The sequence below is a fragment of the Gopherus evgoodei genome, chromosome 22 (assembly GCF_007399415.2).
Source record: "Gopherus evgoodei ecotype Sinaloan lineage chromosome 22, rGopEvg1_v1.p, whole genome shotgun sequence".
In the NCBI taxonomy this organism is placed as follows: domain Eukaryota; kingdom Metazoa; phylum Chordata; order Testudines; family Testudinidae; genus Gopherus; species Gopherus evgoodei.
The window spans coordinates 1529147-1590094 of NC_044343.1; the positions used below are offsets into that span (position 1 = coordinate 1529147).

At 56.6% G+C, this 60948-nt stretch overlaps 2 protein-coding genes across 3 annotated transcripts; one reads left to right on the top strand and one right to left on the bottom strand.

Moving 5' to 3' along the window:
- Positions 1-18825: 18825 nt before the first annotated feature.
- Positions 18826-24314, top strand: GDF15 (growth differentiation factor 15). The gene is made up of 2 exons (XM_030540781.1): positions 18826-19132; positions 23536-24314. Exons 1-2 carry the CDS (start codon positions 18826-18828, stop codon positions 24312-24314), a joined length of 1086 nt encoding a protein of 361 aa, XP_030396641.1.
- Positions 24315-34641: 10327 nt separating this feature from the next.
- Positions 34642-50825, bottom strand: LOC115638740. Of its 2 annotated transcripts, none has more exons than XM_030540691.1 (3): positions 50714-50825; positions 48706-49497; positions 34642-35334 (listed from the first exon to the last, which is right to left on the bottom strand). In XM_030540691.1, exons 2-3 carry the CDS (start codon positions 49491-49493, stop codon positions 35184-35186), a joined length of 939 nt encoding a protein of 312 aa, XP_030396551.1. In that variant the 5' UTR covers positions 49494-49497; positions 50714-50825; the 3' UTR covers positions 34642-35183. The 2 variants fall into 2 exon arrangements, with proteins under 2 accessions (XP_030396551.1, XP_030396550.1); XM_030540690.1 differs by having other exon boundaries at positions 48706-49501.
- Between the last annotated feature and the right edge of the window lie 10123 nt (positions 50826-60948).

Sequence of the window (60948 nt, forward strand, 5' to 3'; positions counted from 1 at the left end):
TTGCCTCGTCTTTCTTTCTTTTGCAAGTTCTATGAAAAAGTGACACGTCGGCCTCTGGGCTGGTATGCGCTTCTTTTCTAAAGACAGTGGAAGTGCACAGATATCTCCACACCTGGTTGGTGTCAAGTCAGGGCTCTATTCTGCGATTTATTTGCTGCATGACTCTGGACAAGTCCCTTCCCCTGCCTGTGCCTCACTTTTCCCATATGTGCAATGGAGTAATGATGCTCACCTTCCTTTGTAAAGCAGTTTGAGATCAACAGCTAAAAATTACAGTGTTTGTGGGGCTGGGAAAATGGCACATAAACATATCCATCTTTTGAAGTTCCCTTTTAGAGTCTTCCCAAATGACTTGCACCAGGTCACTTTGTTTTAATTCTATCTACATCTCTTTCTGAGATGTGTCTTGAGGTTACCCATTTGCCTATATTACTTCTGCTAGTGACATACCTTTTTAGGTGCGTCCAGACTGGTCTCTTCTTGTGGGTTGTTGATGAGAAACCGCCTTTAATGAGTTCATCATATACTGTCCAAGTGACTTCCCCTTGCAAGTGAAAGAGTAGGTAATGGAGAATGTCAGCAGTTTCCTCAAAATACTTGGGGTTACTGAAAGTGCCCTGGAGAGGAGAGCACTAGTTTGCAACTACTTCTTCTAGCTTTAGTCCTGTCTGTATGGGTCAAGTCTTCTCTATTCCGCTCTGTCTCGAAGCAGTGCCTCAGCAACTCCACAGCTAATCACAGACGTTGATATGCCGTCCGTCAGTCCAGCCAGCCAGCCATCTCGTTTTGGGTCTTCCAACCCTTCTTTACCCTTCCACTTCTAAGTATAGCACCCTGTTTTCTATATGCTTTTCTGATCTTCCTTTCACACATCCAAACCATCTAACCCTGGATTCCCTCAGCTTTTTCACAGCTGGTCCCACTTCACGATTCGTTCATTCTGAGCATGGTCCATCCTTGTAACTCTAAGCATCCATCTTAACACTTTTTTTAAATTTCCGCTGTATTCAAGATCTGCTCCTGTCTCTCAGTGCCCAGCATTTGGAGCCATACAAAAGTGAAGGCCTAATTACTGTCTTGTAGATCTTGTTCATTTGATAGGCATTCTCCTTCTCTCCATTTTTAGTCCATGCCTTTCTGGTTCTGCTTATAAGTTTGTGAGCTGAGTTCTCCATTATCCTGTACTATCAAACACAGGTACTGGAATTTCTCTACCTTTGAAGTGGCTGGCCCCAAAAATTTAGTCTAGTCTTTCTGCAAGGTATCCTCAAATCTACAGAACGTATAAGAATTTAGTTCTGCTGATTGTCATGCCCATTTCTTTCAAGGGTACACCTCCATCTCAAAATCATCTTCCACTTCCTCCTTGCTTCCCCCATGAACACATCTGCAAAAAACCTGCGGCCATGGTGCAACTCTCTCTGGATGTTTTCTATAAGTGCATTGAGCATCAACATGTGCCAAGCCTTGATGTATACTGGCTTGTACTAAAAACTGTTCAGTTTCTCCACATGGCCTTCTACCTGTGGGAATATACCACCCTTGAATATGTCCTGGATGAGTCTGAGATGCTCTTCAGAAATCTTTCATTCTCATGCACCACCAGATTTATTTTGGAATGTGGTCATAAGTCTTGTCACAGTCGATGAATACCACGTGCAGGGTTTTCTTCTTTTGTCTCTTTTCCCACAAGCCATCTTAATGCGAAGATAGTGGCTGTTTTTTGCCTTGTGTGGCACAAATCCAAACTGATTGTCACTGACCTTTTATTTCTCTTTGTAGTCTCATCAATAACTTTTTCTCCCAGATCTTTGTGTGGTGTATGAGTTTAATGCTGCGGTAGTTACCACAACCTTGTACATCTCCTTTTCTCTTCTTAGATATTGGTATTAATGTGTTCTTCCTGTAGGCATCAGGCATCTTCTCATGCCTCATGAAGCAACCAGGCAGTTGTCTCAATATCTTCACACCTATTTGCTCCATTGGGGCTGAGAGCTTTCTTACTTCTCATTGTTTAATGCCTCCCTGCTGCTTCCTGGACTGGTATCATCAGACCCTTGTGTGGTTTTCTCCTACGGTGTGGTTCTCTTGGATTCTCCTCATTCAGAAACCTTTCAGAGTAACTTCTCCACTGGTTCCTATTGGGAATGTATTTCTACTTTGATCTTACCAATGTCTTTGGTTTTCATCATAGGTCTTTGCCAGTCTATATTTTCCTCACCCTCCTTCATTTCAAGATGGGATATAAGCCTTCCATGGCGTTAGCCTTAGCAGATGCCACCTTTTTCTTGGCTACCTTTTTGACTTTTGAATACGCCTGAAAATCCTTCTGTTGGCATGTTGCTTGCCAAAGTTTAAAACACTTTTTCTTGTCCTTCTTGCAATGATCCTTCAACCATCTTGCAAATCTAGTCTGTAAATTTATTAACTTGTGCATGCGCAGAGATCAGTCTAATTAAATTGCTTGATAAAGTGATAAGCCATTCCCGCTACGTGTTGCTTCTGGAATGATGTCCCAGGGCTCGATCTGAGAAGGTCAAATTGCAGTCGAACACTTCTTTGAGGAAAGAGTGACCCAAGAGCAAGCCACTAAAGATGGCCACCTAGCTGGGAAACTACTTGGTTTTCTGGAGTGCATCCTGAGTAGCTTTCTAGATAGCAGGTGAGAGGAGCTAGTGGAAGAACTCCTTGTGCAGTGGTTCCTGCTGGATTTTATTCTGTTAGCTGAGGGTTTTTATCAAGGAGGCTTTTAAACTCCACTGGCTTTAGACAAGGTGGGAGAACCAACCCTCTTTGCATTGTAAGAGAAGAGCTCCCCAGACTTCAATAAGGCCAGTGCAGCTATAAGATCTGGGGTTGGGAATGACTGGAATTTCCTGCCTCCTGGAATCCCCAGCTTCTGCTAAACCCTTTCCTGGAGGTATGCGCACGCATGTGCCTCAGGGAACAGAGTTTAGCCTGCAAGTGCTTGAAGGGCTGTTCAGTCCTAGCACGCGGGTCCTGTTTCATAGGTCACTGGCTTTGGACCCACCCTTTGCTCAGCCAGATGACGGACAGATTTTGAAGCACTGGAAAGGAATTCCTGGTATTTGCTTCCTGTTCCAGTGGGCTGAGTGTTCCTGAGCTCATCCTTAGACAGGTTTTGACTGTACATTTCCCACTTCTGCCTCTTCCTTGGCTCCATGCAGTGACATTTCAAGAGCCTGTTCATTACTTTACTGACGCCACTGAGGTGCCTTCATTGTCTGGCTCCTGTCCTCTCTGAAATATAAGTACCTCACCTCTCTGCGGGCATGTATCTCTGTCTCCGCCCTAGTACCTAATGGTATGGTGCAGAACTCTCTTGATTTCCGGGCACCGGCCTTCCTAGGGCCCCGATAAGGGCTCCTGGTGTGGTTTGTGTTTTCCGAAGTGCTCGGTGATGGTCCCTTAGGAGGGCGGCTCTTGCTACCTGTCGGCCCAATCAGTGTTCTGGGTTGGGCACCGCTCTCCAGATGCAGGCTGGAGGAAGTATTTCCACCTCCTGCGTCAATCCAGCTGAAACTAAAAGCGGAGTCCGTGCTTCAGCAAGAAGCTGATGCCCTGAAAGTGCTTATGCAGTCCATGGGCTAGAACAGAGGCCTTCCTGTGTGTGACTTGCATAAGGGGTTCTGTAGAATTCCCCCTAGCAGCCATGTGCCTCGCATTGCTTAACAACTCTGGCCTCAGTTTGTTCATCTGCGAGAAAGGTAGGAATTGCCTCTCTAGGAGCGAAGCAAATAGAGCCCAGTAAGGACAGTAGAGGACTGGGCATCAGGAAACCTAATCCAACCCCTGGGAGCCTGGGTTTCCCCCATCTCTTAAATGGGAAAGATATTGGGGTGGCTGAGAAGTGGAGCATGCCGGAGAGGGGCGGAGCATGGGAACGAGTGTCCCTGTGTGTGATGCATGCGCAATGGGACAGCCTGTTGTTCAGCTGGACCCCAAATGCTGGCGCACATGCACTTGGTACCATCCTTCCTCTCCACCAAGGAGTCTCCTCTTCTCAGGCCTGTGCCTGGAGGCCTCCCCTGACCCCAGAGCGAGGGTGATTGCGGTTCAGTTACTCAGGCACTTGCTCTAGGCCAGCACTGTCGCTCTGCCCACCTTAGGATGAACAGGGCAGTAAATGGAGCACAGGCCCCAGCAGGCCAGAGACTCCCCCTGCACTGGTCTCTCACCTGCATGCCTGCTTTGCTTCTGGAGCAGCAGCGGGGAACTGGAACAGCAGGGCCTGCTCTTCGGTGCTGGAGCCCGTGGATGTGGTTTTGTTCCTGGCCGGGGGAGCAGTGAAGAAAGAGCTGTGTGCATGTTACTTAAGGAAAAGCAGCAGGCACTTCTCTGTAGGCTAAGGCCAGAGACTGAGGCTGTGACTACACTTGAGCAGTGGCTCTCAACCTTTCCAGACTCCTGGCCCCCTTTCAAGAGTCTCATTTGTCTTGTGTACCCCCAAGTTACCTCACTTAGCAGTGACTTGCTTCCATCACACCCAGACCTATACCAGTGTCACAGCTATGCTGTGACTGACAAATGGCTGACTTCCCCCGTTTACCCTATAATTATAAAATAGATCGAGACTCACATTTCATCGTGTGGTCTAGAGCAGACATGGCCAGCCCGTGGCTCTGGAGCCCCATGCAGCTCCTCGGAGGTCAATATGACACTTACCTAGGCACTGATTCCAGGGCTGGAGCTACAGATGCTAACTTCCAATGTGCTGGGGGGTGCTCGCTGCTCAACCCCTTGCTTTGCCCCAAGCCCTGCCCCTAAACCTATTTCCCCTAAGGCCCCTTCCCCTGAGCGTCTCCTGCACGTGTGAAACAGCTGATTGCGGGGGGGAAGGGGGGAGTAGGCACTGATTGGTGGGGGCTGGGGAGCGGGTGGGGGCTGCTGATGTGTTACTGCGGCTCTTTGGCAATGCACATTGGTAGATTTTGGCTCCTGCTCAGGCTTGGGTTGGCCACCCCTGGTCTATAGAACAGTATAAACTGGTCATTGTGTGAAATTTTAGTTTGTACAGACTCCGCTAATGCTCTTGCTGTTGCCTGTTGTAAAACTAGGCAAATCTCGAGACGAGCTGGTGTCCCCCCTGGAAGAGCTCTGGGTGCCCCCTGCTTGAGAACCCCTGCAACAGAGAGTTTCCAGCTGCAGACATTCGAAGCCCATGGGAGAGAGCTCTCCCGTTGATTTAATGAATCCACTCCTAACGAGCAGCAGCAACTCTCTGACGACTTGGCGCTTCCACACCGGCCTTTACATCACTCAGGGGTGTGGCTTATTCACACCCCCATGCAACATAAGTGATACCGAAGTAAGATCAGTGTAGACATGACCCTGAGCCTATGGCCAAAGGTGACCTCTCTGGCCGACCATCTTAACCCCCAAGCAAGCGTCTGTGTCTGTCACTGTGCTGCACTTCCTCTGCTCGCACCTCGTCCACGCCCAGCGTGCTGTCCCTGAAGGGCAGTCCCGGCTGCAGTGCAGTGTGGCTCTGTGGAGGACACACAACTAGAAGGAAGAGGGAAGCCAGCTTGCCCTGGTGCTGAGGTGAGGGTGGAGTTGTTGCAGGTTCATGGTGTTGAAAACGAACTGGGAATGTCTGGGTTTCAGGTGGGAAGCTGGAGGGAAAGCCGCAGGCCCCGCTTCAGGCATTGCAACAACCGTAATGGATGCTGGCAGCTGACTCTGCACCTGCAGCCCCATAAGGAGCTGGCGCCAGGTCACTGGGCTCCCCAGGAAGAGCCCCCGATGAACGGGAGTGGAAACGGCTTAGTGCAGAAAGAGGCAGGGCTGGGGGTGGCAGCTGATTTCCAGCCTGTCTGCTCATACTCTTGACGCTCTTTATCAGCTCCCACTTCTGAATGGAGTTTGATTCTGCCCAGTGACTCTCATGCTGGTGGAAGGGCACCAGCCTGCCGTCGCTGGGGACAGGGGCGCTCTTGTTACATCTAGAACAGAGACCGCACGCCCCCTGGCAGTGCCAGCTAAGTCCCTCTGTATAGCTGCAAGGACTGCTGTGGGTGATGGGTTATACTGTTCCCTGGCAGTTGGCTTGGATCCCCCAGTCTTACTTGAGGTAGCCCTGAACGCTGCTGTGTTAATCAGCTAGACTGGATTTAGAATGAGCCGATTATCTGTGTTTCCAGGAGTCAATATTCAAACATCCCGGCTTGTCCTGTGGGCGTCAGGTGGGGATGGAGAGGGTATGCCAGACCATGGGGCCCGGCTGGGATTTCATTGGAGCCCAAGGGAGTTGTGCATTGAGTTCCTACTGAATTCTGTGGGGTTTAGGTGCCTCCCTTTGAAAATCCCAGTCCCTGCATCGAAATGAGCCAGGCAATGCTGCATCCTGCTTGCATGGTTAATGAGGTGGGGAGGCACTGACTCAGTAGCAGAGCATGCCCTGGAAATGGGTCAGCCGTATGCGTGTGGGTACGTACTGCAGAATAGACCGGCAGCATGTCAGCTGCTGGAAATGCAGAGACTCCGCTCCTGGCTCCATCCTCGGCTCATCCCAAGGAACCCTGTTATTGCACGTGGGGCCACGGTTGGTGATCTCAGCACCTGAGATGCTGGGTTACCTACCCAATGCAAATATCCTACAGGACTGCTCCGAAGTACCACAGCTCTCCCTAGCATCGCCTGCGGTGGATGAGGCCATTGCTGGGTTTTCAAATGGCAGCAAAACCACAGTGGCCAAGTGCTTGTGGGTAAATAGATCCTCGTGGCCAGGAGCCTGGCTGACTTCGAGTCTTCTGCTCTCATCCCTTCCCAGGCAAAGCAGGCGGCACTTTGTGACGTGCTGGTTTTCTTGTGTCCTTCCTCCCGTTTCCCATTGCTCTGGCGCCAGTGAGAAAGCTCCTTAGGAGGGGTCTGCAGCATGGCCAGTCAGTGATCGGTCTCTGGGTCGTGCTGACCTCCCCTGGGAACTGGTTCTGCAGTGAAGCTGCCGTGACTGAGAGCAGTTTCTCTGGCTTTCTCGCGCTTACTCCTGGGCATTGTGCTCTGCATCATTCCAAAGGAGCACGGCTGCCTTGGGAGGTCCTGGCTGCTGACGTGGCTGGGTGCTGGCCTGCTGATGGCTTTGGGAGATCTGGCCCAGGCCCTCGAAGCAGCAGGTGGAAGCAGACTGGTGCCCAGGCTGTGTGCTCATGGGAGCATCTCTCATCGAGGAGCTGGGCTGGCTGCACGACCCGGGCCCTGCCCAGTTTCCACCTTCGGCCCCAGCCAGTGCTGCAGTGACCTGGAAGTGATGGATTTCTGGGAGGAAGGGGCAGCATTTCCTAGCGGGTCAGAGCTCACTGTCCACCTCTTTCTCCACAGATGTGGTCCGGTTGTCTAGGCCAGTGTGTCTCACCCTTTTTGGTACCAGGGACCAGCTCGCTGCGTTCCCAAACTGTGTCTGAGAGGTCCCGGGGACCAGTGCCAGTCCACGGACCGGTCGTTGAGAATCACTGATCTAGGCCATGTGCCAGGTCAGGCAGAGTCCTGAGACTGCCTACCAGTTTGACCAACGGGCGAGGGCTGGGATGTGCAGAAGTGCTTCCCTCTCCCGATCAGCCAGGTCTTGCCTGGCTGCATTTGTCAGCTGCTCTCCAGCCAGGTGGACTCTCATTGCAAGATCCTTAGGAAGGTAGTGAGAGAGAGAGAGAGAGAGACGGCTCGTTATGCTGAGCAGCGCCGGAGGCTGCATGGGCTGATGAGTCTACTAAGCACCAGCAGTTCCAGCTAATGGATTAACTATCCCTTTGTTTCCTGATGGAAAGCCCCGTGCAGGGCCATGATGTTGGATAACAACTAAGGGGAAGATCGGGGTGGCTGTGCATCTATGAAAGGGGCAAGCTAAAGAGACAGCTGGGGAGACGGTGAGAGACCTTTTGGGTAAAGGGCTGGCTGGAAAGGGGCTTGAACCTGGAACTTGCTACCAATTTCCCTGAACACAGCAGGAATCAGACCTTTGTGTGCATTCTTTGGAAGTAAATCAGATTGCATCCAATGAACACCTGACTCCAGCATCCACGTCTAGCCTGCAAAACCCCCCAGTGCCAGCTGACTGCTCAGGTCCAAAAGGGGTGACACCTGGGGACGGAGAGTGAAGGTCTCATGTAACAGCTTATCCTAAGGAAGGGCTGTCACAGCCCAGCACCCCTTTTTGTGTAGTCCTGTCTTAAGTCAGAGCCCAGGAAGGATGTTCATTGCTGACTGTGGCTGCACAAGACTTCCTGTGTGAAGGAGTTAATATCAGAAAGGTGTTTCAGGAGCAGCTGAGGGACACATTAAACGAGATTTCTATTTTTGGTGGTTGGAAGCTTGAGCATGTTTCTCTGCATTGCATGGGCCGGGAACGCTGGGCATTACTGTGACGGTGAGTGTGGTTAAGTGAGAAATGTTCCACTGGGGAAAAATGTAAGCTTTGTCTTGGACAAATGCTGTCAACCTGCTGGAAAGGAAAAGAAAGCAGACAGATTCCTGCTGCCGTGAGATAAAAACTATTCAGCACCCACTTTGATTCATCTTGTGTTTTGGTTGCTTTACAACTACCTAAAGGTCAGCGAGGATTCCATTGTGGAGATTCATCATGACTGAGTCAATGCTAGAAAAACCTCAAACGTAACTGTCTCCCAAGCTGGCAAAGGAGGAAGAATGTTCTGTTTCTGAAACCTTCATTCTTCACGGACAGTTCTGGAGAGAAGGTGAAAACACCTCCTCCTTTCTCCTCGGCTTTATGCAGGATGGCAGAGGGCAGGGCCTTTGCTACCCTTCACTATTCTGTTCACAAGCAGTGAAAGATCAACCAGTTGCAGACTCAGATGTTCTTTAATTTGTGGGGGTTTTAAAGAAGAATTATAGTTAGGGAATCTGCTAAAGCCGCCTGCAGTAAATTAATCCACAGGACAATAAAAGACCAAAAAAACTGCTAAGTTGCGTCTAGTCCATGAGGCTTATCTGGGGTCTTGTTAGGCAATGTGGCAGTGTGGACTTTCTTGTATGCTACTTGCCTCACTACTTTTGGCTTCAAGCATTACATGAAAACGGCTTTATTCCTCGACAAACATCCTGCCTCAGGGGAAGGTAGGGGGGTGCCCCAGGAACCCATGAGTCTGGGGTTTAGAATATTCATTAGGGCATCAAGTTGAGTATGCGCTAGTGTGTATCCGTGCCGCTATAGGGGGGAGGGGACGTCCATCTGAATTCCGTCCATCAGGCGCGGCTCTCGCTGAGGAAGGAGTGCAGACTGCATCTGCCTGGAAGCGATCAATAGAGTACGTCTGCCTTCAGTGCCCAGTCCTGGGGGTCTTGCAGGAAAAATGCCCATTGATGTGACCCTAAGTTCTCTACCTGGTCAACACAAACATGCAGCATATTTCTGAAAGCGCGAAAGGAAAGAAAATAGAAAATGAAGAGACTGAGTCCAAAGAGGCCTTGGAAGACCTAAATCACAGACATCCGAGCTGCAAAAGGTCTCGTACGTGGTCTGGTTCCTCTGCAAGTCAATGGGCAACTGTTATTGCAGCACACTCCCTTGGCTTCGCCCAGCCTGTGTTTAAACATCCCTTGAGAGACCAGGCCACAGCCTAATATTTCTTGGTGTTAGGAAGACTTTCTTTATGCTCCTCATAAATCCCACTGCCAGAGATGCATCTTTCCCGGAAGGCCTGAGGCACTCAGATGCAGGCTTTGAATAAATGCTCTGAGGCCAGTGGTGCAGAATCCCCCAAGAGTCAAATAAAATAACATTCCTCTCACTGAAACTACAGCAAATCCGTGGGCTGAAGCAAACATTTCTACTGAATACATGCACCTTCCAATTGGTGCAGGTCAGTGCAGGCCACGACCCTTTGCTTCACAGACACTACAACCCACCCCACCTCTCTTGCCCCCGCGTCCTCCCCGGAGATTTGTCACTGGTGTGTCACAGTGCAAGCAGAAGAGGTTGGAGACAGGTGAGAATAGGACTAGACAGTCTCTTACAAGACCTTTTCCAGCAGAAAGAAACCAAATGGATGTCGAAGTTTAGAAGGAGCTGTGGGAAGCCTAGCTGGTGTCTATGGGTTGCCTTGGGGCCGGCTCCTGATCTTCCAAATCCTTTTAACTGCCCACAATGCACGAACCAGCTGCAAGTCCCCAGCACATTAACACTCGGACTTTTCCTAACTTGTGCTGCTGACAACTCGGGGTCCCCGTTGAGCCTGTGGCAGTTGAGGGCCCTGTACTTTGCATTGACGTAAATGGCTGTTCATTGCACGGATACGCAGCTCTTCCTGATGTCTAATGATGAGCCTGGGGGGGTTCAGACGATTTGCATAGACACGCCTACTCTGCCTAGGTGTGCAGCAGATACAGCCCGAAGGATCAGCGTTAGCCTCGTACTCGAATGCAGGGTAACAAAATGTTGTTCTCCTGATTGTACGAGCAAAGGGCAGGAGACTGTGCTCAGCCTGTCTGCCTGCAGGATTCCCCCTGAGCTGAACTCACAGGCTGAGCAGGGCATAGGGCTGCCAAACGCCAGTGGATGGAGCCAGGTGTTTCTGCCTGGTGGGGCTCTGCCACAGGAGTCCTAGACACCCGTGACCCTCCCAGTTTGTGGCTGTTGGCTCTTGGAGCTGCCATCGCTGCTGAGAAGGTCTGGGGGCTCCGCCCTGGCCCTTCTGTGGGGACAGCATTATAGCAAATGACCACCCAGGAGCTGCTCTGGCAGCAAGGTTCCCTTCTCCCTGAGGGATGGGTTCAGCGGCAGCTGTGAGCCAGGTGCAGAGGGCCAGCGGCAGAGGTGTGGGAAGTGTGAACGCACCTGTGAACTCTGGGTCTGCACTAAACGGGGGGGAAGGAGAGTGGTGTGTTGAGGGACATTCATTTGTTGTACTGTCTCTGCCCTGCACACTGTGGGGTGGATGTTTGGTTGTGGGCATGCACGGATCACTGCTTGGGCCTCTTTTCCCTTTGAAAAAAGCCTTTTTGTGTTGTACCTGACCTCAGTGCTTGTACGAGGGGTAGTGTCGTCTCTGCGAGGGGCTGTGGGAGGAGCTCATTTCCCCAATCACTGGCTGGGGTTCCAGCTGGTTGTGCTGGGTATTACGAGGAACCCCTAGGTATTGACCCAGCCCTTGCTCCCCCACTGAAGCCCAGCAGAAGTTACCCATAAAATCAAGGGAGTCCAGGCTCCCACTGTTCTGGGGAGTCTATTTGCTAGAACATCTCCGTCTTGCAGGGCTTCCTGACTGCTGTGTTGGGGGCTGTGGGAATGCAGCGGTGGCCAGACCATCCGGGCCCAGTGATCCTCTCCGGCCAGCACCCTTTGTGCCATCGTGCTGTGTCATGCAGCTGCAATGAGGGAGGTTCCCGGCTTTGGGGATGACCAGGTTTCTCTGCTTTTTCCTTCTTCCAAGCGGCTCGCTGAGTCCAGACCACCTGTGGCATGGCTTTGGTGGGGGCTGCCTGACATTGCTGTTCCTGTCGCTTCCTGCCAACTGTCACAGCCATTGTTCCAGGGCTGAGCACTTCTGCGCTGCCTCAGGCTCTCAGGGACTTTCGGAAGCAGGCCAGGCAGGTCTCTTCTGCATGGAGGTTCCAGGAACAAGCTCCTTGTCCAGTCGTGGAGCTGGTACCGAAAGTTGGCAGGTGTGTGTCTCCTAGAAGCACTCAAGGAGGAAAGGTGCCCTGTGCATGTGACGGGCGTGAAGGCCAGAAGAATGAAGCCCTGCTCTTCTGGGCCTGCCCACGGCGCTGGTACCGCTGGCCAAGGGCATGAACTACTTTACGTACCAATGTTGAGCTCTGGTCTGGTTTGATTAGTGACGCGGAAGTAGTTAAGTGTTTATGTTCCTATTGCTCTCTGTGTGGTATCAGGATGCATTCTGTTTAGCACGGCCCCGCTCAGCACGGATTCGTCGTCCCAGCAGGCGGGGGTTGGCCCTGAGCAATGTGTTTAGACACCCCAGGTGGGAGCAGTGAAAGTTTCAGAGAGAGGAAGGTCTTTGTGGTGGTTCACGCAGTCGTCAGTTTGCACAACTGGCACGGTCCCTTGCAGAATGTTCTTGTCCAATCAGAACACAGGCCCGACCAGCTCCTTGCACTGTCTGAATGAGGCAGGCCCCTGCTCTGCGAGCTGCTGGCACCTCTTGGGTCTGTTGACCCAGTTAAGACCTGGCCTGTTTCCCTGACAGTAAATAGGGTTTGGTAACGGGTCAGCAGCCACCCTCTCCTGCATCTCATACCGCATCGCTCTGTCCTAGCAACCCAGTTCCGTGTAGCTCTGGGCTCTAGCGCACATGCCAGGGGAACACTTGGCTGGAGAGGGGCGGGATAAATGTATCTTGGGGGGAGGCACTCAGCTCAGCTGGTGCTTGAAGCCCTGCGTGCGATGATGGTGCTTGAAGCCCTGCGTGCGATGATGTATTTCTGAGCGCACCCTCTGCACTCCCCTCTCATTGCCTGCTAGGCTGTTCACCTGGGTGTGCCGGACACTCCACGAGGCTGTTCAATCAGAACAAACCCTGAGCCGTCTCCTTACTTCCACTCCCAGCTCCCCCCAAAGAAGGCAGAGCTTCAGCCGGTCCTGCCTGCAACACGTGCAAGTGGAGCACATGCACTGGCTGCAGAGCTGCTTTCTTCCAGCCCTTTCCCCATCACACTCTGAAGATCAGGATCAAAGGAGAGGGGTTTCTTGCTTCCTTGTGGGCAATGGTGCTGGGTAAATCTCTGACTCCTGGGTACAAACATCGGATACTGCTGGGCCCCGGAACGGAAGGAAATCCAGGACACCAGATTAGTTACGAATCACAGAAGAGGATAACTCAGCTCCCAGGCTGGTCAGGACAGACACGGAAATTTCTTCACTGGTCTCTGAGCAACTGCTAATGCTGCTATTAAAACACAAGAAGTTTTATTGCTGTTGCTGGATTGTAAATCAGCTTCAGCGGCTGGAGCTTTTTGATGGAAAACAGCTGGCTTGATGTAAACTTTGAAGTGCCCCAGGCTTTAGTCACCAGGCATCAGTCATGGGACAGGAAGCACTAGGACCAATGGGCAGAGCTCAGGAGCCAGAAAACTGTTTGCAAAACAGAGCTAAAATGTTTAGAGCGTGTCCCCTCCAATGGATGAGAACTTCCCAGTTGCACATAAACTGCTCGTGACCCAGGGCCTGTTTGTACCCTGGGGAGCTGGGTTGGTAACCCAAATTCTTGACCTCACGCAACAAAGGGCTTGAACTTGGTGTCTGGTGGAGATCCCCTTTCCAGCTTCCCTTTGACTCACAGAGGGATTTGGGGAAGCCGTCCTGACTACATGCTGGCAAACTTCACAGCACTGTCCTATGCAGTGCTGCATACCAAGCTGTGTTAATGCTACAGCCAGCAAAACTCAGGTTGGTTTTGCTGCTGGGGTTTCATGCAGAGATTCCCTCAGGTTTGCTCCATGGGTGGCTCCTGGCCCCCTTTCCTTTGTGCTGAGATTGGGGGTTTGAAGGAGCAAAACCCTTCTAAATGGAAGCGGGTGAAGGTCACCAAGCAACCCACAGAAACTCAAAGCTTGGCAAAGGTCTCCAGGCCAAGGCATGAACTGCCCAAGCTTATGCCAAACCGGGGCCCGGTTTGCCTGGAAACTGCAGGCTCCTCTGTGAGAGCCAACTGCCAGAAAACATGGGGAGCTTTGGGGCTCCACTGTCACCGTGCTACGGGGCTTGAGCGGGAAGGGTGGCTTTCCCTCATCTCACCCTTTGCTTGCATTTATGGCAAGGCACTGGGATTCCCCAAGAGGCTGGATGCAATGGAGCTGCCAGTGCAAGGGGCAGAGGAGGAAGGGAAAGTTGCTTGTTCTTTACAGATTGAAATAGAGAGACAGGGTGGGGCAAAGACCCAAGGTGCTGCCTCTTCTATTTGGGGGCCCCCTAAGCAGCCAGGGCTCTGGGTGCTCCCTGTGCTACAGATTCTGCCATTTGTTTCCTTCAGTGATCAAGGGCAATGAACCCTCAACTGTCCAGTGTCTCCTGAACAAAAGTACTTGAGGGAGCCCCTGTCCTTCCTTGTACCAGTTCTCCATCCCTCTCTGTCAGCAGCTCCTTGGCCAGCACTGTCAGAGACTTCCTCCCGGTACCTGCCCTTTGCCTTCTGAGTGTGAAGCCTGGGATGGGTTCGGTCATAGAGACCCCCCTTGGGACTGTCACCTGATGTGCTGAGACTACCTCTGAGCCTGTTTTCTCTGCCAGTTTGGGCCTCCAGAACCCTGCCTTGTTGAGCCAGACACGCTAGCCTGCTGCAGCACAGACCCAGGGTCTGACCTACACCCTCAAAGCTTTAGACTTAACTGAAAATGGCTTAACAAGTGCTGCTGTCTCTAGCTCCCAGACACTCAGTTCCTACTGGGATCCAAACCCCAAATAAATCCGTTTTACTCTGTATAAAGCTTATACCGGATAAACTCATCAATTGTCTGCCCTCTATAACACCCATAAAGAGAGAGACCTGGGGGAGCAAACAGCTGTGCATAAATCACTTACTCTGGGTTCATTAATAAGCAAAAGTGATTTTATTAAATATAAAAAGTCAGATTTAAGTGGTTCCAAGTAATAACAGACAGAACAAAGTAAGTTACCAAGCAAAATAAAACAAAACTTGCAAGTCTAAGCCTGATACAGTATGAAACTGAATACAGGTAAATCTCACCCTCAGAAATGTTCCAATAAGCTTCTTTCACAGACTGGACTCCTTCCTAGTCTGGGCCCAAGCGTTTTCAGACCAACGTTGTAGTTTATGGTCTGGGCACAGCAATTGCTCTCACCCCAGTAGTTACTGTCCTTTGTCCCAGTTTCTTTCAGGCATCTCTTTGGGGTGGAGATGCCATCTCTTGAGCCAGCTGAAGACAAAATGGAGAGACTTCGGGGGCCTTTTATATTCTCTCTCTCGCGGGTGGAAACTCCTTTGTTCTTCTGTGCAAAGTCACAGCAACAAGATGGAGTTTGTAGCCAGCAGAGCAAGTCACATGTCTATGAATGACTCGGCTTTTTGCAGGCCGACACCATTGTTTCCATGTTAGTTTGAATGTTCCCAGGAAAGCTCAGATGTGGATTGGCGTCTCCCAACGTCCAGTGTCAGCTAAGTGTTTCTTGACTGGGCACTTACTGAGAATTGTCCTTTCTCAAGAAGCTGCCCAAAGGCTTCACTGAGGCTATTTACAATCAAACACATTGAGATACAAGTATGTAGCCAATATTTATAACTTCAAATTCAAAAATGAGACACCCAACAGCATCGTCATAACCAGCAAATTACAACTTTTCTATAGACACCTTACTTGACCTCCTTTGCACAAGATTTGGTGCAACTGTAGGACCTTATTTGCATCAACGATCTATACGGTCGCAGTTCATGTCAATAACGTCACAACCTCCCTCGTCCCTAAGGGACGTACCTGGTGCTAAGCATGGCCCCCCCCTACAAGCACCATCACTTAAATCTCCAGCCAAATAACACTCCTCAAGGGGCTGGGAGCCCAGCCGGCGCCGCTGCTGGTGCCAATGGCCATGGAGCAGAGCAGCGTGTGGCTGGGAGCTCAGGTTCCTCTCACTTTAACTCACCAGAGTGCAGAGAGGTTGTGGCAGGGGCGAAGCAGGCTCTGTGGCTTTACCAGCAACCACAAATGTAGCTCTGCCCAGAGGAACTAGAACTGAAGCAGCTGGATGTTCAAAGCAGGGGGAGAAGTCCACAGCCTGGGCTGAGGGAAGCCCCTGACAGTGTATTTCCTAGCAATGTCTGGTACCAACCTGTCAAGATTTCTGCTCAGATCAGTGTCTGTCTTTTAGGGTGGTTCTGTCCCATGTGTGAGCTGAGCTGAACTGAGAGATTCCCCCTGTTCACTGACCTCTCCTGCTGCTTGCAAGCGCCCAGGCTGGGCCCCTGGTTGATGCAGGTACGCTGTGCACTGCCAGAGGGAGCAGACCCTCCGAGTCCCATCCCAGCCGTCTGCACTGGCTCCATCTCGGTGCATGGCTGCTGGTGTGAGCCATGGCTTCAGTCACAATCCTTTGCCTTTCAGCAGAGTCGATGGATTGAATTGCTGCAGATTCCCCTCGTCCCCTGAGAACAGGCAAGTATCTTCCCCCTGCACCTTCCTGGCATGCCACAATTATTCAGTGAGGCGGCAGGGCCAGGATAGAAGCTAGGAGGCACCAGAGATCATCAGGCTTCTCCTACAGTGTCAGAGGCGAGGTCCTGTCCTGAATATGCTCCAGCCAGGAAGCAGCTCAGAACAGCAGAATCCGTCCCACAGCAGATGTTAAATGTGATGCTCTGAGCACCTTGTCCTCTGGCTGCTACAATGGTCCCTTCTGGTCGTAACCCCCCAGATCTGTGCCTCCCTCCAGCTGAAATGGGGCTGAGGGGGGAGATTGTGGCCTGGGGAGGCTGCCACCTGTGAGATGTCCCTCCACTGAAGAGAACCTTGCGTCGTGCATGCTTGAGGGGCGAGGAGCCACATCACCTCCTCCTTCCTCTGCCAGCCCAGCTGTGAAACTAGGTAACGGAGCAAGACTCTGGCCAGGCACCAGCTCCCTTGGCTCCAGCTGCCGAAGCAAAGGGAGGGGTGTCATTGTCCGTCATCTCTTTAGCTTTAATTCCTGCAAGGCTGGAGCCCTCAAAGTGGAAGCTAGAAGTGTCCTTCATGGGCACTAGTGGGCGCCCTTCCTCTGAACGCTGTGCCGGTGAAGCCAGATTTCTGGCCCTTGGTCCTGTCCCTGCCGGGTGCATGGGCTGGCGCTCAGGCCCTGAGGAGAGGGAGAGCAGCTCACAGACCCATCAGGACAATTCTTCTTTCTTCGGGTTCAAATGCAGCCCTGCGCCCTGGCTCACTGCAACGCGTGCACCCGGAGCCCACGTAGACTCCCACGCTGCCCCCAGGCCAGCTTCACTTCTCGTGTGGTGCTCACCAGGGGCTGCAGGTGGCTTTAGGAAATGGCCCCAAATTCAAGTATTTGACAGGAGGCCTCTTGCATCTTTGCTAGCTGAGGTCAGGCCCAGGTGTGAGCGGCTGGAAAGGGAGGCGGGACGAGCATTGGAGGGGAGGCTCACCGCAAAGAACCAGCTTCAGCCCTGGCGTTAGCTCCCAGGGGCTGGTAGCCACATGCCCAAGGATGGAGTCTGCCCCAAGTTCAGCCAAACCACTCAGGCTGTAGGCCAGGGTCGGAGCATGGCAGGCATAGCTGTCCTGGGGCAGGTCTGGCTTACAGCGAAACCAGGAATTCATTGGCCAAGGTTTTCAAGAGTGACTGGTGCCGTTGGGCATCTTGATTTCCGGCAGTCCAGCCTGAAACTCCCCAGAGGGTCTAATTTCCAGAGCGCGCTGAGCCACCCGCCCTTGCACCTCTTTAAAGCAGCTCAGTTTGGGCACCGAGTGTCCGGTGTGGGTCTGTGTCCTGCTGTCCTAGCATCAGGGAGCTGCAGCCGAATTTCCCCTCCCGACTCGTGTCTCTCCCTCACGCTTACGCTGTGACATCCCAGCCAGCCAGGCTGTGCTTTGCCTCCTCGCCGTGGGCTCCCTCCAGCCTAGCACTCCAGGCACACGACTCTGAGCAGGAGAGTGTTACAGAGAGAACCTCCAGGAGCCGGCACAAGGGCAGACTCGCTAAAAGGCTTCCCAGCGCCAGCCTCGCGCCTGGGCAGGCATCCCTTCTGAAAGCCATACCAGGGGCTTCCTGTAGCTCCAAGTTCATAGCTCTCAGCTTAGACCCAGACCCTGGGCTGGGCAGCTCAGCCCCTGTTTATAGAGCCGGAGCCTTTGATCTCCGGGAACAGGTAATCAGCAGCCAATCACCCGCCTCAGGGTGATGTTTCAAAGCCTGGGGTTTTACACAGCGGGAGGTGGGGAATTTGTGATAACCTCTGCTGGTTATCAGTTCTTGTCTCAAACCTCCCTTCTTCCCTGTGCACTGGCAGAGGAGCTCTTTGAGCTCGCCAGCCCCCCATGGCGGTTGTCCCTAGAGGGGTTACCCACAGCCCCAGTCCACAAGGAGACACACCCGCTGCATCTTGCACAATGGACCTCAAGGGAACAAATAAACTTCAGTCAATAAGGTCTCATGAGGCCATTGCAGGAAATTGCCACATCTGCTTCCAGCCTTCGAGGCAGCACTGCAGTTACAGCACTGTAGGGTCAGAAATGCACACATTGGCAGCAACGTTAACAGGATGGCTCCAGCCTTGGGAAGGTGCTGCCTTGCTGAGACTCCCCGGCAGGATCCGGGTGGGTTATTTTCTCCAAACTGCTCTGCCCGGCTGCCTGCTGCCTCCCCTGCCTCAAACCTCTCTGTACCAGATGGTCCCCGCGAGGACTCCCTGGGCCCCTTGCTAACACACCAAGGGGACATGGAAGGCAAATGCTTAGTTCCAAGAGCCGGCCATGGAGAAGCTTCTCTTGGTTGTTAATCATTCCTGCCGTCTCCATAGCTGCAAAACACACCACAAATCACCAGGCCTCAGCGCTGTCCAAGCTCGCCCATAAAATTTCAGCCAATTGCCCTTGGCTGGGAGGGCGGATCTTCCACCAGGGCTGATCTTCCCCAGGCCAGGGGACAGGAGAGATTCCTGCTGTATCTGTGTTTACTGCTTCACACAGTGACGTAAGGCAGCAAGTGAGTGAGGGGGGAGTGGAGAGATGTGGAGGGCGGGCAAGGTTCAGCTCAGTATAAAGCCAGGTCTGGTCCATTTCATTCATTTCCCTCACAGACGTTGATGAGAGCCGCATGTCCAGCGTGTGCTATAAATATAGACAGAAATTGCACAACCTCGGTGCCGCTTCCACTGGCTGGCCTATTGCACAATGCAGAGCTCAGGGCAGGACTTCAGGTACGCTGCCACCTGCCTGCTGCTACTCCTCTCCAGCGTGGAACTGCGGCCACACGCATGGGCCAGGAACAGGCGTCAGCTTGAAACAATCCAAAGGGGCATCCTAGACCGGCTGGGGCTGCAGGAGCCCCCCGTGCTCCGGCAAAGGCTGGACCAGGACGGGGTGAGGAGAGCACGCCAGCTCTACAGGGAGAAACTCAGCCAGCTGAGGGGGAACTGGAGCAGGGCAGAAAGTCAGGTGTCAGCCCCGGCCAGGACGCTTCACCTCCTGACTCCAAAGCGTAAGTGAAACCAACCGAGAGGGAAAATGTCCTGGCTGTCAGAGCAGTGGGACAACGGCACAGACCTGGGGAGGTTGGGGAAGCTCCTTTGCTGGAGCAGCCTGGAGGAGTGCAACCCAACAACTCCTGTATCTTGGCAGGGGGTTGGCCTGACTGACCCTGGCAGTCACTGCTAACCTCTGGCTCTCTGAGAGCCGAGCGCATCCGCGGGTGTCTGGCCTGTGCCTCCGGTTTCACTCCCTCTCTGAGCAGCTGAGGAGAAGCTTTCAGAGGTGCTGCCTGTGATGGAGTAGGGGCTGTCTGCATGGGGGATGGGAGAGCCAGGGATGTCTTTAGGTGAGGGACAGGATCTAAGCCTGTAACCTGAGCCAGGTAGGGGGGAAGGGGTTAGCGCCTTGGCCTGGGAAGCTGGACAAAGGAATCGGCCGGCTGGAGGAGGGGCAGTTCAGTTTCAGTTTTGGGCTGGGTGAGGGGAATTCAGGGGATCCTATGCTGGACCCAAGCACCCTGAAACTCCAGAAGGACTCGATTGAGGGGTCCTGATTGTGCCTGCAAGCTCTGCTGTAACCTGCATTCCTGTTGTCCAATAAACCTTCTGTTTTACTGGCTGGCTGAGAGTCACTGTGGGTCCCAGGAAGAGGGGTGCAGGGCCGGACTCCCCACACACACTCCGTGACACTGCCCTCACCTAGAAGCCCATGACCCCCTGACTCCAATCCTGAGGCACTCTTGAAACTGCTGCCCCGGCCCTGGGAATGCAGAGAAACCTGCCTGTGGGGCCCCGGGAGCTAGGGAGAGGGCTGCGTTGTTCTCAGCTGGCCAGTCGGGGGTCTAGCAAAGCTGGGCAGTGGGTGCTTGGTGTTGGACTGGCCCAGTGCAGAGCCAAGGAGGGTTGAGACCCCCTTGCTCAGCCGGGCCCCTTAGAGCTCCTGAATCTGACTCACTGCGTGTGGCTCAGTGCCAGTGACCCGCACGTGGGAGACAGAAGCTGAGAGTGCTGTGCCGGATGTCACGGAGTCCCCGGGCGATGCTCTGGAACTGCTCCCCACAAAGCCAGGCAGGACTTTGGGGAGCCTCCTCTCCCTTGGAGCAGACTTGTTCAGGGCAAGAAGCTCACACATCTTCACCTCCTGGTTCTCTCCTTGGAGCATTCAGCATCCTCTGCCCCTCCGTGCGCTTCCCACAGTGACTTCACCCCAGCGGGGTCCTGGGGAAGCCACAGGGTCCTGCACCCCCACTTTGCAGTCAGACGTGACTCTCAGCCAGCCAGTAAAACAGAGGTTTATTCGATGACAGGAACAGGGTCTAAAACAGAGCTTGTAGGTACAGAGAGCGGGACGCCTCAGCCGGGTCCATTCTGGGGGGTAGTGAGCCAGACCCCCAGGTCTGCACTTCACTCCTCGTCCCCACCAGCTCCAGACTGACAACCCCCTCCAGCCCCTCCTCTCTGCTCAGCCCCTTTCCCGGGCCAGGAGGTTACCTGATCTCTCTGTCTCCAACACCTTCAGCTGGCACCTTTGCAGAGGAGGGGCCCAGGCCATCAGTCGCTAGGAGAGAGAGTGTCAGGCATTTAGGTGCACTGGCCCTTTGCTCTGCCAGATACTTAAGAACTGCCATGGGGACACTGAGGCACCAACACAGTATTCAGAGAAAACATTAAGAACATTGCCAGTTCGTCACACCAGGCACACACCAGCTGCAGCAACTGGCCAATTCATGCTGCAGGGGCAGGCGGGGGCCAGGACAGCGATCTTTATTTATTTATTTATTTATTTATTTATTAGCTTAAGGAAAACATTGTAGGAACGTGGAGCCATCGATTTGTGCTTGTCACTGACCCGTGCAATCGTGGCAGCGGATTCCTCCTGATCAGGCTGCTCTCTGTGGAGCAGGGATTGTCTTCTGTTGTGTGTTCGTGCAGCACCCTGGGTGGGGCTGGGGGGTCTGCCCAAGGAGAAGGCTGGTGAGCGCCTTCCCCAGGGGGAGTGCTTTGCTCCTGCGCAGGCAGTAGTGGCCAGTGCGTGGTGGGCCTAGGGCCTGGGAGCCGGGAGCTGTGGGGCCCTCGGCCCCTGCTGACCTTCAGAAAGGAACAAATGGGACTTTGCCCAATCCTTGTTTTCCCTTGTGCTGGAGGGAGCGCACAGGAGTCATGGGGGTCCCTCTTCCTCGCAGGGCTCCAGGTGATCAGGCAGCCCTGGAACCCAGCTGCCAGAGCGAGTCCCCTTCCCTTAGCCTGACCTCCTGGCTGGGGAGAGGGTCTCTGCCCTCTGCCGGTTTTTCTTGGCAAAGTGCTCCCAGGCCTGAGCCGTGGTAGAATGGCTGGGGCAGATTCACATGGAAGCAGCCGCTTCGAAGCCTCTTCAGAATCAGGTCTTCCTTCAGCTCTGCATGCTCCATGCTGACACCAGCCGGCTCCTGCAGAGTGAGGTCCGGCCAGCAGCTCTGGCACGGGGGCTTTGCAGCCCCTTGCTTTGCTAATTCAAACTAGCCAAATGTGGCTGGGGCCTGGCTCTCCAGTGGCCCATTAGTCCGGGCTGAAGCTGGATGTTTGGGTCCCAAAAGCATCTGCAAGTTCAGCTGTTTCCCCAAAGATTGTCAGGACCTCTGGCCTAGAAGCAGCAAGTCTCCTGCCCTGGGCTCTGCCTGGTCTCTGGGCCCTTCCCACGGCCCTGGGAACAGACAGATGCCAGGATGGAGTCACTTCCTAGACTGCTTCGGGTTCCACTTCTGCCCCTGGCTTTGCTCTTGTGATATTTGGTTTATTTACAGCCCCAGCTCCTGGAGGCAAGTGGCTTTGTGAAAATCTCGGCTGTCGTGTATCAGCCAAAAGGGAGCTGGTGTCTAGCAGCGCAGTGGGCCCGGGACCCGAGCATGGCTGACTGCGCTGATAGAAGGAAACTGGGACCAGAGAGCAGCCCAGGGACCTGCAGCAGGAAGGCGACTGAAAAGCCTCCAGCTGCCATTATTAACCCCCTGATTTGGGCTCCAATGCCTGGGTTTTGTCTGGCCAAGGCTGACGATGCTCCCAGGCCAGGAAACGTGAGGTGGGGCAGGGGAAAGTGAAGGGACCAGGGTTTGCAAACCTCTCCCAGTGCTGGGTCAGGTCATGTGCTCCCCTCTTGCCCACACCCCCATCGCAGGATTAGAGGCACCCTGGGAGGAGGGGCTGAAAGGCCTATTCCCATGCTCTGCGTGGGATGGTCCTACAGTTACTGCACAGGGCAGGGGCAGGGCTCCTGCGGTGTGTTCCTGGGTCTGCCCCAGAGGTGCTGCAAACTGGCTCTGGTCCCTTGGCCTGATCCCAGACGTGCTGAGCACCTCTGACTCCCATGCACCAGGCCAGGGACATTGCTGGAGGACTCCTCCCCGCACGGCAGCTGGCAAATACCCCGTTCCTCCCGTGGCTTCTGGGCTCTCAGTGGTGTGCAGGCCTCGTGTTGAGCTCTCTGGCGCACGCAAGCGTCGCCCCGCACTGCCCTGGCTCTAGGATGCAGAGGCCACTGACAACACCCAGCAAGGGCTAACGCGCGTCCCCCGAGTGATGGTCCAGCTGTTAGAGCAGAGCCCGGGGAGCTGGGCGTGTTCGGCTGGGGGCAGCTGCAGTCCGTTGGGTGTCGCTGCAGCTCTGTTTGGCTGAGGCTGAGTTGGGGGCATGGTCAGACGGGTCCTAGCTGGCCGAGCTGAGCTGGCTGCGTGTTCAGAGGACACAGGCCAGTTAATGGGAGGGGGGCAAGGGGAGTGATGCAGAGCTGAGGTTTGCCTAGGACCTGGGAGGAGTTATAACACTTGGGCAGAGCCATTGCTGCGGGGAGGCTTCTGTCTCTTCCTTACCTGGCATGGATGTTTTTTTGGGTGGGGGCGGGGGGATTTCTAACCATGTTTGCTTCATGGAGGGTGAGGCCATAACTTTTACCTGGGGCTTGTGATAACACAGGGCTAACGCACTGGACTGGCATTTGGGAGACCCAGCCCAGCTCTACCACAGACTGCCTGTGTGCCTTGGGGCAAGTCCTTGACTTTCTGCCTCAGTTTCCCCAGCTATAAAATGGGGATCACCTGGGAGTGCTGTGAGGACCCAGCTGGGCACCTGCCAGCCTGGGCACATGGGAGCCCCGGGTGGCCTAGGGAAGGTCTGTGTGTGCACAGATGGGACCTGTAGAGAAGGGCTTCCCTACAGCAAGGCCCCTGGCAGTCCTCACTCTGAACAGTGCACGGCCACGGAAGGGCTGGTACATACACGTGTACATGTGCAGCGCATGAGGATAACACACGTCACATTGCACAATGCCAGGGGGAATCTGAGATCCTGGCTTGTGCCAGGGTGGGCAGTTCATAGCAGGACCAGAAAGAGGCGATGTGGAAAAGCCGCCCCATTAACCCTTCGCTGCCTCCTCTCTCTGCAGTGGAGCACCAGACGGAAGCCTCTGCTGGCAGCTCCTGCTACAATCTCGTGCTGTCCCGGACCAAGGCCTTCCACCAGGAGCTCAGCGTGGTGAGGGCTGAGCTGAGACTCTTCGAGAAATCTCTCAGCACTCAGGATGTATCCAGACTCAATGTCTCCTGGCCGTCTCAAGTAGAAATCTACCAGCTGCCGGAGCCTGGGCAGCACAACAGGCACCCCAAACTCCTGCATTCCTACATCCTCGATGCCACGACCCTGAGCCTCGACTTGGGGGCCGCTGTCCGGCATTGGGCAGCGAGCACGAAGCAAAGACTCCATCTGCAACTGGTATTCGCTGCAGACGTTTCTGCCTTTCTTGCCACCAACCGCACCAGCCAGGGGGCTGAGATGCTGAACCTAGAGGTGGAAACCCAGGAGCACTTGGGCTCCAGGCTGAGGAAAGCCAGGGCGCTAGAGGAGGAATGCAGAAAGAGTGATGGAAAATGTTGCCTTAAGTCCCTCAAAGTGTCTTTTCAAGACATCGGCTGGTCCGACTGGGTGATTGCCCCAAACAGCTACTACATGAAGTTCTGTGAAGGATCTTGCCCTCACAACTACAAGCCAGCCAGCATGCATGCCCAGATCAAAGCCCGAATGCACACCCTGTCCAAAGAGACGCCCGCCCCTTGCTGCGTGCCCGCGGGCTATGACCCCATGGTGCTCATGCACTATAACGGTGATGGGAGACTCGTCTCCACGCTCTTTGAGGACATGATCGTCACCACGTGTCACTGTGCCTGAGGGCGCACACGAGCCCCATTACCAAATGCCTCTGGCCCAGCTAGTCTCATGGCAGGGCCGAGAGAGGCAGCCACTGACTGTGCTTCTTAAAGACCTGCTGTCTATGCAAACTTTCCCTGGGTGCAATGGCATGGGCATGTTTACAGTCATACCCCTGGCAGCCAAGGCCCACTGCATTGACCCAGGCACCTCCATGCCCCTTCTGCCAGTGGCTAGTTCAGACATAAGAAAATAGGTCTGTTCGCGCCTCATCTCCCCTGCATCCTGCTCAGCTTGGAACTGGCTGGATGTGGCTCAGGGGACACCAATGTGGCCAGAGTGCCTGCAGCCTTGCTGGGGGCAGTGCAGTCACCAAGGGCAGGACCGGTCAGTCCCAGCAGGGTCCTGTTCTGGCCGTGCCATGGTCACTTAGCCACCTCCGCCCTATGTGCCTGAGGCTATGGGTTCTTCCCCCCCATAGACAGATAAACCCCGGAGGCAGGTTTCCGCAGGGCTGCTCCCTGGGGGCTCGTGCCACCTAACACTCTGAGCAAAATGTGCACTTTAGTAGGGATTTATTTATACACTCCCCTTATTTATTGTTAACTTATTGGGGTTAGTGCTCCAGAAGGATCCTGGGTTTGTATATTTATCAGACATCTCTGTGATGATGGAACCAAATAAACTTCTCAGTGAAAAGGACAGGCCTTGGTGCGCTCCTCTGTCCATTAGCGGCCCGGGTCCCTTCCAGTTCTGTCACTGCCAAACAGAGCAGAACCCTGGCTGCGCAGAGTGCCTGGGGCAGGTCCCAGCTCCCAGTGGACCTGCTGTCTTGGCCCCGGGCGCAATTCCCATGCCTCCAGCTACCGCACCTCCTCAGCAGCTGTCAGCTCTAGAAGTCGTGTTTGCTCATGATGAAACCGCTGCCCATGGGCAGCATTGTTCTGCCACGAGTAACTGCCCAGGTTCTCGAACTAACCAGCAGTTCCCCCGGGGAGCCGTTAGCTCCTCACTGACTGCTGAGAACTTTCCTTGCGCCCGCGGCTGGACCACGCCAACCCTGCAGCTGGGCAGGCCTTGCCAAGGGCAGGCTCCTGCTGGCAGGGACAGCAGTGAAAGGAGGCTGGTGGCAGAATGGTTGTTGCGCCCTTCTCCCAGCAGAGGTGGGAGCTGCCCCACACACGTGGCCCCAGCACTACCTGGGCAGGCTCCCAGGCAGCGAGGAGGCAGGTTCATTCAGCCCTGGTCTCTCTGCCAAGGGGCTGAGCCAGAGACATGTGCAAACAGTATCCCTGCCTGCTGGCTTCGGCCCTGGAGCCCGGCACTGCTGTAACCCCTGGGGTTCAGCCCTTCAGGTTACTCCCACATCCCCCTTCACCTGTCGGTGGGTCACTTTCTGCTTCCCCAGTGTCACCTGCTGCCTGGCGACACCCCGTCACTTTCGCTGCTGGCTCCCCAGCGCCTTCAGGCTCAGCTGCCCCAGATTCCATGGGGCAGGCTCAAGCCTTACATGGAGAACTGGCTGTAAGGCCCCCCGGCTCTGCTGTGGCCTCGCCCAGCTCTGGTGCGGGAAGTGGTAGTGGCTTCCATGGCAGGTGAGTAATCGCTGCATGTGTTGTCCTGGGAAACCTTAGATTTGTTTGTGTCCTTGAAATTGTGATGCTGCATTGCATTCGGCCTTGAGCTCAAGATCCAAGGCTGAGGAACTTTCTTCACCCTGCTTTCCAGATAGTGTCACAACCCAGGCCAGGGCCAGGGAACACACCAGCCAGCCAGCCAGCTTCCCCCGGGCTGGCTGGATCCCAAGCTGGCTGGCGAAGCACTGCCGCAGGTGAGGTGGGAAGCCTGTGGGCCAGGGCTGCCCAGAGGATTCAGGGGGCCTGGGCCAAAGCAATTTCAGGGGCCCCTTCCATAAAAGAAATAAGTCGCAATTCTATAGAGTACTATATTCTTGTGGGGACCCCTGCGTAGTCCAGGGCAAATTGCCCCACCTGCCCCCACCCCCCCCAGGCGGCCCTGCTGTGGGCTGGCCCTGCACATATATGGAGAGCTGCAGAGCACAGATGCAGCGAGTGCAGACTGGGGCCCAAAGAGATGCTGGGCCTGTGCTCTGATCAACTGCCCCCATCTGTGTCCCTTCCCAGCATGACCCTCGTGACTTCTCTCCCCAGCAGGCCTGACCCCTCCTGGTCCTCCAGGGCCCACGGGGACTGCGGGGGAGGATAGTAAATGCCCCAAAGGCCTCTGCATCTCTGCTCCCCCAGAGTCAACTGTCTCCTTCCCGTTAAGGGTGTGTTAACAGTCCCTTGCATGAGGGGACAGGCACCCAGACACAGCCCCTCCCGCTCCTAGGTACTGCATGGGGCGAGGTGCCCAGGGCTGGTGTCCCAGGAACCAGTCTCTGCTTGTGCCCTGCTGCCATGCAAGCTGCACATGGGGGTGCCAGGCAGAGCTCTGGGGGGGGGTAATTCCAGCGCTCTCTGCGGTGTGTCAGCATTGGGCTGATCCCCGGGGGCTCAGCACGCAGCAATGCACGCGGCACACTGTCCACTAATCTATTTCTCACCCAAGGGTCAGCCCAGAACCGCGGGTCTGATTCAGAAAGTTGGGAACCAGGAGCCCCCTTTCATGGGACACCCCCTCCTGCCAGCAGGGTCTGTGTTGGTAACAATTTGTGCTGTTTCTTCTGCTCTTTGACAGTCACAGACTCGTGTTTCTTAGGCCTGGTCTACACCAGGAATTTACTGGGGTAACACTTCATCTCTTGAGGTATGAAAAATCCACCTGCCTGAGAGACGCCCCCAGCCCAACCTCACCCCCGTGCAGCCCAGCGCTCGGTCCCTGGCAGAATTCTCCCAGCGAGCTAGCCCCCGCCTCTCGGCAGGCGGGTCACCTGCGTGCTGGGAGAGCCCCTGGCAGGGGCAGGGTCTGTGCAGAAGTGCTGCCGTTTGCCCCGGTGCTCCCTACACACTGGCTCTGTGACTGCAGCAGCACCGAGGGCTTGGCTGAGTCTGGAATGTTCCCAGCACTGGGTCCCGTCCCTGCTCCGTTGGGTGCTGGTGGGAGCTGTCAGCCCTGTGCTCCTCACCCCTTTTGCTATGGCAGCTGCTTTGCACTGCCCTTCTGGCCAGGCCAGGGTTTGTTGTGCTCCCATTAATGGCTGGTGTGCAAACATGCGGCACAAAGTCCCAGCAGCTCAAAGGGCCAGCACTGCCGGTAAGGTCTGCCCCGGACTGGTGCACCCAGCCCAGCACGTCGCCCCTCTGCTCGGCAGCCGCCCTCCTCAACAGTCACTAGGCATCTCTCTAACGGAGCTGCGGGAGCTCTGCCTGAAGGATGGAGCCTCACCTGCAGCCCCACAGCACTGACTCCATAGCTGCTGGGGGGCAGAGCGGGCGGGGGGGCTGTCAGAGCAGCAGTTGGAACCCTGAGCCCCCTGGAAATCAGTAGGGAAGGGGTGGGGGGCACAGGCTGGTGTGGCTTCCCAGAGCCAGTGCCTGGCTCACTGGCGGGCAAAGGCTGCAGTTCAGTTTGGGCTCCGGCTGCGTGGGGCTGACAAATGGGGGGTTGATGCTGGATAGTCTAGTGCCCTGGCACCGGGCAGGGGAGGGGGGCAGCCTACGGGTTTGCTGCTCCCTGGGAATCCCCAAGCCCGGGAATCCAGGTCTGCCATGGGGCCAGCCCCAGGGGCCTGCAGGGCAGGTTCACCTGCTCCCACACTGGGCAGCCCCGGAGGCGGCAGGCCAGCTTTGGGCTGTCGGCTAGTCCTGCACGGGGTCAGTGTGGAGCCCCCCATGGGGGGCTGTTCCCTGCCCCCCAGCATGGCTGGGCCTGGCTCCGAGCCGGACTTGGCCGGGTTAATGTTTATTGCTCCCTTCATGCCAGTAGCACCCCTTCTCGGAGTGATTATTGGGTAATTTATTAGATAAGGCACCTCTGCCCCGGGCATGTGCCACCAGCCAACGGCGGAGAGGGGGGTGAGGGCTGGCACTTGGGATGGCAGAGAATCTGCCTCAGGCTGCATGGGAACAGCGCCCCCACCTCCCTACTCCATTCTCTCTGCTGTGGGGTTGGGGCAGGCCTACCCCCCCAGCCCCCTCCATACTGGGTCACCAGCGGGGGCTGTTGGCACCATTTGCTGTCTGGTGCGAGCCCCAGGATTGGCCCCCCAAGGCACCGGGGCCAGTCAGAGCGCGGTTCCCATGGGGTGTGCTCGTCCCGCTCATGCAGCTGAGCTCCTGCCCGCTCTGTACAAACCGAGCTGGGCCAGGGAACTCAAGCACTGCGGGCAGGCGGGCAGGCGCGCGAGTCCCAGATGGAGGGGCAGCTCCGCTTGTAGCCCCCGGCCCACCCCTGCGCTGACACTGGCTCTGTCCCACATGAGGCCGCTGGCAATACAGGCTCCACCAGTCCCTCTCCCAGCAGCATGAGGGGCAGGGCCCCATGGCGTCAGCCTGCACTCTCCCATGCAGGGGCGGTTTGCTCCCCCCTGCCACAGGCCACACACTGATCTCAGTTGGGGAGGGGGTGCTCGCTCTCCGCCCCCTCCCCACCCCCGGCCTAGAGCCTCTCAGGGAAGATCCAGGCTTCGTTCACTAGCATCAGGCAGGGAGCAGGGACCCGGGAGCCTCCGAACCGCAGGCTCCACCCCAGGACCCCCAGCTCAGCCGGTCCTGCGCCCAGGGCCCAGGCTGCCCTAGCTTCTGCTGGGAGGCCCAGGCTGGCTGCCATGGACACAGCATCATCCCCAGGGGATTGTTCTCGAGGGCTGCGGGGTCGGGGTCCCCCCACATCTCTGCTCAGGCGAGGCCCAGCACCGGTGGTGGCAGGCTGGGTGGAGGTGCGTTGGCTGAGGGCGACGGGGAGAGCAGAGGGCTGCTGATGGAGGCTAAGGGGCTGCGGTCCAGCTGGGAGAGAAGGTGGCACTCTGCCTGGCTGGGCCGTCCCTGCTATTGGTCTCACGGTGTATTTGCGGGCAGCCCAGGGCACGCCTGACGCTGCTCTGAGCGGGATGCACCACGCCGCGGCCGGGAGCCCCTCACAGCCAGCCTCTGGCCTGTGGGAATCAGGCAGGCTTGTGCCTGGGAGTTCAAAGTCCACAGAGAGCTCACGCCAGCATCTTCCCCTCCCTCCCCTGCAGCTGCTGCTTGCGGGTTGCCCCTTTGCAAGGCTGAGCAATCACCTGCCGAGGCGGGCGGCCCCTCCCAGGTGCCAAGGTGCTGGAGATGTCAGCGGTTCTGCCCAGGAAGGCGTGAGCAGTGCTCCCTCCACACGGCTCCTTGGAGTCCGGCCCTCTCCCCCGTGCGGCGCGGCTGAGGCTCCACAGGATGTGTTTCCAAGGCCAAGTGACGAGTGCAGAGTCAGGTCGCCCCAGGGATGCTGCCCAGCCCATCATTCGTAGCACGCTGGTCTGCCTCTGTGTGGCACCCTGCCCTGGCTGGTCTGGCCTGAAGGACAGCCCTGGCGCACCCTGCGCCCCGCGTGGTGCTTTGGCAAAGGGAAAGTGCAGTTTGAGGAGGTGCGTTCCCCAGACTTCTTCGCTGGGCTTTGTCCTAAAATGCTGGGTACTCTTGAGCAGCTGCCCCCTTCTACGCCAGAGACGATTGCACTTCAGTGGAGGGTAAAAGCTGCCTTGTGTCGCGTGCCCACAGCCCCCAGTGCAGTCAAAGCAGCCGGTGCATGGGGAAGGCTGCTGCGTGGGCGAACCGGGACCCAGCTGGCTGTTGGGTGTAAAGGCAGGGCCCTGCCCCACCCTGGGTTGTGACTGGAGCTGTGCAGAGCGCGGAGGAGCCTGCCCCCTGTTTGCCCCTTATTGGCCCCGGAGTTTCCTGGGCCCCGGCAGCTAGCCCCAAATACAACAGAAAGCAGGTCAAGCCCAGGGGCACCTGGCCTTCCTGTGGCAGCGCTCAGCATGGCAGCGTTAGTGCAACCAGCAAGGGGTGCTCCCAGCCCATGGTGACAGGTGACAGCTCGACACTCTGCTGGGGGTGATCATGGACCCAGCCGGCTAACACAGGCTGTGCCAGGCTCGCCCCAACCTGCTGGGCTGCGTTGTGCAGCCAGCCTCCTGAGTGGACAGACAACTCTGCCTGCCTCGCGCTCCCTTCCCCCATTCCTTCTCCTTCCCCTCGCTGTGCCCCCGGGACTAGGAGACCTGGTGCCAGGGCTAAGTTTCTGCACTTGCACCCCTGCCCTTGCAGCCCAAGGAGGAACTGCTGCCCCTGCCCCTGGGCACCATTGTTCCTGGCTGTGCGGAGTAGAATGCCACCCCAGGGGGCATGGAGCTGTGCCGTGTGCCCCCATTCTGCCCGGGGGGGGCATGGAGCAGGACCATGTGCCCCCATTCTGCCCAGGGGGGGCATGGAGCAGGGCCATGTGCCCCCATTCTGCCTGGGGGGGGCGTGGAGCAGGGCCGTGTGCCCCCATTCTGCCTGGGGTAAAGGGGACTCAGGCTCCCAGCCCTGCTCTGTCAGTATTTGTGTAACCCCCCGACACCTCCTGGGTGTGGTTCTGGCCCATCTAGTGGCACCGAGGCCACTTAGAGAGAGAAAATGAGGCTGTTCTCCTGCCTTAGCTAACAGCCAGTTGGCTTTTAGCCCATGCTGGAGAGGCTCCTGCGCTAAGCTCCAGATCCCGCCCGCTGACGATTTGCACGACCCTGCTGGGTCACAAGATGCCTCACCTGGGGACAGTTCCCCTTTGAGCCCCAGCTAAGATGCATCATTGTGTTCTCAGCCCCAGTTCTGTGACTCGCTGGCCCAGGGCCAGGTGGGAGCACCAGAGTTCACCGTCACTTCTGTGCCAAGACCAGTGGCAGCGAGTCGGTGACACCCGCTCTGGGCCAAGGCTCCAGGTACGTCCCTAGCACCCCTCGCCGCAGACTCTGAGTGCGGAAGGCTCAGCCCCACCGCATGCCCCAGAGTGACTAGGCAGCTTAGCCAAGGCCACCCGTGGGCTCATGGCAGGAATCGAGCTGGCCGGCCCCCAGCGCTCTCTCCATTAGACCATCCTGCTCCCAGACCCGATGCCTGAACTTGCTCCTGGCCACAGGCAGCGTCAGAGCTCTGCCATGGTAACAAGTGTGATGTCACACACAGGCCTGTGCCCTCATGGCGCGATGACATCATATGAAGGGAGCTGGGGGCAGAAACTTTGTGCCAAACGCTGGACTTCTGCAGCGAGTCGCCCTGCCCCACCCCAGCGTGAAAGGCCTTCCTGGGTCGGGCCCGTTCCCTGGCAGCTGCCAGCAGCTCGCCCCCCTGGGAGCCGAACAAGCCCTCGCCCCGCTGCACACTGGGCACAAATCCCCTGCGGTGGGCTCAGGGAGGGCCCCGTGCTGCCCCCCACTCTGCTCTGGGGCCGGCAGAGCCCTTGAGCACCTGTCATTTGTCCTCCTGCATGCCCTGGATTCTCTGCTCCGAGGTGCGGCAGGGCTGCCTCCTAAGCATCCTGGGACGCAGGGACCCAGAGAGGTGGCACACGGCCTGACAGCCCTGCCCCCTCCCTGCAGGCTCCATGGTGACTCCTGGTGTGATGCTGCCCAAGGGCAGAGAGCGAGCACCACCCACCTACCCACCCGCAGCCTGGGCATTTCCAGCCATTGCCTGGGCAGGGCAGACCCCGGGGTGGCACTAGCAGTGCATTGCATGGGGAAGTTAGCCCAGCACTAGTAGCTCGTCCTCCAACAACCGCCCCTGCCCACCTCCCGAGCAGTCACTGAGCTGGTCCCAGGATTGCAAGGGTTAGATCCAGCTAGTTAGTCACCAGGGCCCCGGGCTGCCTCCGCTGTGGGGAGCATGTCTGGGGCTGCTCAGCCTGGCCATGGGGCAATGCCAAGGGCAGGCTGCAAGGGGCGCAAGGCCCAGGCCTCATAAAGATATGGGGGCTCTGCGGGGCTCAGCCCACTCAGGGGATCCCCCCCCCAGCTTCCTGCTTTGCCCACCATGCCTGACACAGCCGGAGCCCCTCACTTGCCCAGCCTCACTGCAGGAGTGTCGCGGGCACACAGGCGAGTGGAGAATCAAGCCTGGTGCCTGGAAGGCCATTGGCAGGGCTCAGGCGTTAGCCCACCAACCCTCAGGGGCTGGCGAGGTGAATTGGAGGGCTCTGTCTGGGAGTAGTCTGTGGCCAGGCTCTGCGTGCCGGGAGCCCCTGCAGGTCCCTGGGGCTGGCTGGAGCTGGGCGAGACCTGTGGCCCCGAGCAGGGATGGGGGATGCTCTGCACTGCCCTCCCATCCCAGCAGGCTCTTTCTCCTGCCATCCCATCCATGCGCCAGGGCTGGGGCGTCACCCTCCACAGTGCGCCGGGCACGGCTGTCAGCGGCCGACTCTGCTCCGTGGAGCTGTGCACCTCTGGCAATGGGAAGTGTGTCCCTCACCCCCCACACACGTCCTACAGGGTCTCGTCCCCCGCCCCCAGCTTGGCCAGGCGTGCTGCAGCTCTAACACGTGACATGTGGCTTGCAGCTTCTCTCAGGTCCAGGAAGCGTCTGACCTCAGCCCCTCACAGAGGAGACCTGCGAAGGGATAGGAGAAGCTCAGGCGTGTGGGACGGGGGATGGGGGGGAGCGGAAAGAGGCTTTGCCTTTAAAAATAACCCTGGTGTAAACCCCATAATAGCTGCTCAGAGCGAGGTGTGGTAGAGCCCATGGGGGCAGGGCGGGGCCCTCGGCTGCACCAGCGTGTGATGTGCTCAGCTCGCCGGACCCTGCAGCTGGGTCACTCTGCACCCAAACAATCGGCAGCTGCAGAGGCAGGGGCTTCTGGGCAAGCTCAGGAGTGCTGAGCCCCCCCCCCCGCCCCTCACTGGCCCCTATGACCAGCAGCCTCCACCCCCAGACCCCACTGTGGTGCAGATGGTCTCTGGCGCCCTCCGGTGGCTGTGTGTGGAAGTGCGGGGCCACAGGTAACATCCGCGTCTCCCAGGCATGTGGGGCAAAGGGCTGCTAGGGCCTGTCAGAGCCGGGCTGGAGGGGACAGAAGAGGCCCAGGAACAGCATAGTGCAGCCAGGCAGGAGCAGGGGTGCGGGGGTGTCCCTGGCTCCCACTGGACATGTCCCCCTCCCTGGCACCGGGGATCTGCCCCCTTGCACTGAGCAAATCTCTCCACCTGCCCTAAGTTCAACACTTTTTCACAGGGCCAAGGACCCTGCATGGAGCCAGGCGCTGTGGCGGAGCCAATCTGAGTCCGCACCCCGCTCGTCCTCGCTAGGTGCGCCAGAGGGGGGCTGCCCCCCTTGCTGACCATAGGAATGGGGCAGGGCACTGATCCAGGCACCTGGGGGGGTGCTGGGCCCTAAGGTGAACGAATGGGGTCCCCCTGCCCAGCACAGAGCTTTGCCCTGTCAGGGCAGCACGGTGCAGGACCTGCCCCGGGGGCACGAGGAGTGGAGGCCCCCTGTGCTCAGCTGGAGGGCAGCGTGGCTACTGACCCTGCGAGTTTGAGCAGGGGGCGTGTGGGCGCTGTGGCATGCTGGCTCGTGGCTACAATCTCTTTATTGAGCTTGGCGCATACAGCAAAGGCACATGGAGCAGGTGGGTCCCCCGCCCCAGGAATCCCCATGACACACCATGGCCTGGCTGCCTTGAGCCCTGCTCGGGAGCATCTCCCTCGATTCCTGGAGCCCCAGCACTCCGGGTCCCTCCTTTCAGTGAGGCCCCACTTCCTCTGGGAATCAGCTGTGTCCTGCCCGTGCCTGTCCTATGTCCCTCGAGGGGTCCACTGGGCTGCTCCGTGGGGTGCCCGTGTGCCATCTGCCCTCCATAAGTGTATCCCCCTGTGAGGAAGTGGGGCTGTTCTTAATGTTTCCTCTGAATACTGTGTGGGTGCCTCAGTTTCTGGCCAACACTCTGTCTCCTGGCAACTAATGGCTCTTGCACTTCCTCCCTGCAAGGGCATGGCTAAAGGTGGGGGAGAACAAAGAGATCAGGTGACCTCCTGGCCCGGAAAAGAGACAAAGGCCAGAAAGGAGGGGCTGGAGGGAGGTTCAGTTTGGAGCTGGCTGGGGACAGGAAGTGAGGGCAGACGGGGTTGTCTGGCTCACTGCCCCCCAGAATGGACCCGGCCGAGGGGTCCGGCTCTCTGTACCTACAAGCTCTGTTTTAGACCCTGTTCCTGTCAACAAATAAACCTCTGAGTTACTGGCTGGCTGAGAGTCACGTCTGACTGCAAAGTGGGGGTGCAGGACCCTGTGGCTTCCCCAGGGCCCCGCTGGGGCAGGCTCGCTGGGGGAAGCGCACGGAGGGACAGAGGATGCTGAATGCTCCAAGGAGAGACCCAGGAGGTGAAGCCGTATGAGCTTCTTGCCCTGGAGACAGTCTGCTCCGAGGGAGAGGAGGCTCCCCAAAGTCCTACCTGGCTTTGTGAGGAGCAGTTCCAGAGCATCGCCCAGGGACTCTGTGACACCCCCCCCCCGCCCCCACAATTCCCAGGTGCAGAGGAAACCGCATGGAGGCCAAATTGCTGGTGTTTGGGTCCCAGCAGCGGCTCAGCCAGCCTGGCGCAGAACCAGGCACTTTGGCAGGAGAAGCGGGAGCTATTTCTGGAGGAATTTGCAGACTGATGCAGGGTAGGATCCCCTCCCCGGCCCTGTGGGGAGCTCTCCCTCTGTATGGGGGAGGGGAAATTCCAGCCCCCCCGGGGAAACCTGAGCTGTCTGCATTCCAGCGGGGCTCGACTGGGTCATGGCTGCAGGGTAATACCCGGGGTTGGGGGGGGGAAGCAATTGCCAGGTGATTTTGCTTTAATTGGGATCCCCAGCAGTCCCCTCCCCTGGGCGTGACACATGGTCATAGCTGCTGAACGGGACTGTGGCACCCACGCTCCCCCGCTGCCCAAGCCCGCTCCCCAGAGACAGGCAGGGCTGGGGTGCCTCCGGGCGGGCAGAGGGCTCATTTGTCCGGGACGATGTACACCTCCTCGCTGTCACTGGGCACAGGGAAGCTGCTGCTGTACAGCTGCTGGGTGTTGGCGTAAATGGGCTGGTCTCCGTGGCAGGTGTCGCTCTCCATGTAACACTCCTCGTCCACCAGCTGCTGGACTCTGCGACAGACGGTGGAGAGGGCCCTGGTTACACTTCTGGAGTGGGCTAGGGCCTCTGCCACCCACTCCTGTGCTTAGCGCCTGGGGACAGACAGGGTCAGCCCCAGAGGCTCTGCCCCCAGGGTGTGAATCCCCTCTGGACTGGCATCGGCTGGCTGGTCAGCCTGGGGTGGCTCCATTGACGGGGGTTAAGTGGAGAGAACGGCCGAGATGTATTTACACTGCAGTGTGTGAGTGGCGCGCAGTCTGCCAATGACCCGGCGAGGGGGAGCTGAGGCCCAAGGGGAGCTGGGGTGACCTGTCCTAGAGCCTGTGGGGGGCTGTGGCAGAGCCCAGGTCTCCTGGCTAGCACCCGACCGGCCTTCTGCTCCATGTCAATGCTGCCCCAGGGTGCATGGGAGGGAAGGGATTGGGCCCCAGCTCCTGGAGACGTGGCAGGCCCAGGGCCACAGCTCCTAGCACAGGGGAATGTCACCCCCACGGCTGGAGTCTGGTCACGAGCTTCTGGTCCTTTTAGCCAGGAAACTGACTTTGTCGCAAGAATTTCTCTGTGGCAAATTCAGACACCAGCTGCGGGAGGTAGGTTTGTGGGATGTGGAGTGACATGTGACTGACTGGGGAGACAGAGTGCTGTGGCAGGGCCTGGGGAGGGAGGGGGGTGGAGCACCATGGCAGAGCCTGGGGAGGGAGGGGGACAGAGTGCCGTGGCAGGGCCTGGGTTGGCGGGGGGGATGGAGTGTTGTGGCAGGGCCTGGAGGCCGATGAGACGGAGAGCCATGGCAGGGCTGGGGGTGTGGGACACAGTGCCGTGGCAGGGCCTGGGGGGGGGCGAGGAGGACGGAGCGCTGTGGCAGGGCCTGGGGGGGAGGGGGATGGAGCACCATGGCAGGGCCTGGGGGGGAGGAGGGGAGAGTGCCGTGGCAGGGACTAGGGGGCAGGGACTGACTCACCCATCATGCCCCGAGGGTGATGAGTGAGATGCTTTTCTCAAACTACCTCCCCAAACTTCTCATATTTGTTAATTTCATCGGAGGCTGTTTCACCATCCCTGGTTTCAGGAAAGCCTCAGGGTTAACCCCTCCCCTGCCAGTTAGGCCGAATCCTCTGGCTCTGCAGATTTGCCAAGGCAAGGTTGCCCCATGGGTGGGGGGAAGGGAGGGAATTAGGCAGGACGTTGCTTAAAACCCTCCTCTGCTCTGATGAAACATCTTGGGTGAGGCCAGAACCCAGCCTCAGCCTGCTGCAGCCGCAGGTGCATCCGAACAGCTCATCCGGCCCTCAACATCTGGCATGTTTCACCCAGACACTGGGTGATAGCTCCTTGGGTTCCCAGAGTGTTTAAAGGGTTAAGAGCCTCCCAGTGGAGGCTCTGTTTCTAAGGTGCTCGGCCTGAGCCCACGAGCCCAACCAGCCAGACATGGCTCTTATCATAAATAACCCAAACTGACTGATGACCCCTCGGAGAGGAGGGTGGGTGGCTAACCCCCTCAATCTATCTATCTATCTATCTATCCATACATACACACTCACCTAGCTATCGATCTATCATCACAGGGTCAGGCCAGATGGCTACAAGAGAGTGGTGGAAGGTAGATACATTAGCTCCAGGTTAAGCAGGTCCCTTTTCCCTGGGTAAGATAACAGGGACTATTCCAGAACACTCAGGAACTTTCTAGAACTAATTAAGGCAGGCAGGTGTGACGAAGGGGGCATGTTCTGGCTGTGTTCTGTGAATGCTGAGTGGGGAGTATTGACCTGGGAAGGTTGCAGGGGAGTTGTGCTGGGACTGCCTGCCTTGGGGAAGGGAGGATACCTGAGCATGTAACCTGAGACCCCAGGAGGGGGGTTGAAGGCCAGGTGACACCTCTGCCCAGGACACTGGAAAAAGGCTGGGGGAGGAGCTGGGGGGAGGCTGAGTGAAAGGCTGGAGGGAGTTTCAGTTTGGAGCTGACTGGGAAATAGAGAGGGGTGCCCCGATGGGGCTTGGGCTTCCAACAGGGCTGTGGCCTCCCTGGGGCCCCAGATGGACCTAACTAAAGGGGGTCTTGTTGTCTGTACCGATAAGACCTGTTTTGGACTGTGTTCCTGTTATCTAAATAAACCTCTGTGTTACTGGCTGGCTAACAGTCACGTCTGATTGCGAAGTGGGGGTGCGGGACCCTGTGGCTTCCCCAGGACCCTGCCTGGGCGGGCTCACTGTGGGAAGCGCACGGAGGGGCAGAGGATGCTGAATGCTCCAAGGAGAGACCCAGGAGGTGAAGCCGTATGAGCTTCTTGCCCTGGAGACAGTCTGCTCCAAGGGAGAAGAGGCTCCCCAAAGTCCTGCCTGGCTTTGTGGGGAGCAGTTCCAGAGCATCGCCCGAGGACTCCGTGACAGCAGGCTAATTAGGACACCTGTAGCCAATTGGGAAGTTAGTAGAAGTAATTAAGGCTAATCAGGACACATGGTGTAAAAAGGCTCTCACTCCAATTAGTGGTGTGTGTGTGTAAGTGTGACGAACTGGGAATGTTCTTAAAGTTTGCTCTGAATACTGTGTTGGTGCCTCAGTGTCCCCTGTGCAGTTCTTAAGTATCTAGGTGGTGGAATAAGGGTGTGATTGCTGCAGAGCAAAGGGCCAGTGCACCTAAATGCCTGGCACTCTGTCTCCTAGCAACTGATGGCCTGGGCCCCTCCTCTGCAAAGGTGCCAGCTGAAGGTGTTGGAGACAAAGGGATCAGGTGACCTCCTGGCCCGGGAAAGGAACGGAGCAGAGGAGGAGGGGCTGGAGGGGGTTGTTAGTCTGGAGCTGGTGGGGACGAGGAGTGAAGTGCAGCCGTGGGGGGTCTGGCTCACTGCCCCCCAGAATGGACCCGGCCGAGGGGTCCGGCTCTCTGTACCTACAAGCTCTGTTTTAGACCCTGTTCCTGTCATCGAATAAACCTCTGTTTTACTGGCTGGCTGAGAGTCACGTCTGACTGTGAAGTGGGGGTGCAGGACCCTGTGGCTTCCCCAGGACCCCGCCGGGGCGGACTCCCTGTGGGAAGCGCACGGAGGGACAGCGGATGCTGAATGCTCCAAGGAGAGACCCAGGAGGTGAAGCCGTGGGAGCTTCTTGCCCTGGAGACAGTCTGCTCCGAGGGAGAGGAGGCTCCCCAAAGTCCTGCCTGGCTTTGTGGGGAGCAGTTCCAGAGCATCGCCCAGTGACTCTGTGACAACTGGTGGCAGAGATGGGATGTATTGCACCCCGTGAATGGTGCTGCTTGCAGTAAGTGACTGGGGAACAGTAAAACGAAGGGGGGATAATGAGGACCAGGCGTGCTGAAGGCTCAGAGTGGGACGGTTTCAGGGGGTGGTTAACCTCTGGGAGTGTGTGACCAGCGAGAAGGACTGTTGGAGTAACCGGGTCCCCCTGAGGATGGCAGCGAGCAGTCTCAGGGGCGGAGGAGCTTGCCGCTTGACCCTGGGAGAGAGAAGGATTTTGCAGTAGCAGGGTTCCCCTGGGAATTGCAGGAGCGGTCCCAGGGGCGGAGGAGTCTGCAGCTCGACCCTGGCAAAGAGGTGGTGATCACGAGAACGGCTGGCACACCAGGGGTTCTTCCTGGAAACCATGGGGGAGCCAAGAGCACACAAGCCTGTGAGTCCAGAGCCACTTGGGAATGGTGAAGTGATGGCCTGTCACCATCTCCTTGAGAAGGACATTGTGATCCTGTGCACAAAGAGAGGGTTACGCATGGGGAAATTCACCAAGGCACAGTTAATCGCAGTTAGAGGAGGAGGACCGCTCTGAGGAGGACCGCTCTGAGGAGCAGATTCCTGACCCAGATGGGGCTACAAGAGGATCTGGGAGCAGCTGGAGCATCAGACAGGCATCCCTGGGAGTCTGGTCCCCAATCAGAGGAGGGTCTTCACGATCTGGTTCCCCATCAGGGGATCGGAGACGGATGGGATGGGAGCAAGAGCCCAAGGAAAAACTGCAAGAGAAGCAGCAGCAGCATGGACTGGCAATGGCGGAGCGGAGAGACATGGGGGCTGCCCAGAGGTCAGTGGGGAAACACGCCTGCGGGGGCGAGACCCTGGGACAGAGAGAACTGTGGTGGTGCAGATGCTGAGGGGCTGTGAGACCTGGGTGAAGGTCCCCGGGTTGAAGCCTCTCGCTCTGCCTATGGCCTTGTCATAAACAGATAGCTAAGGGTTAATGTCTCTTTCACCTGAAACACCTGACCAGAGAACCAATCAGGAAACCGGATTTTTTCAACCTTGGGTGGAGGGAAGTGTGTCTCTGAGTCTTTTGTCTGTCTGCCTGTTTCCTCTGAGCTTTGGAGAAGTAGTTCTATTTTCTAGTCTTCTGTTTCTAAGTGTAAGGACAAAGAGATCAGATAGTAAGTTCTATGGTTTCTTTTCTTTGGTATTTGCATGAATATAAGTGCTGGAAATGCTTTGATTTGTATTCTTTTTGAATAAGGCTGTTTATTCAATATTCTTTTAAGCAATTGACCCTGTGTTGTATCATCTTAATACAGAGAGAACATTTGTATTTTTTCTTTCTTTTTTATATAAAGCTTTCTTTTAAGACCTGTTGGAGTTTTTCTTTACTTCAGGGAAATTAAGTCTGTACTCACCAGGGAATTGGTGGGAGGAAGAAATCAAGGGGAGAGCTGTGTGTTGGATTGCTAGCCTGATTTTGCATTTCCTCTGGGTGAAGAGGAAAGTGCTTTTGTTCCAGGATTGGGAACGGAGAGGGGGACTCACTCTGCGTAGTTTCACAGAGCTTGTGTCTGTGTATCTCTCCAGGAGCACCTGGAGGGGGGAAGGGAATCAGGATTATTTCCCTTTGTTGTGAGACTCAAGTGATTTGGGTCTTGTGGTTCCCCAGGGAAGGTTTTTCAGGGGGACCAGAGTGCCCCAAAACACTCTAATTTTTTGGGTGGTGGCAGCAGGTACCAGGTCCAAGCTGGTAACTAAGCTTGGAGGTTTTCATGCTAACCCCCAAATTTTGGACGCTAAGGTCCAGAATCTGGGAATAAGGTTATGTCATGGTGGCAGTGGCGGGAGATAGACAGAATCCAGAAGCCAGTAGGAATATTATATTTTTCTTTTCTCTGCTAAGGGTTTTTTAGCAGAGAGAAACAGTTTGGTTTTAAAAGGGAACCAGAGAGAATTTTTTTTTTCTGCTCTCTCTAGCAGTTTGTGGTTTGCATGTTAAGCGAGAAGCCATTAGCAGACTATTGACAGGTCTATTGTCAGCAATAGCACTCCCATTGAGAGTGCAGTACCAGCACTCTATATGCATGCAAATAAAGTGGTTTTTCTGGTTTCCCTTCATTGAACATTAGCTAGAGAGAAAAGGAAAAAAGCACTGTTGCTAGGCAGACTTCAGGAGGCAACAGAGAGCCTGCAGTTCAGAAGATAAACATCGGAGGGCACTCCAACACAAGAAAACAGGAACCATGACTTCTAAGGCAAGGATTGACGCCGAAGAACAAATCAAAGACGCTGAACACAGGCGACAGATGGAGATGAAAGAAAAGGAAGAAAGCCTCAAACTGGCAGCCTTCCAAAGAGAACAGGCAGCCCAAGAGGCAGCACACAAAAGAAAACTAGAAGAAGAAGAGGTGGCCTACCGAAGGAAACAAGCAGAAGATGAGGCAGCCCACCGCCGAGAAATGGAAAAGCACCAAAAAGAAATGGAAAAGCACCAAAAAGAAATGGAAAAGCACCAAAAAGAAATGGAAAAACAACAAAAGAAATGGAAAAAACAACAAAAAGAGAATGAAGAGAAGGAAAAACAGAGAAAACATGAACTGGAGATGGCAAAAGCTGGGCTGCATGTGCCAGCCAACCCTAACAACCCGGCGCCAATTATTGCTCCCCAGCACAGGAAATTTCCCACCTACAAGGCAGGTGATGACACCGAGGCCTTCTTGGAAAATTTTGAAAGAGCCTGTCTTGGGTACAGCATCCCCGAAGACCAGTACATGGTAGAATTAAGGCCATACCTCAGTGGACCTTTAGCAGAGGTGGCAGCTGAAATGCCCAAGCCGCAAATGAATGACTATAAACTTTTTCAAACCAAGGCCAGATACAGGATGGGGATAACCCCAGATCATGCCCGTCGGCGCTTCAGAACCCAAAAATGGAAACCAGAGGTGTCATTTCCCAAACACGCCTACTACATTGCAAAAAACTATGAGGCCTGGTTAACAGGAAACAACATTCAAACCTTGGAAGAAGTGAACCTCCTCATACAAATGGAGCAGTTCTTGGATGGTGTTCCTGAAGACATCACACGGTACATACAAGATAGAAATCCCAAAACTATCGCTGAGGCAGGGGAGATTGGAGCCAAATGGATGGAACTGGCAGAAAGCAAAAAAGCTACTGTCAAGGGGAACGATTACCCCAGGGGGCACACAGACCATAAACCCTACAACCGAGGACAGCCAAAGACCCTCCATACCACCCAAGTAAAGCCACAGATACCCTACTCTTCAACCTCACCAGTCTCCAGTAACTCACCTCGGCCCAGTGAACCATCAGATGGAAGATGCTTTAAGTGTAATGAACCGGGACATATCAAGGCCAACTGTCCCAAGAACACCATGCGAGTGCAATTCATTACACCACCATCACACCAAAGATCCCCAGGCCCGGATGCCTCTCAAATACCCTTGGAGCGAAGGGAAAATTTGAGAGTGGGCGGAAAGAAGGTTACTGCGTGGAGAGACACGGGGGCACAAGTGTCAGCTATCCACCAATCCTTCGTTGACCCCAAATTCATCAACCCAAAGGCCAAAGTTACAATTTACCCCTTCATGTCACAAGCTGTAGACTTGCCTACAGCTCAACTGCCTGTCCAGTACAAAGGCTGGTCAGGAATGTGGACTTTTGCAGTCTATGACAATTATCCTATCCCCATGCTACTGGGGGAAGACTTGGCCAACCAGGTGAGGCGGGCCAAGAGAGTGGGAATGGTTACCCGTAGCCAAACCAGGCAAGCTTCCAGACCCATTCCTGTTCCTGAGCCGTCCACAGAAGCCCCGTCTGTGTTACCAGAGACCCAGACAGAGGCAGTGGACCCGGATTCCATGCCTACCACTGAAACAGCCACAGCATCTCCAGTCCCAGGCCCGGAACTGGAACAGCAACCAGCACCAGCAAGTGCAACCACATCTTCAAACTCAACGCCAGAGGGCGCCAGCGAGCCAGAACTGGCAGAAGCAAAAACAGCCATACCCAAAAGGCTCAGCCAGAGCCTGAAATACCCTCAGGTGCACCAGCGGAGAGCGGTTCACCAGCAACGGAAACAACCCCATCACCTACATCGCTTCCAGAGGGACCAAGCCCAAGTCCACAGTCTGAGGAAGAACTGGTGACCCCAGCCTCAAGGGAACAGTTCCAGGCTGAGCAGGAAGCAGATGACAGCCTTCAGAAAGCGTGGGCGGCGGCACGGAGCACCCCACCGCCTCTCAGCTCTTCTAATCGATCCCGGTTTGTTATAGACCAAGGACTTTTATACAAGGAAATTCTTTCTGGTGGACACCGGGAAGAATGGCAGCCGCAAAAACAGTTGGTGGTTCCAACTAAGTACCGGGGGAAGCTCTTAAGCTTAGCCCATGATCATCCCAGTGGCCATGCTGGGGTGAACCGAACCAAGGACCGGTTGGGGAAGTCCTTCCACTGGGAGGGGATGGGCAAGGACGTTGCCAAGTATGTCCGGTCTTGTGAGGTATGCCAAAGAGTGGGAAAGCCTCAAGACCAGGTCAAGGCCCCTCTCCAGCCACTCCCCATAATTGAGGTCCCATTTCAGCGAGTAGCTGTGGATATTCTGGGCCCTTTCCCAAAAAAGACGCCCAGAGGAAAGCAGTACGTACTGACTTTAGTGGACTTTGCTACCCGATGGCCAGAAGCAGTAGCTCTAGGCAACACCAGGGCTAACACTGTGTGCCTGGCCCTAACAGACATCTTTGCCAGGGTAGGTTGGCCCTCTGACATCCTTACAGATTCAGGGTCTAATTTCCTGGCAGGGACCATGGAAAAACTGTGGGAAACTCATGGGGTGAATCACTTGGTTGCCACCCCGTACCACCATCAAACCAATGGCCTGGTGGAAAGGTTCAATGGAACTTTGGGGGCCATGATACGAAAATTCATCAACGAATTCTCCAATAATTGGGACCTAGTGTTGCAGCAGTTGCTGTTTGCCTACAGGGCTGTACCACATCCCAGTTTAGGGTTTTCACCATTTGAACTTGTGTATGGTCACGAGGTTAAGGGGCCATTACAGTTGGTGAAGCAGCAATGGGAGGGGTTTACGCCTTCTCCAGGAACTAACATTCTGGACTTTGTAAGCAACCTACAAAGCACCCTCCGACACTCTTTAGCCCTTGCTAGAGAGAACCTAAAGGATGCTCAAGAAGAGCAAAAGGCCTGGTATGACAGACATGCCAGAGAACGTTCCTTCAAGGTAGGAGACCAGGTTATGGTCTTGAAGGCGCAACAGGCCCATAAGATGGAAGCATCATGGGAAGGGCCATTCACGGTCCAAGAGCGCCTGGGAGCTGTAAACTACCTCATAGCATTTCCCAATTCCTCACTAAAGCCTAAAGTGTACCATGTTAATTCTCTCAAGCCTTTCTATTCCAGAGACTTACAGGTTTGTCAGTTTACAGTCCAGGGAGATGATGCTGAGTGGCCTGACGGTGTCTACTACGACGGGAAAAAAGACGGTGGCGTGGAAGAGGTGAACCTCTCAACCACCCTGGAACGTCTGCAGCGGCAACAAATCAAGGAGCTGTGCACTAGCTTCGCCCCATTGTTCTCAGCCACCCCAGGACGGACTGAACGGGCATACCACTCCATTGATACAGGTAATGCTCACCCAATCAGAACCCCACCCTACCGGGTGTCTCCTCATGCCCAAGCTGCTATAGAACGGGAGATCCAGAACATGCTACAGATGGGTATAATCCGCTCATCTACCAGTGCATGGGCATCTCCAGTGGTTCTGGTACCCAAACCAGATGGGGAAATACGCTTTTGCGTGGACTACCGTAAGCTAAATGCTGTAACTCGTCCGGACAACTATCCGATGCCACGTACTGATGAGCTATTGGAAAAGTTGGGACGTGCCCAGTTCATCTCTACAATAGACTTAACCAAGGGGTACTGGCAAGTACCGCTAGATGAACCTGCCAAGGAGAGGTCAGCATTCGTCACCCATGCGGGGGTGTATGAATTCAATGTCCTTCCTTTCGGCCTTCGAAATGCACCCGCCACCTTCCAGAGGCTGGTAGATGGTCTACTAGCTGGACTGGGAGAATTTGCAGTTGCCTACCTCGATGATGTGGCCATTTTTTCAGACTCCTGGCCCGAACACCTACTCCACCTGGAAAAGGTCTTTGAGCGCATCAGGCAGGCAGGACTAACTGTTAAGGCCAAAAAGTGTCAAATAGGCCAAAACAGAGTAACTTACCTGGGGCACCAGGTGGGTCGAGGAACCATAAACCCCCTACAGGCCAAGGTGGATGCTATCCAAAAGTGGCCTGTCCCAAGGTCAAGAAACAGGTCCAATCCTTCTTAGGCTTGGCCGGATACTACAGGCGATTTGTACCACACTACAGCCAAATCGCTGCCCCATTGACCGACCTGACCAAAAAGACCCAGCCAAATGCCGTTAAGTGGACTGATGAGTGTCAAAAGCCTTTACCCAGCTTAAGGCAACGCTCATGTCGGACCCTGTGCTCAGGGCCCCGGACTTTAACAAGCCATTCCTAGTAACCACAGATGCATCTGAGCGTGGTATAGGAGCAGTGCTCATGCAGGAAGCAACCGATCACAACTTCCATCCTGTCGTGTTTCTCAGCAAGAAACTGTCTGAGAGGGAAAGTCACTGGTCAGTCAGTGAAAAGGAATGCTATGCCATTGTGTACGCCCTGGAAAAGCTACGCCCATATGTTTGGGGACGGCGGTTCCAACTACAAACTGACCATGCTGCACTAAAGTGGCTTCATACTGCCAAGGGGAACAACAAGAAACTTCTTCGTTGGAGTTTAGCTCTCCAAGATTTTGATTTTGAAATTCAACACATCACAGGAGCTTCTAACAAAGTTGCTGATGCACTCTCCCGTGAGAGTTTCCCAGAATCCAGTAGTTAAAAAGTGTTCTTAAAATGTAAAAGTCTGTTAGTTATATACTTAGTAGTATATGTAAAGGTGCATGTGTTGTATTAATCTGTTTATTTTCAAGTTCTAGAAGGAAATTGCCGCCAGTGAGCTTCCCCACTGTCTGCAATTTGGGGGGCGTGTCATAAACAGATAGCTAAGGGTTAATGTCTCTTTCACCTGAAACACCTGACCAGAGAACCAATCAGGAAACCGGATTTTTTCAACCTTGGGTGGAGGGAAGTGTGTCTCTGAGTCTTTTGTCTGTCTGCCTGTTTCCTCTGAGCTTTGGAGAAGTAGTTCTATTTTCTAGTCTTCTGTTTCTAAGTGTAAGGACAAAGAGATCAGATAGTAAGTTCTATGGTTTCTTTTCTTTGGTATTTGCATGAATATAAGTGCTGGAAATGCTTTGATTTGTATTCTTTTTGAATAAGGCTGTTTATTCAATATTCTTTTAAGCAATTGACCCTGTGTTGTATCATCTTAATACAGAGAGAACATTTGTATTTTTTCTTTCTTTTTTATATAAAGTTTTCTTTTAAGACCTGTTGGAGTTTTTCTTTACTTCAGGGAAATTAAGTCTGTACTCACCAGGGAATTGGTGGGAGGAAGAAATCAAGGGGAGAGCTGTGTGTTGGATTGCTAGCCTGATTTTGCATTTCCTCTGGGTGAAGAGGAAAGTGCTTTTGTTCCAGGATTGGGAACGGAGAGGGGGACTCACTCTGCGTAGTTTCACAGAGCTTGTGTCTGTGTATCTCTCCAGGAGCACCTGGAGGGGGGAAGGGAATCAGGATTATTTCCCTTTGTTGTGAGACTCAAGGGATTTGGGTCTTGTGGTCCCCAGGGAAGGTTTTTCAGGGGGACCAGAGTGCCCCAAAACACTCTAATTTTTTGGGTGGTGGCAGCAGTACCAGGTCCAAGCTGGTAACTAAGCTTGGAGGTTTTCATGCTAACCCCCAAATTTTGGACGCTAAGGTCCAGAATCTGGCGAGACCCTGGGACAGAGAGAACTGTGGTGGTGCAGATGCTGAGGGGCTGTGAGACCTGGGTGAAGGTCCCCGGGTTGAAGCCTCTCGCTCTGCCTATGGCCTGGATCCCTGTGCAGACCCAGGAGGCGTCGGGCTGGCTGGTGGTTGGGGTTCTCCAGGATATCGGCTGGGAGGCCCTGTTGGGGGGTGACTGTCTCCCCATGGGACAGGATCCAGGCCCCGCTCCTGTAATGGCCAAGGGTTTGAATTCAAATCCAGGGAACCAACTGGCTAGGATGGAAATGGTCAGTGAAAATGCAAATGACCTGGCTGGCAGCGGGGAGGGGCTGCTGGGCTCAGGATACCTGCCTATCTGTAACCAGCCCCTTGGGGCTGAGGGGGAGGGAGAGATGCTCCCTGCCCCCTGCACACCAGAGAGGGGGCTCACGCTGGCTCTGATGCTGTGACCAGAGCAGAGAGCTCGCTGCCTGCCCCACTGGGACAGCAAGGGCAGCGCTGAGCATGGGGGGAGCTGAGACCCCAGCTGAGTGAGGGGACACCCATGCAGGGCAGGTCGGCTGCCAAACAGGTTTGCCTGGTCCAGACGTGCTGCTGGGAAGTGATTACACAGCAGGGAGGGAGCCACCAGGGACAGGGCTCAGGGGGGCTGTGACCCCAGGCCCAGCCAGCGAGAGGGAGAAGGTCCCACTCCCTGCCCCAGCAGCTGAATCCCGGATTGAGCTGCAGAGGGATCCCTCCTTGGAGAAGCTGAGGGAACTTGCTGGCCACAGCGCCACAAACCCCCTTGGGGAAGGCTGCAGGGACAGAGTCCTGCAGGAGGAGGGATTCCTGTACCAGGAATGGGCTCCCCAAGGGGAAGTAGAACTGGGGGAAATCGGGAGGCAGCTGGTGGTGCCCCAGGAATCCACAGGATGGGAGGAGAGTGAGGGGACCCCTGGACCTGAAAGGGGAGGATTGGGAGGAGAAGGGGGAAGACCCCCTGGTGGATCTCTTCCCTGAGGTGGGAGCCAATCTCCCCATCAGGTGTTCCCCGTTCAGAGTCACTGGGAAAGCAGCCCAGAACCTGGAGAGAGAGGTCAAGGACATGCTGGCTTTAGATATGATCCAGCCATTTTACAGCCCATGGGCCTCACCCATAAGGGTGGTCCCTCAGGAAGATGGGATGATCTGGTTTAGTGGGGACCTTCGGGAGCTTAAAGCCATCACGATGTCCAATGCCGACCCCATGCCTAGGCCTCCTCTGCAAAGGTGCCAACTGAAGGTGTTGGAGACAAAGAGGTCAGGTGACCTCCTGGCCTAGGAAAGGAGCTGAGCAGAGGAAGAGGGGCTGGAGGGGGTTGTTAGTCTGGAGCTGGCGGGGGACGAGGAGTGAAGTGCAGATGTGGGGGTCTGGCTCACTGCCCCCCAGAATGGACCTGGACGAGGAGTCTGGTTTGCTGTATCTACAAGCTGTTATAGACCCTGTTCCTGTCATTGAATAAACCTCTGTGTTACTCGTTGGCTGAGAGTCACGTCTGACTGCAAAGTGGGGGCGCAGGACCCTGTGGCTTCCCCCGCCTGGGCGACTTACTGGGGAAAGCGCACGGAGGGGCAGAGGATGCTGAATGCTCCAAAGAGAGACCCAGGAGGTGAAGCCATGTGAGCTTCTTGCCCTGAACAAGTTTGCTCCAAGGGAGAGGAGGCTCCCCAAAGTCCTGCCTGGCTTTGTGGGAGCAGTTCCAGAGCATCGCCCGGTGACTCCGTGACAGTAAGGAGCTGGGAGTGAGACAACGTGCTGCTGGAGGACTAAGGGAGTACAAGCGATAACAGACATCAGGAGGAAGGCCCCGTGGTGAGGACAAAGAAGGTGTTTGGAGGAGGCCATGGGGAGGTAGCCCCGGGAGTTGTAGCTGTCGCACAGCTGTACCAGGAGGCACTCTAGACAGCTGCAGTCCACAGGGCCCTGGGCTGGAACCCAGGGTAGAGGGTGGGCCCGGATTCCCCCCAAAACCTCCCAACTCCTGATCCAACACAGGAATATCTCTGAGGCTAGCAAAATCCGTCAATAAGCGCAGGACCCACCAAGGTAGAGGAGGAACTTTATCACACTATCTATCTATCTATCTATCTGATCCCCACCCACCCTCTCGATCCATCGATCGATCCCCATGGATGCAGGCTCCCAGGTTACCTGCTCTGAGGGAAGGGGACCTGGTACCCCAGGGATGCTGCCTTGGGGGGTTCATGCTGAGTCGGTGCTCACCTGTACTGCATTCCCTTTCTCTCCAGACACTCGTATTGCCCGACTGGCTGGGAGTGGCCAATGAAGACATTTTCATAGTCGCTGGCCTGGCCGGGGCCCGTCTCTGTGTTGCGGCTGATGTAGCGTGGCTGGCCGTGGGTGATGGATGCGGTGGATTCCCGTTTGCTGTGGACGACAGAGGCCTGTCTCCTCCTGAGCAGGAACAAGGCCACAGCCAGGCCCCCTGCCAGCAGCAGCAAGGCCAGCACGGAGCTGGTGATGGCCACGCAGAGTGGCGTGCAAAGAGGCTGGCAGTGCCGCGTGTAGAACTCGGTGACGTTGTAGAACTCGGTTTTCTCCTGCTCTGAGTGGCAGTGGCAGGTGCGGTTTGTGCTGTTGGTGGGGCTATTGCAGTGGCTGACCACGCTCCCCACCACGTCACACTTGCAGTCCACGACCAGGCTCTGCAGGCTGGTGGCGCTCTTGAAGAACTCGGAGGGCAGTCCCCGCAGCTGGTTGTGCTGCAGGTAAAGCTGCCTGAGAGCACGTGCCTGGGAGAGGAAATCCGGGGGAAGGGTCTGCAGGCAGTTAAAGGACAGATCCAGCGTGTTGACTGACTCCCGCAGCCGGGCAGGACCAGTGATTTCCCTGATGCCATGGCTGCTGAGGTTCAGGGCTCGCTGAGTATCGCTACTGAATTCCGACCAGTCCAGGACCACGCAGGAGTTTGAATTTGGAGACCCCCAGCAATGCGCCCAGCTGGATGGCGCACTGCGCAGGAGGAGCAGGGCTGCCAGGAGTGCCAGCATCTTCCTAGCTGGGAAGCAAGACACAAGCAGGCTGTAAACGGGGGGAGGAGAACACCCCTTCGGTCCTATCTGTTCCACGCCCCAGGCAGGGCTGCTCCAGCCAGGCTCCCCCGCTGGCAAGAGGATGCTGCAGCAACTCCCAGTGCATTATGCCCCAGGCCCAGGCAGCGCTAGCCCCAGCCAAGCCCCTCAGGTGCCTGCACACCCATTATGCAAAGGAGGTGGCGGGAGGGGTGGGGGAGAAGCGGGTCCTGCTCCCCATTATTGCGCTGGGTGCCCCAGGAGCCCTGGCTCCCCAACCCCCAGGAACCGATGTACTTGGCTGTGGAGCTCTGCTTGGAGTGAGCGCCTTGGGGAAGAGTAGAACTGGGGAAGTAGCTCCTCTGCAGAGTCACAAACCGCGGCTTTGTGGGGAGAGGAGGGAGGTGGGGCGGAGAGCAGAGCTGAAGATAGGGGCAAATGGAGCTAGAGACAGCAGAAATGCTCTGCGCTCCGGCCTGAGCACCGGGGGCCTTAGTGGGGCTGGGGGGGCGGGTCTGCGCTCCGGCCTGAGCACGGGGAGCCTTAGTGGGGCTGGGGGGGGGTCTGCACTCTGGCCTGAGCATGGGGGGGGGGGTGGTCTGCGCTCCAGCTTGGCCTCGGCCCCAGCCCCAGCCCCAGCCCCAGCCCCATTTTCTCTAGTGGACGATCATTCTGGGAAGAGGGGCAGCTGTTTTCCAAGGCTGGGGGTTGAGTGCCAGCCCTTTTGCTCAGCGGGACTCTCTGTGGGCTGCCAGCCCTGGGGGCACTTGAAGCAGGTGCCCGTGCCTGCAGGGTTACTGCTGCCCCATAAGGAGGGATGCCCGGCCACGACCCTGGGGCCATTCGTGGGCAGTCTCCTAGATGTTCACCATTCAGGCCATTTGCAGGGAAGGTCCCAGCCACGACGCTGCCTCTGCCCTTCAGCACCACCGGCAGGGCTCCCCTGTGCCAGCCTTTTGCACCTTGTCTGCTCAGAGCCGCAACTCCGGCTGAGGGGTGAGGATGGGGCCGCCTGGCCATGCCCTGCCGAGACAGCTGATGGCTTGTGGCTAACGGGCACTGCACTCCCCTGAGGTCGTTCACGCACCCCCACGTCGAGGTGAGCCCGGGCACACCGCGCTGCTCGGTGGCACAGGGCAAGAGGCACCTGCCCGCTGTCCTTGCCCCCATCCTGCCCCATGGAGCCACCTGCCCTGTACCTGAGCTGTCGCCTGCCTCCCGCCCTCAGGTGCAGCTGCTCCTCTGCTGTGCAACTCGGCACTGGACAGAAGAGGAACAGGCAGTTCCTGTCTTGGTGGCCAGAGGCTGTCACAGCCAGGGGGAGGGGAGCTTGGTGGCGTAGCTAGAGAGCCAGGCTGGGGCTTGGGGAGCAGGAGGGGAGCCCTGCCCTCACCAGGCCGTCCCGGGCTGTGTCCTGGCTCTGGGCTCTTCCCTTCGCTGCCCCTCTCCCTTTGCTTTCGTTTTCAGTCAGGCATCCCCCCGTGCTGGGCGCTGCTGAGCGAGGGGCGTCTGCCAGGCCCAGGGGAATGCTTCCTGGCCCCCGGGCAGAGCAAGGCCGTGCCATCCTGGCACATTGGAGCCTGGCAGCAGGGCCAGGACAGTAGAGATTGGAGCGGCCCCATCAGGGAGGGCTAACTGGAAAGTTCCTGTCAGAGTGGGGGTGCTGGAGGGCTCCCAGCTCTGGGGGGAGGCCCACTGGGTAACATCACAGACCCTGCAGAACGAGGGAGTGAGACATGGGGGCAGGGGGGCAGGGGCAGAGCCTTTCAGCACCGCTGGGGGGTTGCTCCAGCACTAGCCTTAGTGTGAAGGGCCTGCACAGAGGTGGAGAGTGCCCAAGCGTGGGCACTGCTGCCATCCTGTGCCATGGCATGGAGCTCCTTTCCACTGCCCACAGGGAAGGGGGCAGGGTGCCCAGGCTTGCAGGGCCCACAGTGTAATGCCCTGCCCCACCAGCTCCTGATGCACCAAGACGGGGCATGGCTCCTGCCCAGCCCATGGTGCTGACTCTGCATCCCGGGCACAGGAAGGAAGTGAGGTTTCCTCTGCTCAGATGTCACAAGGAGGCAAATGAAAACTGTGACCTGCCCCACCCCCAAGCAGGAGAAAATGCTGAGCGAAGGGCAGCTGCTTGCAGAGGTCAGCGAGCTGGGGCTGAAGGTGCCCAGGGCCTGGTGTGGAGCTTGGGAAAAGGACTCAGGAGCCTTGTGGAACCCCCCCCACCACTGACCCATAGCCTCCCTTAGCTCTAGGGTGACCAGATGTCTCAATTTTATAGGGACAGTCCTGGGTTTTGGGGCTTTTTCTTATATAGGCTCCTATTACCCCTCACCCCGGTCCCGATTTTTCCCACTTGCTGTCCGGTCACCCTGCTTGGCTTTCAAGGTTCTGCATATTAGTGTCCAGTACTCCTGGGGCCCCTGCATGGAAGCCCCCTGGGCCAGTGCACCCCCTCTGCCCTCTCTTCTGGCCACAGACCCTCTGCCTGTGGCCCTCCCCTGCACCATGTCACTGCTCACACTGCCACCCTGACCCCCTCTCCCTGGGCGCTGTCTGTCACGCTGGGCAAGGCCCAGTGTCCTGGAGAGCAGCCTCCCTTGGGCTCCCTCCCCTAGCAGCCCCCACCATGGGCACCACACACCTGACCCCTCCAGACCATGGGCTCGGACTCCTGCTGTGTTCCCCGAGCACCCAGCCCAGCCTGCCCGCAGGGCTGGTGCATCACAGCCCGTGGGCCCGGGCGGCCTGGCAGGGGCTGGAAGGTGCGTATCACAGATCTCCACCCTGCAGCTCCAGCCTGGCTCGAGCCTTGCCAAGAGCTGTGCACGGCATAGCCTAGCAAGCAAGCTTGAATCCAGAGCAGGGCCAGTGAGCCGCGTGTCCCCAGGGTCCCTGCTGGGCTTGTAACCTGTCTTTGCTGCTGTTGTGCCCATGCAAGGGAGACTCAAGCCCCCTGGGCAGGCTATGCTCCACTCTGGCCCTGGAAACAGCCCCTTTGTCATTGCTGCCAGACCCATCTGGAGTCCTCAGCCTGGCAAGCTTCCAAGAGCCCCTGGCTCCCCTCCCCACTCCTAGCCAGTGTCTGACTCCGGCTTGACAGTGAATTGGGGAAGCTGGGCTGGGTGAAGCAAAGGCGGTTACAGTAAATGCAGCATGGAGGGGAAAGTTCTGAAATCCCCCAGGGCGGCTGCCCACAGGCGAGCTGGGTGCTCCCCCTGCGCGCCAGGGGCAGGTTTGGCTCCCTGCTTGAGGCACGAAGCAAAGGGTCATGGGAACATACCAGTGCATTGGCTGCTTCCTCCAGCTCGGCTCCAGCCTGGCTTCCGAGCACACGCAGCTCTCAGGACGCTCACCCCCAGGATGGGCACCGGGTCTGTGCAGCGTGCCAGTGAGCCAGGCTCTCCCCCCGCAGGGAGACAGGCTGGGATGACTCAGGGACCTTAAGGTCAGAAGGGACCATCATGATCAGCTATCTGACCTGCTGCACCTCCCAGGCCCCAGAACCACACCCCCCACTCCTGAAATAGACCCCTGACCTGTGTCAGAGCCACTGATATCCTCAAATCATGGTTTAAAGACTTCACACTAGAGCGAATCCACCACTGACACTCGTTTAAACCTGCAAGTAACCCGTGCCCCATGCTGCAGCGAAAGGGAAAAACCCCCAAAGTCCCTGCCAGTCTGACCTGGGGAAATCCTTTCCCAACCCTAGAGCTGGCGATCAGTTGGACCCTGAGCATGCGGGCGAGACACAGCTGGGAGAGAATCCTCTGTAGTAACTCGGAGTAGGGGCAGGGAGTTATACAGGCCCAAGGTGCCTGGGCTCCAGCAAATTCAGGGCCCAGCTCCACCAATGTTTGGGGTTGGGTCTCCTCCCCGGCCCCGCCTGCTGCCCCCCCTGCACTTCCTCCGGGCATCTCCTCTCCCGAGCGTTCCCGCCTGCCCCTGGCAGCTCCACACTGAGCTCCCTCGCCGGCTGCAGCCAGCTACAAGGGAGCAGCGCCGGGGGCAGCCCGAGGCAGGGGGACCTTATTCTGGCTGGATCTCCCTGGGGGGGCTTGAGTGAGTGTGGCACCGGGGGGGGTTGGGGAGGGGGTTGCCCTCCTTTCCCCTGGAGCTTGCTGGTGCTGGTGGATAGAGGGCTGGGGGGAGTCCTCCTCTCTGGCCCCCCGCCACACCGTAGCCCCAGGGCAGCCTGCCCACTGCAACCCAAATGCCTCATCCCCTGCCCAGTCCCACACCCTGCACCCCTTCCCCCCTCCCAGTCCAGAGCCCCGCACCCAAACCCCTCCCAGAGCCCACACCCCTTCTGCACCCAAACTCTCTCCCAGAGCCTGCACCTCAAACCCCCTCCTGCACCCCAACCCTCTGCCCCAGCCCAGAACCTGCACCCAGCAGCCAAACTCCATCCCAGAGCCTGCACCGCTCCCACACCCAAACTTCCTCCCAGAGCCTTAGGGAGATGTGTGTGTGTGAGGTGGGTGACTTGGACCTGTCTGGGCATCACCAAAAATTATACAAATCTACCACCCCTGACTCAGCGCCCTCCCCATGTAGTGCCCATCTCCGGGTGTTGGAGATATTTGTTGCCAGCTGTCACAGATCGGCCGAGTCCCATCACACCATGCCCTCAGGCCACACAGTGCTTGGGTGGGCACTTTTATTTTCCATTTGAGGAGCCGGCAGAGTCAAGGGCTTGCCGAGAGCTCACTGGCGAGTGAGATTGGGAGGCAGAAGCAGGCAGGAGGCCTGGGCGTTCCTGTTCCCGATACAGGGGAAGCTGTTGCAGTGAGGCAGGATGGTTGGGTGCGCTGGGGGGAAATCCCAGGATTGGCAATATGCTGAGTGACTCCTCAGCAAGTGACGCCGCTGTGGGCCAGGAGCTCTGTGCCAACTGGCAGAGAGAGCATGAGGCTGGCAGGGATCCCCTGGGTCTGGGATATACAGACTCATTCACTGAATGATGGCCTGCCAGGTGGCTAAGGAAAGCCTATGTCACACTTGCCAGCAGACTCCCTGTGGAGGTACCGGGGCAGGTCTGGCTCTGCACTGGCAGAGCTGAGCAGAAGGGTAGGGAGGGGAGTGCAAACAGGAGGGGTTAGGTCAGTCGGGGTTTCTCTAGTCTCCTCCATAGCCCTTGTCCCTTTTGGGGAACAGCCCCTCCTGGAGAGCGAGTGACAGGGCAGGGCTCAGTGTGGTGAGCCCAGGGGTGTGGGTCTGCGTTCCGGACACTCACAGTGTATGTGTGTGTGTGGGGGGGTCTCTCACCCACATGTCAGAACAGCCTTTTCTCTTTTGTTGATTGGACACCAGAGAATGAGGAAGGAGGAATGGTACTGGCTGGGATGTAGGGGTGCAGCGGGCTCTGTTTCTGGGAAGTGCAGCCAGTGCTGGCTGGCTGGGGATTCCCCACATGCACATCTCCTGCCCAGTGTCACATTTCACAAGCCGGTTTGCAGCACTTCCTGGCCACAGATGGCTGGGCACACAATGGGCTGGTCCCAGGGTTTGGAGAAGGGCCCGATTCCAAACCACTGACTGCCAGCCAGCGACAAGTGTAGGCTTGAAATTAGCCGCAGGTTTCTAGCCATCGGAGGAATGAAGCTCTGGAACAGCCTCCCCAGGGAAGCCGTTGGGGCAAAAAAACCGAACTGGCGTCAAGCCTGAGCTTGGAAGGTTTATGGTGGAGTAGCTCTGCTGAGACTGCCTGGGTCACCTGAGTCGGGCGTGGCCAGGGGGCTGGGGGAATGGCCACGTCCGCTGCAAACCTGCCAGGTGCCAACCCCTAGCCCAGTGGGCCCCAACCTTTTTTGTCTGCCGGGTGCTGGATGACAAGCCACCGAGGACCGTGGCCGGTGGATGAGCATCCTCCAAAATACCACCAAGAAGCAGCGTCATTCAGAGGTGTCATCGCCAAAATGCCACTGAAAATCAGCAGCATTTCGGCAGCGACGCCTCTGGATGATGCTGCTTTTCAGCAGCATTTCGGCAGATGCTCGTCTGCCGGCCAGTACACGGGCGCACATAGATGCCCCGCGGGCACCACGTTGGGGACCACTGCCCTAGACTGACACAACCTCATGTGCCATACTCGATCCTGTAACAAGAGGGCAGCAAAGCCACGCCATGGGCCTTGGCCCTGGGAGACTGCAGTTTATCTCTGGCTGCAGCCATCATCCCTGGCAGCTAATTCAATGTAGCAATGGCTGGGTCCTGCCAGTGTCTCCCTACCCCCCCAGCAGCCTTAGAGCCTGGGCTGGAGGCAGCCCGAGCCTCCCCCTTGCAGCACGTGGGAGTGAGGTTAGTTCTGCTGCCAGGCCCTGGATGGGTTGCCCCGCGGAGTGCAGGCTCCTTGTGTACCCCCAGAGCACACAGAGCCTGGCCAGCCCTAGGGCAAGCTGCTCCTCTGCCCCCCAGCCTGCTCCAGGCCCCACTGGGCTGGCAGGGGAGTTTCACTTTCACCAGCTAATCAGGGCCACTGGTGTTGGGGCTGTACTAGGGTGACCAGATGTCCTGATTTTATAGGGAAAGTCCCGATTTTTGGGTCTTTTTCTTATATTGGCTCCTATTACCCCATCCCCCCACCCCGTCCTGATTTGTCACACTTGCTATCTGGTGACTGTAGGCTGTACCCACCCACCAGCCTCTGCGGGCACCTCCCTGGCGAGCAGGCAGCTGGGGGCCAGGTGACTGGGGGCATGTTCCTTATCTGCCCCAGGGAGCAGATATCAGCTCCGAGCTGCTGTCTTCTCAGCACGGCTGGCTGGCAGGGAAATGGAGCAGCTGCTTTGCTGGCAGTGCTGACAGCAGGACTTGGAGCCAACTGCTGCTGGGGGAGCGGGGGGGGACACTCTGCAGCCGCAGTCGGCCCAGTGTGGGGTGTCATCCTCCCCCCTTTGGGCTGGGTAGAGACAAACTGCCTGAGAGTGGCAGGGTCATTGGTGCTGGTGTGTGTGGGGGCTGATTCTCCCTGGGCCCCCTAGCCCAGGGCAGCTCCCTGCTCTCCCAGAGTCACAGCCTCAAACTCCTTTCTCTGCAAAGCAGCAGTCATGTCCCAAAATAGCTTTGCAGCCTTTACACTGGCGTTGTAGCCCTCTGGCCCAGCACAGCAGGTGTGCGGTGGCACCACGGGGCCTGGAAGGGGCGTGGTGAGCGGCAGTGGAGGCAGAGGTGCATGGCTTGAAGCCAAGCAAACCCGGGGAGGCAGAGCCCGAGTTATGGAAAGGGGCAATTGGCCGAGTGTGCACGCTGCCAAGGCACAGGGCGGCGGGTGCTGCCTTCCAACGGTGACTGCGCTTGGTGCAACCAGGAACCGGTAGGTAAAGGATAGATAATAAACTAAAAAATACCATAATGCTGCTGTATAAATCCCCGGTGCACCCCCACCTCTTCCACTGCAGGTAGCTCAGGTCACTCCATCTCCAGAAAGGATGCATTAGACTTGGGAAAGGGGCAGAGAAGGGCAAGAAACATGGAACAGCTTCCATATGAAGAGAGATTACGACGAGTGGGACTGTTCCTCTTAGAAACGAGACAACGAAGGGGGAGCTGATAGTCCGTACAATTGGGTATGCTGTGGAGAAAGTGACCAGGGAAATCCCATAACACAAGAACCAGGGGTCACCAGATGTGATGAACAGGTGGCAGGTTTAAAACAAACAGAAGGCAGTGAGTGCTTCTTCATACAACGCACAGTCACCTGGGAACTCATTGCCAGGGGATATGGTGAAGGCCAAAATATAACCAAGTTCACAAAAGAACTAGAGAAGTTCCTGGTGGCTAGGTTCAGCAATAGCTACTAGCCCAGATATTCAGGGACACCACCCCATGCTCTGAGTGCCAGAAGGGGGCTGGCCGACCGGGGATGGGTCATTCAGTAATTGCCCTGTTCCGTTCGTTCCCTCTGAAGCAGCAGGCACTGGGCAGTGGCAGATACTGGGCTAGCAGGGCCATCGGTCTGGCCCGGTGTGGCCATTCCTGTCACACTGAGTGGAGCCAGTCTTGAGGGGAGCTCTGGATCCACCATGATCCAATAATGAAACGCCACCCAGTCTGGTTCCTGGTCTTGCGAGAGGAGCCCGGTGGACGAGGGCTGCTGGCCTGGGGAGAAAACGCAGCCAGGATGTGACTGGTGGCCTGGGCATGTGGCCAGCAGAGGCCAGCCTCAAGCCATGGCTGGAGCAGCCAGGTTGGGAGTCTCACAGCAGGAAATGGGGGCTCACAGGAGACACCTCCATGGAGAACCCATAGAGCTCCAGCTCAAGCACTGGGTCTGTGCTGTCCCTGATCCACTCCTCTGGGGCAGCTGCACAGACTTGCCTTGGCTCGAAGGAGCTTTGCTGGCTCCAGGGACCTGGCTCCAGCCCCAAGCCTGATCTCCCTCCCTGCGGGCTCCCCTCTCCAGGGAGCAGCTGGTCCAGCCCACAGCAGACACCCTAATGTGAAGGAGCCAGAGATTAGCTCCAGCCCTGAAGCAGGAGGATTAAACACCACCCCCCCACCCACCCCCACACACAATGGGGTGTGTAGGGTCCTGCCACCCATGGGGCCCTGTGCAAGCCCAGAGTTCTCCACACTGCAGGCAGCTAGTGCCACAGAGCCCCCTGTGCCAAGTCCTCCCCGGGCCGGGCCAGTAGCTGTATCCAGGGCTGATTGGCAGATTTTGCCCCCCTCCTCCCCCACTGTTCTGTAGTCAAAGGGGGGGACTTGGCAGCGAGCCCCAACATTACCCAGGGGTGATGGCAAAAGCAGAGGATGCCAGTGTTTTCTAGCACCCTCCCTCAGCGGTTTGGCAGCAGGGGGAGGCTGGGGAGGGTCCCTTGGGGTGTCAGGGACGGGGTGACACATGGGCACAGGCAGGGAAATACCAGGGGGGCGGCACTGTCTCCTTCGCAGGGGGAAGGTGCCATAGTCTCACCCCAGTGCCTTCGCCCCCCCTCCTTTATCTGCACCAAAGGGCTCGCGGCTCTGCAGCTCCTGTCCCTCTCCCTGCCGCAGGGCACTGGCAGGCAGTTGTTGGGAGCCCCCACCGGCGTGGCAGAGGCCGCTGTCCACTCTCAACCCTTTGCCCTCCACCCGGCAGCCCAAGCTCTGGCTCAGACAGCTCTGCTGTGCTGGAGCCTGGAGAGCGACAGGGACATTTTGGTGGGTTACCATGGTGACATCCTCCCCCTCAGATCTGGGATGAGATTGGCCAGCAGATGCCAGACCCCAGAGCAGAGCTGAGCTGCTCTTTGCCCGCCCCAGCATGAGGCGAATGCCTGGCGAGGGGCACCCCCGGCAGCAGGCTGGACACAGCCATCGGCCCTGCTTCGCAGGCTGGCAGGGCAGTGGGGGACCAGAGATGCACAGACATTCTGGCTTCCTCAACAGATGGGGAGGCGCCAGAGTTGGCAAAGGGAGACCAGAGTAAGGGGTGTGTTGGGATCATGTCTGTCATAAACGCCCACATAACCAGTGTGTCGCTGGCACACCGGGTGGTAGCTCATGCCAAGGTGCCCATGCCTCGTGAACACTGACAAACACAGAGCTTGCCTGGGCTCAGTGCTATTAACCTGGGTAGCAGGGCTCAGCTGTTTGGCTGCGCTGAGTACGTGGAGTGGCTGCCGGCCGTTAAGCTCACTTCTAACACCTGTGGTGACTGCCAGGTGAGCTCCAGCATTTACTTTGTGAGTCTTTGCACTCAGGTAACTCAGGAGTGAGTCTTTGCTTGGTGTGAAGTGCTGGGGTCACATCCTGCCCCACCCAGATGGCCGCTGACACTGCAGGGACTAGAATGGAGCGTTAAAGAGGACAAAAGACTTTGTTGTTTACCTTCCCTCTCCCCACCCCAAGCAGAGTGAAGTGGGCTCATCCCAGCAGCTGAGTTTGTAGCTCAAAGTAGAAGTGGGGGGGGGGGGAAGGCAGTAACCAGGAGAAACTGTATCTCTCTGCTGCTTAGACTGGGTGGGGCAAGGGTTCTAGGTGTAAGCAAGGGCTCCCCAGCTGGGTTAGCCCCAAAGGACAGATAGCACTTGCTGATTACTAAGGTTAACATTTTGTCACAGTTGTTTGTAGGAACAGTCATGGACAGGTCGCAGGCAATAAACCCAAAATTCACAGGAGCCTGTGGCCTGTCTGTGACTTTTACTAAAAATAACAGGGTGGAGGGGCTGACTGCTGGGGGCCCATCAGCTCCAGCCCCTGCCACCCACAGCTGCTGCTGACAGCTACGGGTCTCCCACTGCCTATGGGGGCTCAGAGCTCTCAGCCCACCCTGCCCACAGCGGATCAGAGCTCTGGAGCCAGCCCCTGAGATCTCTGGGCCTGGGGCCCACACCGCCTGCGCCAGCTGACCAGTCCGGCCTCACCACCCCAGGGCACGGGGTGGAACCTGAAATGGAAAATGTCACGGAGGTCTCTGAAAGTCACAAAACCTGTGGCCTCCGTGACAATATCTTATCTTACTATAGAAGCTACTGTTACTGTTTGAAACGTAAATCTTGGCACTCACTTGTGTGCATGCATGTTGACCTGCTTTAAATGTGTCACTGACTTTTGTTTCCTTCTGTACAACGTCTATTACAGGCTTGGCTGCAAGCACGGTCTTTGGTGTGAGATCTAAGCTGCAACTGACCTGGGGTAAGTGACGGCTTGTTGGGACTGGGAGTAACCTGAATGGTGCTGTGATCCTTGGTGTAAGGGCCCATCTCACACAAAGGCAGCTCGCCTGTGTGGTGCTAGAGGTCAGGGTACCCAAGGGGACTGTCTGGCTCCAAAGTTAGGCTGTGATACTGCCTGAAGGGTTCATTCTCAGTAATGGGTTGGTGAAATTGAGGTGCAGAACTCACCCCTAGTTTGGGATTTGTGCCCTGGCTTGTATCAGTCTGAGCTAAAGTTAGTACTCACGCTCTGGGGTCTCCGCAGCCAGCTTGGCAGCCAGTGCGCACACACACACAGTGCCTGCACATAGACACACATGGGATATGGATGCGCACTCACACATGCACAAAAAGAGCAGGGTGTATGCACACATACTCCACACTTACACACAGTGCACCCACATCACACTCAGTGCATGCACCCCCCCACACATTGCACACACAACTCGCGCACACACCCTGTGCACACACTCAGACAATATACATGCCCAGGGCATGCACGCCCCCTCCCCACACATACACACATAGTATATAGATGCACACTCAGACATGCACAAAATGAGCACAGTCCATCCACACATACCCCACACAAACAATAGACACCCACAAAACCTAGAATGCATGTGCACACACAAACTCGGCATGCGCACACACAATGCATGCATGCTCACACACATAACAACACACTGCACATACACATTGGAGCCCCTTGAGGCTGGGAGCTGGTTCCCTGGTTAGCTTTCTGCTTGCTCCTGCAGGGTCTGCCTGGCTCCTGCTTTGCCCCAGCTCACTGA

Coding starts and splice junctions, on each gene's coding strand:
- GDF15 (XM_030540781.1), top strand. CDS start 18,826: ATGCAGAGCTCAGGGCAGGACTTCAGGTACGCTGCCACCTGCCTGCTG. Junction 19,133..23,535: donor TCACCTCCTGACTCCAAAGC/GTAAGTGAAACC, acceptor CTCTCTCTGCAG/TGGAGCACCAGACGGAAGCC.
- LOC115638740 (XM_030540691.1), bottom strand. CDS start 49,493: ATGCTGGCACTCCTGGCAGCCCTGCTCCTCCTGCGCAGTGCGCCATCC. Junction 35,335..48,705: donor AGAAAGGGAATGCAGTACAG/GTGAGCACCGAC, acceptor CGTCTGTCGCAG/AGTCCAGCAGCTGGTGGACG.